The following is a 72089-nucleotide window of genomic DNA, read 5'->3' on the forward strand; positions in this document are numbered from 1 at the left end:
AGACTCTGTCCCGGCCTTGACAGAGCTTCCAAAGGAGATTATTCCTCACTGACCATCAAATTGGTTATGCGTAGGAACTCCGAATCAGGCAGCGAAGGTGGCCTGTCGTTTCAGTTCTTTGTTCTGCTTTTTTAGTGCACTAATTTCTACTCAAGAGTCCTTGTACATACATTGGAGCAGGGAGAGTTGTGCAGTTAACTAATGTACATCAAACGTCATGTTCTGCAGTCGACGGGACAAGTTGGAGACCGCAGTTACAATCTCCACACATGACCTCAGCATATATGAGTTTGCTTCGATGTTAGATTGTGCTGCCATTATTTGCTCAACTGATATCGCTAGAAAGCTGAAAACAGGAGAAGGAGGAGGAGCCCACGATTAAAGTTCAGGCGAGTTGGAATCGGTCATCTCTTTCGTAGACTCGTTCAGGTTTGGAAAAAGAATGAGAGAACTGTGTGAAGCAGTCATGGCAGAGGAAAGTAATGCAAAACAAAGAGGTTGTAGAGTGATGGAAAAAAAAGTTTGTAGGCTTTTGCTCTGCCTCTCTTGCAGGCCTCAACTTAAGAAGAGAGTGAAGAAAAAGAAAAAGACAAAGAGGAGAAATATTGGGATAAGGCGTAAAAGAATCGGGGCAGCATGTCGGTCAAGCGCCGCGATTGTTGAAATCCCACGCCAGACACGACGCTCGAAGAAAATGAAGGAAGAGAAAGAGACAAAAACAGAAGAGGAGAGAGATATATGTATATATATGTGTAAGTATGTATGTGTGTATTATATTATGTATGTATATGTCTGTGTACATGTAACTATGTATATATTTTCTCCGTATATGTATATGTGTGTTTCTGTATACGTATATAATTTTCCTGTGTGTATATGTATACGTATATAATACGTATTTTGTATATCGTTCGTGTATATATGTAACCTTCCCCCTCTTCGTATGAAATACGGTCAGGTATGCCTGTTGGTTACACCACCTTTGCTCTTTTCACGTGAAACGTGTTAGGATTTGAGATTTGCCTGGTTAAAACCTTCCCCCTCTCCATATGAGATACGGTCAAGTATGCCTGTTGGTTACATCACCTTTGCTCCTTTCACTTGAAACGTGTTAGGATTTGACGTTTACCTGGTTAAAACCTTTCCCCTCTCCATATGAGATACAGTCAGGTATGCTTGTTGGTTACACCACCTTTTCACCTTTCACGTGATATGTGTTAGGATTTGAAGTTTACCTGGTTAAAACCTTCCCCCTCTCCGTATGAGATACGGTTAGGTACGCCTGTTGTTTGCACCACCTTGCTCCTTTCACATGAAACGTGTTAGGATTTGACGTTTGCCTGGTTAAAACCTTTCTCCTTTCCGTATAAGATACGGTTAGGTATGCCTGTTGGTTATACCACCTTTTCACCTTTCACGTGAGACGTGTTAGGATTTGAAATTTACCTGGTTAAAACCTTCTCACTCTCCATATGGGATACGGTTAGGTACGCCTGTTGGTTACGCCACCTTTTGCTCCTTTCACGTGAAACGTGTTAGGATTTGAAATTTACCTGGTTAAAACCTTTCGTATGAGATATGGTTAGATACACCTGTTGGTTACACCACATTTACACCTTTCACATGAAACGTGGTAGGATTTAGTGTTTATCTGGTTAAAACCTTCTCCCTTTTTCATATGAGATACGGTTAGGTACGTTTGTTGATTACACCACCTTTGTTCTTTTCACGTAAAACGTGTTAGGAGTTGATGTTTACCTGGTTAAAACCTTCCTCCTTTCTGTATGAGATATGGTTAAGTACGTTTGTTGGTTACACCACCCTTGTTCCTTTCACATGAAACGTGTTAGGATTTGATGTTTACCCGATTAAAGCCTTCCCCCTCTTTGTATGAGATACGGTTAGGTACGCTATTGGTTTCACCACCTTTGTTCCTTTTATGTGAAATGTGTTAGGATTTGATATTTACCTTCCTCCTCTCCGTATGAGATACGATTAGGTACGCATGTTGGTTACACAACCTTTGCTTCTTTCACGTGAAACATGTTAGGATTAGACGTTTACTTGGTTAAAACCTTTCCCTTCTCCATATGAAATACGGCTAGGAACATCTGTTTGTTACACCACTATACCTTCTCCCGCGTGAAACGTGTTTGGATTTCGAGTTCATTATTTTCTCTTCTCGCATAAGATGCGTTTGGATTTCGAGTTCACCTATTATTTGTGTTGTGGCACATTTGCATGTGATCTTGTGGCACATTTAATGTGATTCACCCCCTGTTATATTTTATATCATTTGCACGAAGCTTGCCTCTCATGTTGCCATCTTCATATCTTTAACATCACTCCATGACATTGTATTGCATTGCATTGCATTGCATAATCATGAATTTTCAAACAACCGACTTCACGAAGCATGTAAGTCTAACTTTCAAACTGCATTTTGAGCATGTCATTTGCATTCTACCCTTGAACTATGCTAGTTTGATTCCTTGCAAAAGGATACGTACGCAACCTTGGGTTTAACCAATTGCATCTGCATCTTGTTTGTTTGCCCAAGTCTTATGGCCTTGTCAAAAGGGTCGTTTTTGGGCTTTGACATTCACTCACGTTAAGAAATGACTTCGAGCTCTGTCAAAGAGGGGCAACTGTAGACACCTCATTCTGACCGGCCATAAGACTTGGGTGCTTCTTTTTGATCACCCAATAATGAAAACAAGAAGGTGTATCTCACAGAATCCTCAATAAGAAAACTTAGAATTTGAGCCCTATTTCCAACCCTAAATAGCCACAAATTACCTTTCCAAGGGAATATTCTGACCTCTCGGTTGCGTCTAAAATGGTTTATTTAGCTAGGATCAACCTTCGCTGCACTTCCAGAGGCCTCACTAAAAAATTCTCCCGAAATTTGGGTTACAGCACAATTATTTGAACTTTTTGGGCCAAATTATAATTTTTAAAACTCAGGAAACATTCTGTTATGTGAGGGAATATTCTGTTAAGTCATGGAATATTCCGTCCATATACAGAATATTCCGTCAATGCTGACTGTGACACTAACGTGGCATAACTAGATTGGTCCTTGTTGATGATGTGGCGCTGACTTGTCTTTATCTAAAAAAATGAATTTAAGGATGCTAGTGAAGGGGTTTAAACCCCCAATCTAGGACTCCACACCAAACACCTTAACCACTCTGCCAAAATCTTGTCTTGTGTTATATTTCCCCTCAAATAATATTTAACCATTTCAAACCAGCAGGCAAAGAAGGTGCATTTTTTGCATTTTTTTCTTGTGTGTGGGACACTCCCCTACCCTATTGACCGACCCATATATCACCAAATACATACCTAATCATCTCTCATTGTGAAAAAGAGGTTTTGTTTGCATCCATAAAGGAGTATCCCATGCAACCACCTTGAAAATTTGTCCTCCTATCACATTCTTGTCTCCCACCTTCTTTTTGACCTTTACTCTCCCTCATTGCCTATATAGAATGATCATATTATAAGAGAGAGGGAGGACCACGAAATTGAAGAGAAAAGAGTGAGAAAAGGGTGAAAAAAGAGAGAAAATTGAGTTTTTAAGCCAAAAACACTTCTATCTTCCATATATACCACATACCTTCCATACAAACTGAAATTCCATCTTTCCTACACCCAAAACTCCTCCAAAAATTCTAAAATAGCTAAATTTTAGTAGTGACTGATCAAAGGAAAGAGTGAGTGTTGTTGAAAGTGAGAAAAAATAAGAGAGTTAGCCACTTTTCCACCATACATACCCAGAGTTCCATTCTAGTTTCGAATTGAGGATTGAGAACATACTTCCTAAATTGGAGGTTGTGCAAAAGGAAGTTTGGAAATCAAAAAGTTCAATCTTTCTTTGGAAAGTGAATTTCTAGTCTTTCATTTTCTTATTTTTCTAGCTCATATTTATTTTCTTGCTTCTTATTTCATAGTGTTTTGTTATAATCCAAGTGGTTTGTTTATCTCATATTTATTTTCTTACTTCTTATTTCATAGTATTTTGTTATAATCCAAGTGGTTTGTTTATCTTATATTTATTTTCTTACTTTATATTTCATATTGTTTTGTTGTAATCCAAATGATTTGTTTAGCTCATAATTATTTATTTATTTATTTTTATTCGCTTGCTTTAATTTCATATTAGTTTTGTTATAATCTTGCATGTTCTACCTCATATTTATTTTTTTGTTTTAGGTTCATGTTAGTTTTGTTATAATCTTGCATGTTATATCTTATATTTGTTTTCTTGTTTTAGTTTCATAGTAATTATGTTGTAATCTTGCATTTCCTAACTTATATTTTTCTTGTATTAGTCTTATATTAGTTTTATTGTAATCTTGCATGTTTTGTCTTATATTTGTTTTCTTGTTTTAGGTTCATGCTAGTTTTGTTGTAAGTTTGCACTTTTTTTATTTTTATTTTATATTTGTTTTCTTGTTTTTAATCTAACCTGTAGTAGTTAGTTGAACCACCTACATATTTCTTGTTTGTTTCTTTTCTTGGTTTTTCAATAAGATAGGTTTTGCTAGGCCTATTTGGCCGGCTAGTTAGCTTCTCTTGGACAAGACGGTGTTGTCTTTCGATATTAACTAACTTCCAGTAGCTTCCAAGGCACATAAAACTTTTTTTCTTTTCTTTATTTTATTTTGAGTGAGGTTTTTATTTTGTTGTAATATTCTCCTCACTCCCCTCTAATTTGGTTTGTAATAATTTATTCAAAGTGTTGTAATAATTTCTCACCCTACTTCTTTCTATCCCGTTCTTTTATTTGCTTTCCTTATTTGTGGATATGCATCATGTTTATTTTATTTATTTATTTATTTTTGTTCTATCTATGTTTTGTATCTATGTTTCATGCATCTTGATTCGGCTAAGTTTGCATATGTAGATTTAATCAATTCCTATGTGATTATGTGCGCTACCTCATGTTCTTGAGATGATTCACATGTCATATCTTAGAAGCTGAATATTTAGTTGCATCTCACGAGTGAATTGCATTAATATTTTGTATATAAGATCATGCATGTTTACTAACTTTGTTTTATAGCTTGTTCACGGGACGTCGAACATGTAAGTTTTTTATGCTTTAGCATCCCGTTTGTGTGTGGTTTTCTTACTATGTTTAACATTCTACCATGAGGCTATTTGCTTATGTGATATAACTCTATGAATGCCAGTGGATGGAGGTTGTGCCGCTTAATTTGAAATGATGTTGATTTTCATGTTTGTAAACTCAATTTATTTGGGTTGTACATTTTCAAAACTACATGAAATCAAGTTGTTCCAAAGTGGATGACATAGTCTATACTTGTATGCTTCACATAGTAATTTCTTTTAGGATTTATTAAATAATCAGAATATGAACATATAAAGTAAATAAAATTCATATCATGGTTTAATAAAGGCTGATCTTTTGATCGGGTGAACGGGAGTGCTCAATTAATGACCTTCCCCTCTCATACCTAAGGTTTTGAACTAAGACAACTTGGGTTATGACGAACAGTGGCCTTGGCACGAGTTATGAGTTTCCTAATTTTTCAAAATATTAGGTGGCGACTCTGAGATCTGATGACACAGTCCATTTCTGGCAAAATATTTTTTTGCAATAAAATGGATTTTCAAAAATTTGCCAAATGTGGACTCTCGTCTATGTTTCATATTGCACTTGTGAGACTAGATCAAAGAGATAAAGGGTCCAAACTGTTTAACATGCGCGGGTACCCCTCGGGCATGTTACATCGTCCTACTACTGCTTCATTATCACAGTGAATGCATATAGCTGGCATAGGTTTAGGTCATATTAGAATGTCTTCTAAGAAATTACGAAGTCATTCTGCTTCTTCTCCTGTTTTATCTAATGCAATAAACTCAGAATCCATTATTGACCTAGCTATGCATGTCTGCTTGGAAGATTTCCAAGAGACTGCAGCACCACCTAGGGTAAAGATGTATCCACTAGTGGATTTTGAGTCTTTAGTATCCGATATCCAATTTGCATCACTGTACCACTCGAGTACTACTAAATATTTGGTATAATGAAGGCCATAATTCTGGGTATGTCTTAGATACCTAAGTACCCTAATTATCACTTTCCAATGATCGGTCCCTGAATTGCTTGTGTACTTACTCACTTTGCTTACAACATAGGCTATATCTGGCCTAGTGCAATTCATTAAGTACATCAAGCTTCCGATTATCCGAGAGTACTCTAATTGTGATATGTCTGCACTTGTATTTTTTGACAAATGAAGACTAATGTCAATAGTTGGTTTAGCAGGACAGTTGTCATGTTTTCCAAATTTCTCCAGAATCTTATATCCTTCTGATGTTCTAGTAATTTTTATTCCTAGAATTACATCTGCTACTCCCAGATCTTTCATGTCAAACTTTTTGTTCAACATTTTGTTTGTGGATTTAATTATGTCATTATTGCTTCCAATAATGAGCATTTCATCCACATAAAGACAAACTATGACATAGTCTTTGTTTGTGTTTTTAATACAGATGCATTTGTCATATTTGTTTATCTTAAAACCATCCGAAAGCATACCGTGATCAAATTTTTCATGCCATTGTTTCAAAGCTTGTTTTAATCCATAAAAGGATTTGACAAGTTTACAAACATTTTTCTCTTGGCCAGGAACTTGAAACCCTTCCGGTTGTTCCATATAAATTTACTCATCTAACTCACCATTCAAAAAAGTTGTTTTAACATCCATTTGATGTATTTCTAGATTATACAAAGCTGCAATCGCAATCAACATGTGAATAGATGTTATTCATGTCACTGGTGAATTGGTATCAAAATAATCAAGGCCTTCCTTCTGCCTGTATCCCTTAACAACAAGCCTAATCTTATATTTATCTATTGAACCATCTACTTTCATTTTTTTCTTGAATATCCACTTATATCCAAGAGGTTTACACCCTAGTAGAAGATCCACTAGTTCTAAAGTATGATTTTGCAGTATTGATTCAATTTCACTATTCACAACCTCTCTCCACAATGGAGCTTCAAGACTTGACATTGCTTCCTTGAAGTTTTGAGGCTCATTTTGAAACAGGTATGTCAGAAAATCTAGACCAAATGATTTAGAGATCCTAACCCTCTTGCTACGTCTAGGTTCATCTGATTCATTATCATTGTGGTCTTCATTGCTACCCATAGTAGTATCAAAAGTTCTTTTATTTGAACTTTTCTCTTCAATTTCCTTACTAGGAAAAATGTGTTCAAAAAACGGCACATTCCTTGACTTAATAATAGTGTTTACATGCATATCCAAATTTTCAGATCTATGAACTAAAAATCTATATGCACTACTATTATTTGCATAACCAATGAACGCACAATCAACAGTTTTTAGTCCTATCTTAGTCGTTTTGGGACTAGGGACTGCCATGTTGGCCAAACACCCCCACACTTTGAGATAATTGTAGGTAGGTTGTCGACCTTTTTCATAATTCATAAGGTGTTTGATTGAGTTTCTTCTGGGGTACCCTGTTAAGGATAAAGTTAGTAGACAAAATCGTCTCGCCCCACAAGTTCTGAGGTAACCCTGAACTAATTAACACGGCATTTACCATCTCTTTAAGAATTCGATTCTTTTTCTCAGCAACTCCATTTGACTGAGGAGAATAGAGTGCAGTGGTTTGGTGAATGATACCATATTCAGAACAAAATTCTTCAAATGGTGCATCATACTCACCACTTCTGTCACTCCTCACTATCTTTATAGTTTTGCCAAGTTGATTTTCAACCTCAAGTTTATATTGCCTAAAAGCTTCTACGGCTTCATCTGTACTTCTCAATAAGTAAACATAGCAATATCGAGTGCAATCATCAATAAAAATAATAAAGTACTTCTTACGTCCTCTAGTTTGAACAAATTTTAAATCACAGATATCTGTGTGAATTAAACTTAGAGGTTTAGTACTTCTTTCAACTTTATTAAATGATGCCTTAATGAGTTTTGCCTCAACACCAATCTTACATTTATGATTAAGATCATATTCTAAGTTTGGTAAACATTCTAAAGCAACAAGTCTACGCAAAGAATTAAAATTAAGATCTTCTAATCTACCATGCCATAAAAAAGAAGACTCATCAATATAAACAGAAGATGTGTTTTATTATTAATAGCCAAATTTGGTACAACAGTATTTACATTGAGCTGGAAAAGCCCATCACTCACATAACCTCACCCCACATATATTCCACTCTTAGAGAGTACAACCTTGTTAGATTCAAAGACTAATTTAAACCGATTTTTAATCAACAATGACCCAGAAATCAAATTCTTGCGAATCTCTAGCACATAAAGTACATTGTTAAGAATGAGTTCTTTTCCTGAAGTCATTTTCAGTACAATCTTTCATTGTCCTTCTACAATTGAAGTGAAGGAGTTTCCCATAAAAAGTTGTTCCCCACTTTTCACCACTCTATAGATTGTGAACATCTTCTTATCTGTACAGATATGGCGGGTTACTCTAGTATCCATCCACTACTCCTTAGGATTGCCCACCAAATTTGCTTCAGAGACTACTGCAACAAGATTGATGTTTGTCACTCCATCAGAAAGATAAAAATCCACGGTTATGTTGGCTTGTGCTGGCTTTTTGCTCGAACTGCTTCCGTCCTTGTAAACGTGACAATCCTTAGCGCGATGCCCATCTTTGTCATACACAAAGCACTTGCCATTGAACCTCTTCTTGAACCCGTTGTTAATCCCTTTATTGATCTTACTAGTGGATCCTTGTTTGGGACCATTGCTATTATGCTTCTGTTTCTTGTTGTTGAATTTTGACCCTTGTCCCTGTTCCACAACATTTGCTTTAGCCTACATAACATGGTTTCCTGACTTCTTGTCGGAACCACGGTTGTCCTCCTCAATTCAGAGTTGTACTATTAGTTTTTCTAATTTCATCTCCTTACGCTAATGCTTCAGATAATTCTTGAATTCTTTCCAATATTGTGGAAATTTTTCAATGATTGCCGCTACTTGGAAAGATTCACTAAGAACCATCCCTTCCACATGTATGTCATAGAGAATTAATTGAAGATCTTGAACTTGGCTAATAACCGTCTTGGAATCTATCATTTTCAAATCTAGAAAACAGCCGACAACAAATTTCTTTGTATCGGCATCTTCTGTCTAATATTTATGATCTAGAGATTCTCACAGTTCTTTAGCAGTGCTTTTGACACTATACACATTGTACAATGTATTGTCCAACCGATTGAGGATATAATTCTGACATAGAAAATCACCGTGTTTCCATGCATCAACTACAGCAACCACTTGTCGGTTAGTTTCTCCCTCGTTTAGTGCCGGAGTTTTTTCATGGGTAAAGCAAGCCAAATTCAATGTGGTAAGATAAAATATTATTTTTTGTTGTCATCTTTTAAAATCATTTTCATTAAATTTTTCTGGCTTCTCCCCATAATTTACCGGTACTTCCGGAGTCATCACTAGCACAACAAGTGTGGGGGTCGGAGTAATAACAGTCTTAGTACTGTTTATTTTAGTTGTCATAATTTTGGCGAAATATTAAGACACTAATCATAGATTTATACAAAAAGAATTTACACAAAAAATATACAGAATAATATTTTGTAACAAAATTTCAATGATAAATAGTATATGACTACTATTTAATTTTCTGAAACAAAATATTCGTCTGTCTAACACAAAAAAATAAAAAATCAGAAATCTACTTTAAGATTGTTATTCCCACAGTGGTGTATGTGTGTAAATTAAATGTGTAAATAAAATAAACAACAAAATAAATCAATTCAGAAAATAATTTAATAAATTAAATTCTGAATTAAATGCTTACAGAAATTAAAGTCAAGGCTTGTGTTGGACACAATCTCCTTAAAGTAGATTTCGGCCTCGCTCTGGTGCTTCCAGTTTTACACGACGTCTACTTCCTAGGATGCAACGACTAATACTTGAATTTGCAGCACTACAAAAAACAAGTCTGGCGAATCAAAGCTCTATTGTGACTCTCACCTTTTCTTCCTAAAATTAAACGTCAAGTAGATATATTAATAGGAGGACGAACAAGGGAAGAAAAAAGGTAGAAAAGTTCTGAAAAATTGAATGGACAGAATTGCTTGGAAAACAGGCTATATATAGGAAATTAAATGGCTTTTCCGAACAGGTACCAACCAGCTATGCAACTGTTCAGAAAGATTCAATAATAGAAATAGATTTGTCCAGTTTGAATTCAAATTTTGAACCTGTTTCAGATGGAATACAACAAATGGAAAACTGTCTGGGACCTAGTTGGGTGAGGAAAAACTTGGACTAATTTATTTTGAATTTTGAAACCAAAATTAAAAATAAATAAATAAATTACAAAGGTTTTTTGCCCAAAAAGATAAGTATTGTGCCGGACAACCCCAACCAACCTCATACCACGTACCCGCGTAGGCCTAGCCCAGCCTGCCCGGACGGTGGTGGCGGTGTGCGTGTTTGGTTTTTATTTTGGGTCCAATGGGTAGCTCACTTCACTCGTAACCTCACCCTTACACAAACTTAGGTATCCCTTGGGGCCCATCTCAAGTATCCCAAGCTTAGGTATATAAATCCAAATAAATCTTTAAGTTTTTTCAATGTGGGACAAGCACATTTCACAAATATGTATTCATTTCCATGAACCCGAAAATGCGCATTGAATTCTCATTCATCCAGAAATGATTTTGAGCAACTAAATACACGGTTTTATTCACTACGCGGCATTAAATATGAACCTAATTGGAAACGTTAAAAATAACGCTTGGATCCCATCTTAATTAATGCTCAAAGTAACTAAAAATAAGATTTTTTTCAAAAGCTTCCAAAGTCATTTTCCAACAATATATATAAAATTTATTATTTATAATTCTTTTTTAAAGTCTATCCTGAATTCCCCATTAGGAAACCCCGTTTGTTTCTATATATATATATATATATATATAAAAAAACAAAAAAAAAAAACAAAACATTTCATATATTTTTTATTGTTTATTTAAGCATAAAGTAAATAAATTTGTTATAGTCTTTAAAATGACTATTATTAAAAATTATTTAAGTCAAATATATAGGAAGTTTATTTTAGGTAGACCATTCTGGCCTCGTTTGGCAAGAGGCTATTTTAGTCAATTAGCCAAAAAGTTAAATTAGCTAAAAAGTCAACAACTCATACCAAAAAGTCACAGATTCTCTTTTCTCTCTACTTTTTGCACATCTTTTCGTAATTAGCCAAAAAGTCATCCCAAACATACAAGTTTTTTTTACCTACCTTTTTAGCCAAATAGCCAAAAAATTACTAAATTAGCATGTTCCCAAACGAGGCCTTCTATCACGATCTTTTTAAAGGTCAAAAGTGACCCTTTATTGACTTTTACCCAATGTATACTATAGAAAAATTTTGTTTTAAGTATCAATCGTCAAACACCAAAAAATAAAAATAATTTTTTCTGTGTACAAAATCAATTTATGTTAAAAATATTTGTAGGTATATAATATTTTACGTCAAAATAAATGTAACCTAAATCTAAGCCAATTTTCATATAATAAATACATATGTAAGATAAAGGATGCACCTTATCTTTATCTCGTCATACTTGTGAGTATGTTTTTTTGTGTTCCTAACATAATTCACCATGTTTAATTTCAATTTTTTGAAAATGTTTTTCAAAAAAATTCTACTTTTTTATTTTTCGTATTTTTTTTATTGAATTTTTTAAAATATTTTAAGCAATTTTTTAATTTTTAGACACATCTAACATAAATATACTTAAAAAATATAATTTTAATAAAAAAATCTTTAAAAAATTCACTAAATACAAAATTTTAGTATATTTTTCATATTTTTATGTATTTATGAATTTTTTAAAATATTTTTTCACTAATATTTTACTTTTTAAATACATCTAAGTAAGGTACATCTAAAAAAGTAAAAAAAAAGGCTAATAATTTTAAAAATATTCACTAAAAACAAAAAACTTAGTTTTAAAAAAAATAAATTCAAAAAACTAAAACCAAGCACACTAATTACATCTTAGAGCAATGATCAAAGCTCTAGAGTTGGGGCTCTAAACCCAGTTCTAATGACGTGGAAAATAAAAAAAATAAAAAAAAAACAAAGCATCACATCACATCACCGTGAGCTCCACCCTCATTATTGTCACGACCCAATATAGGGACTTTAGGGTTGGAATCGCAACTTACTAATTAATTATAGTCTTAACAAATTAAATAGCGCAGACGGAGACAGAATGAAAATAAGAAAATAATTAAATAAAAAATTAACTTCATTAATCATTCTATTGATAAGAAAATACATCCGTAGGGCCTCTATTATTTTATTATGTTGTGACAGAATTTTAGAAAGAAAATGAAAAATAAATTGTAACAGGTTTATATCAAATTTCGTGCGGGTCCCACTATACAAAGTTATAGTTTTTTTTTACATCTCATCACCTGAAAAGGTTAACAGTTATAAACCTACAACAGAGTAAGAAATATTATGCCAAGAATATAAGAGACACAAAATAACCCTAGATAATTATTTAAGCTAAAATATTAACATAACTTAATTTGAATAAACAAATTATGTAAGTGGCAGAAACTGAAATTCAAAAATTATGTAAATAAATAACCATAACCACTGTACAGAACAGAACAGAGGTCACTGGAGTGACAGTCATAATAGAGGTCAATGGATCTACAACAAATAGAAGGCCACAAAGTGACCAATCAGAAGCCAGTAGTTATTTAAGTTTCCAAAGGCATGAGACACCCGTGGTGGTACTTACAAAAATAAATATTTATATAAATATTATCAAATAATTTCTAAATTTTAAAAAATCATATCCATGGTTTTCACTTTAAAAAAATAAAATTCAAAAAAATAATTAACGTACTTGAAACACAATTTATATAAAATAAATTATGATAAATCAAAAAAAAATATGAAATAAATTATAATAACTCAAAATATAATATAACTCACCTTATTTTTTTAGTTCACCTATTTTCTTTCTAATTACGCTGGCTTCTCAAGACTCTTTTTCCTCAATCCTTCGTCTTGTGAATTTTCTTTTGTTTTGTTGGCCTCCGTTTAAATAAATGTACTTTTTATCTTTTTAGACTAAAAAATTGAGGTTGAAAATATGGATGTTTGGGTTAACTTTTTGACTTTTTATGAAAAAATGTGTAATAAAAAATTGTAAAAATTGATTTGTAGGGAAAAATTTGAAATGGGAGTTGTGCAGCCGTAATTGTTGACTTTTGATGAATAGTGTTAACTTTTTAACTTTTTGAGTAACTTTTTGACTTTTTTACAAGTACCCAAACTTAGCCTTAAGCTTTACATGGTGACTCATCCCTTATTTATTATCTTCCTATGATTCACTCCTCTCTCTACATAATAGGCTTAACGGGGGCTTTTTATTTAGGTTATCAGTAAATCATACACCTTTCACCATATTTCCTTTTTGGCCCCAACTTTTATCGTAATTTCATAATTGTGTTGTTTTGACCCTAAATAATATATTAATTGCACTTTTAATAAACCAATGCCGAGTTAGATTACACGTTAACACATATAGCTACGTACTTATTTTTGGAAATGGTTGGAAAATTTTGAGTAAAACTAAAATTTTTTCATAACTTTGGTCTATTATTTAGATGGGACCCGAGCGTCAAATTTCGTGGGTCAAAATGGTAACGCGTTCTATGTCGCGTTGTGATTCACGTAGTATATTTGGTTGCTCAAAACCATTACTGGGTGAATGGAAAATTGAAACCAAAGTATGCTCCATGGAAATGGAGTTTTTGTGAAAAATCTTTAAGGGTTTGAATAAGGCTTGTCCCACATTGATTTGGTGGGAAGTTTTGAATGGGTTTATAAGTCATGGGATTAGAACTTGGGGTGTGCCCCAAGGGGTACCCTTGTGTTTTAGAGAGGGAGGCTATGGGCAAAATGGGCTAGACCTATTGGACTCAAAAAATACCACACACGCGCGCACGCCACCGCCGCTGTCCATCCGATCGGCTGGGCTGGACTTGGGCGCGTGGTGTGAGGTTGGGTTGGGCTTGTCCGGCCCAATACCTATCTTTTTGGGTCAAAAACATCTGGTCCAGGTTTCATACCTGTTTAATTCAAAACCTGCAGCCACCAATACATCTATAAATAGGGCAGCCCTCATTTGATGTTTGACATTCAAAAATTTTGTATTTCACCTCTGCAAATTTATTCTTCATTTTGCTGCATTTAATTTTTTGTGAGAAAGAGTATAAAACACTTAGTTTGTTCGTTGTACAAATATATTGTAGTGCTACTTATATTTGTTATTGATCATTTCATCTTGGGAGATAAACGTCCATATTCTGAAAGTACCGTGGAGAGGACGAATCTGTCTTAAAGACACAATGTCGAACACTGGACTTGATCAGAATAATATTTAAGATATTAATCGAGTAAGTTATTTATTTATTTTATGTTTTATTATTATTTATTTAAATCAGAGTTTAATTTTGTTTTGGTAACAAAATAAAATCTGTTTTTATTTATTTAATTCTATTTCTAGTTTGATTTTTGTAATCAAACATTCATTCTCCTTTCCTATATTCCTTTTATATTCTGTTTGTCGTTTAGTACCCAAACAGAATTAATTATTTTAAATACAGTGAAGATTGTCCAACAATCTTAAGACAGATTCCTTTTTTAGTATCTTTATTGTATTTAATTTTCTGTGATTTCATAAAGACATATTCTGGTTGGAAAAACAAATAGTGATTTATGCTATTTGATAGATAGTAGTAATATACTATCTCTTTTCTTTGACAACTAGTAGTAATATACTGGTGTCATTAACAATTACAGAATATTAATTTGTGTTATAGAAAATTATTGTGGTATTTTATTTTTCTAGTTTTAGTGACAAGGAAAATAAAATTATTTTGTGTAATAATTTATTTTCTGGTTTTAGTAACTAGAAAATTAATTTGTGTTTTAATTTTTTCTGATTTTTGTAATAAAAAATTATGGCTACTGCAACTGAAACTGAAACTGCAACTGGAAGTGGTACTCCGATTGTTACACCAACACCGGTCCCTATCCAGAACCATGTTCAAGTACCAATCAATCATGGAGAAAAACTGAAAAAATTTAATGGTACTGAGTTTAAGAGATGGCAGCAGAAGATATTGTTCTATCTTACAACTCTTAATTTGGCCCGATTTCTCCATGAAGAAGCTCCAGTACTTAAAGAGGGTGAAAGTGATCGGCAAGTTGTTGTCGCTGTAGATGCTTGGAAACATTCAGATTTCCTGTGCAGAAACTACATCCTCAATGGCCTTGACAACATGCTGTATAATGTTTACAGCCCTTTGAAGTCAATAAAAGAATTGTGGGATTCTTTGGAGAAGAAATACAAGACAGAGGATGCCGGCACGAAGAAATTTGTTGTCGGTAAATTTCTAGACTTTGTTATGGTAAACTCCCAAACAGTAATTTCTCAAGTTCAAAATTTTTAAATAATTTTGCATAATATTCATTCTGAGGATATGTCTCTAAGCGAGTCTTTCCAAGTCGCTGCTTTAGTGGAAAAGTTACCACCGGCTTGGAAAGATTTTAAAAATTATTTAAAACATAAACGCAAAGAGATGACCATGGATGAACTTATTGTAAGACTAAGAATTGAGGAAGATAACCGTAAGGCTGAAAAAAGGAATGGAAAAAATCTTATTGAGTCAAAGACTAATGTGGCTGAACAAGTTCATAGACCACATAACAAAAAGATGAAGTTTATTGGAGATGGCCCTAAACAATGCGATAGCAACATGAAGTTTAAAGGGAAATGCTATAACTATGGCAAGACTGGACATCGAGCTTCTGACTACCGCCGCCCTAAGACTGAACATCTTTGGGTGAATGACATCAACCTCTTTGCTGTGGTGTCTGAGGCTAACTTGATTGGAAATCCCAAAAAGTGGTGGGTTGACACTGGAGCAACTCGTCACATATGTACGGGCAAGAAGATGTTCACTACCTATAATGTGGCTGCAAATGGTGAACAACTTTTCATGAAAAATTCTTCTACTTCTACTGTGGCTGGACAAGGAAAAGTGATCTTGAAGATGACATCAGGGAAAGAACTGACCCTCAACAACGTACTGCATGTACCTGACATCCGGAAGAATTTAGTTTCTGGTTCTTTGTTAAGTAAAAATGGTTTTAGCCTTGTCTTTGAGTCTGATAAATTTATGTTAACAAAGAGTGGCATGTATGTTGGTAAGGGATACATGAGTGATGGTCTCTTCAAACTAAATGTAATGACAATTGTACCAAAAGTTGCTATGAATAAGAATAACACATCTATTGCTTATATTCTTGAGTCGAATTTATGACATGGCAGATTAGGACATGTGAATTTTGATACTTTGTGTAGATTAATTGGTTTAGATTAAATACCAAAGTTTGAAATTGATCCTAATCATAAATGTGAAATTTGTGTAGAAGCGAAACTAACTAAGGCTCCATTTAAATCAGTTGAAAGGAAAACCGAACCTCTAGAATTAATTCATACGGATATATGTGATCTTAAATTTGTTCAAACTAGAGGAGGCAAAAAGTATTTCATAACATTTATCGATGATTTCACAAGATATTGTTATATTTATTTACTTAGAAGTAAAGACAAAGCCTTAGAAATGTTTAAACTCTACAAAACATAAGTTGAAAATCAACTTGGTAAAACCATTAAAATGGTTAGAAGTGATAGGGGTGGTGAATATGATGCACCATTAAATGAATTTTGTGCACAACATAGCATTATTCACCAAACTACAGCACCCTATTCTCCTCAGCAAAATGGAATTACTGAAAGAAATAATAGAACCCTAAAAGAAATGATGAATGCCATGTTACTAAGTTCAGGCTTACCACAGAACTTGTGGGGGGAAGCAATATCGTCTGCTAATTATGTTCTTAACAGAATACCCGACACGAAAACCAACAGCACTCCTTATGAATTGTGGAAACGTCGACCGCCTTCCTACAAATACTTAAAAGTGTGGGGGTGTTTGGCAAAAGTTGAAATTCATATTCCTAAAAAGACTAAGATTGGACCAAAAATAGTAGATTGTGTGTTTATTGGTTATTCTTAGAATAGTAGTGCATATTGATTTCTGACTTATAAATCAGAAATACCTGATATAAATGTGAACACTATTATAGAGTCAAGGAATGCTGTGTTTTTTAAACATGTCTTTCCTTACAAGAAATGACAGGAGTTAAGTTCACAAAAAAGAACTTATGATTGTACACAAAGTCAAGAGACCAATGACAATCAAACACAAGAGACTAGTAATAGTCTCGACCAACAGGATTTAACTGATGATGAACCAAGACGAAGTAAGAGAGCGAAAACATCAAAATTCTTTGGTCCAGATTTTCTGACATACCTGTTAGAAAATGAACCTCAAAGCTTTAAGGAAGCAATGACAGGTCCTGAAGCACCTTTGTGGAAAGAGGCTGTTGATAATGAAATTGAATCCATTATGCAAAATCATACTTGGGAATTGGTGGATCTTCCACCAGGTTCTAAACCTCTTGGATATAAGTGGATATTCAAGAGAAAAATGAAAGCAGATGGTTCAATAAACAAGTATAAAGCAAGACTTATAGTTAAAGGTTACAGACAAAAGGAAGGTGTTACGACCCCAAACCGCCCCTAGTAGTTTGGTGACGTGATGGCCAGTAATCCGGGATTACCGAAGGCCAACTTTCAAAATTCACACACAATCAGAGTATAAATATATAGGGCTCACAAGTGCGGAAGCAATAATCCAAAATACAAGTGGTCCATGAGAGCAATGCATAAGTCAAATGGAATGGCATACATCTTTACATAGCTTTAAAGCTTGAAATACAAATAAAATGAAGTACAAAATTACATATTGCATCTTGGTAAAAGGCTTCTCAAACCAACATGTTCAACATGCATGAAATACAAGTCAAGAGACATAATCTTCAAGATTGCCGACATAACATGCATTCAAAACATCTTGCAAAACGCACATCTCGGCGTAGCCGACTTCTTGCTTGTTACCTACATATATACATAGGGAGGGTGAGCTTGGATACTTAGTGAATGTTACAAGTAGTAAAGGGGTTAAATGAATGATACCCGAGATCTTTTCAAAACAGTACATATTATATCTTTGTCAAAACCATACATAACATAGCTTAACTTGACTCGAAACAAAACATCATTCGAAACTTGGTCTTTCAAAACCTACTTACATACCTAACATACGTCAATCTTAAACATGGGGTGATGACACTTCGGGCAAAACAAAAGCATAACCTCGGCATCAAGCACACCCGTTCATAGTCCGTCGGTGGCCGATATCTTAACAAGGGTGCTACTTAGGCTTAACGTCCCCTAGCACGAAAGGACGGTGCTACCTAGGCTTAAAGTCCCCTAACACGGAAGGACTATGCTACATAGACTTAAAGTCCCCTAGCACAGAAGGACTTGTGCCACAAATGCTTAAAGTCTCCTGGCACGTACGGACTATGTTACCTAGGCTTAACGTCCCCTAACATGAAAGGACGGTGTTACTTAGGCTTAACGTCCCCTAACACGAAAGGACGGTTCCAAGAATGTCATCCAAAACAAAGCTTATACTTGATACATAAAATATGGATATCATTCATGCTTAACAAATACTTTTATCAAAACAAGGCAAAGCTTTATCAAAACCTTATAACATAGCTTTATTAAAAATACCACTCATATAGTTCTTGGGACGTCGGGTCAAGGCAAAGGTCCAAGTCCTACAAACACACGACAAAATCTACTGAGCATACATCTCGAAACAAGTCTTACATACATGCAAATGATCTCGGAAAACATGCTGGTAGTCAAAACACTGTTTTACATGTCAGGAAGGCATGCTGGGTACCAACTAGGTCTTTGTCGAGGTCGCACACCTACTGGCCGAGGTGTGGCTACCTAGGCTTCGGCGTGCGGTTGCATGCCGAGGTGCGCACAAGACAAACTAAGGTGTAAGTGATCATATGTAGACGTTCCCGAACGCGCCGGGAGGATGAGTCCCCCCCCCCCCCCGGGTTCTGTTCATATTGGGCTCACTACAGTTCAGGACTCTCAAATTGTCACGGTTCTTAATCCGAACCAAAGAGTCCAAATCCGGCAAATCGTTTTGAGAAAACAGATTTTGAAAAAAATGCCAAACATGGACTGCTTTGCCAGATACAGAGTCGCCACCTCAATATTTTATTTTGGAGAAATTTAGGAAACCCTGACTCGTTTGCCTAAGGCCATGTGTCCGTCATCACCAAAGTTGCCTCGGCTCGGGAACTTGGGTACGATTGGGGAAGGTCACTTCGTGAGCACCCCCGCTCGCCCGATCAAAGATCGGCCTCTACTAACCATGATATCTATTTTTGAAAACATTATGCGTTCTTATTGCGGTTATTAGCCTAGATTTACTATGTGATGCGCACAGCATACATGTATAGACTGGATCGTCTGAATTGGAACAAAACATTTCATGTTTATTTTTTAAAGTGGTTTGATGGTGCTACCCGCAAGTAGGCTAAGACGTGGATTTTCCACTCTCGGGTGGGCTTAGAAATTATGATTTTGCCACTATCTAGTGGGCTTAAAACTCACAGTCAACGAATTGTTCCAATCCAAATAACCCAACCTTCACCCACAGGCATTCAGGCAGTTATATCACATAAGCAATTAGCCTCATGGTAAGCATGTTATTCATGGCAGTCACTCACACGCATGCAAGGATGCTAAAGCATAAAACTTGCCGAGTTCCGAGCCAAAACAGAAGCTAATTAGAAGTCCATGCATGATCCTAATTATACAGAAATGCCTAATGCAACACATGCAAAAGTGCAACTATAGCAGGCTCGGCTATTCTAAACATGCCATATGAAATGCTATAGCTAACATGTATTCAACTTGGAATTGAAAATACAATGCAGTTAGTATGATGCGCCGAGCCCGGTGCGTGCAAAACAGATGAATGAATGCAAACATGCTATCATATTGTATGTTAATTGAAACATGCCCTAATCTGACCATCATAAGCGGGTAAATAAAAGGGAGAAAGACGTGGGGTTGGAAGACATATATCACACACACGCACACTTATTACAGTTGTGCCCTCACGCAGAGGGTCCGAATAAATAATATACAGTCCCAAATGAATAATTACAGTCCAAATATGTACAAAACCCTAATTAATTAACAAATTAAATTAGAAAAGCAATAAATTGGCATACAAGCCAAGGACTGCCTCAAATCTGCTCCGGATGATGAATGATGCATGCTCGGGTTGCCTTGTGCGGAGAATCCCTCGCGATGCCCCGGTTTGCCTCTGTTTGCAATTGTTCTTGGAATGCGTGTCAAGCTCCGGAAGGCTGCCGATTTCTGATTTGCTGCAACAGAGAGCAACAAAGAGGCATGGCAAAGTATTTTCACATATGTATGCATGACTACTCTTCAGAGAGTGTAGTCCTCGATCCTCGTGCCACCAATCACGCATATCGATGCATGATGGCCGAGGAGTCGAATTGCACGACTCAATATGAAATAAATGCACATATAAGCACAACAAGACCTAAACTCCATCATGGATAATCCGGAGTGCTGGTGACTGGGAATTGAGACACGTTCCGTCACTCGAAATACGAAACGTCCCTCGTTTCCCGTGCTCGGGCTAACTCCTATCCTAAGCACAATGCGATATGCATGACATGCATGAATACAATTCTAACATGCGACCTAGCATACACAATGCTATGAAATGGCACACATAATGCACGATGTAACGAGGCATACACAATGCTCTAACATACAACCTTGCATACGCAATGCTATGAAATGAAATGGCATACACAATGCACAATGGACTTACACCAACATGAGTGGACCTCAGCCACACTCACATCAATAGCCATGAGATGAAAATGATACTCTCGGAATACGTGCACGCATGCACGCAAACCAAGGACCAAGCCTAAAGCATCAAATGCCACTCTACCCAATGCATGGCAAGGCATGGAACATGGTATGCAAACATGAAAATTTCAGCGCTGAAATGTGATACAAAACAACCCCGAAACATGGAAACATGGCACCCGATGCATGGAATGAACCCCGAAACTCGAAACTAGGCACACGGAATGACTTACAGCTACACAAAGCATGCATTATTTGATCATGAAACATGAAGAAAGATGCAAGACAGTCCCAAAAAATGCATATTTCCAGTTTATAACAAGTCTCAAAAATGAACACAAATAGGGCTAATCGATCATGCAAAAATGGCCCTAAAATAGAGATTAAACATAAAGGGACAGCAGCTGGCCCCAAATGGCAAAGAGCCCTTCAACAAAGTTGAAGAGGGGCTCAAAACAAGGCACTTTATAGTTTACATCAAGCCACGAAAATAATCACAAATAAGGCCAAACTATCATGCAAGAAAAGGCCTAAAAGAGGGGTAAAGAGACAAGTGGCAGCTGCTGTTCTCAAACAGAGGGTAGCCCTTCAACAATATTGAATAGGGGCTCAAAACAAGATATTTCATAGTTTATGGAAAAGTCCAAAACAGCTCACAAATAAGCCTAAAATACTTATGCAAAAATTGGCCTAAAAGAGAGATAAAGAAGCAAGTGATAGTCGGAGACCTCAAACAGAGGAGAGCCCTTCAACAATGTTGAAGAGGGACTCAAAACAAGATATTTTATAGTGTATGACCAAGTCCAAAGTGTCACGACCCAAACCCGGCTCTATGGGTTTAGCACCGTAACCGGCCAGTAATCCGAGATTACCGAAGGCCTGCAGAACAGTAATACAGTAAAGCAGAGTACAGGGCCTGGCGGAAGCCAATACAGTAAATAAATAGTGTCCATTGAGCTGTGACATTCTGTATGCAAAAAGGCTTTTCATATATTTATACATAAACAGTACAGAACAGTATACACAATATTTACAATCATTCAGACTAGGGACTCGACCCTAGATAACAGTACAGTAACACTCGGTCTATACAGAACAGTAAAACAGTACAGAAGGGGGAAAAACAAACAAAACACCCCCAAGCCATAGCATGGCAACTCGGAACCTCGCAGTGAGGCACAAAGGCTGGCTTGACAAAACTGGAGTAACCCTGACGCCTCTAGCTGCGGTCTGGTGCCTGAACACCTACATATATATATGAGCAGTGAGCTAAAGCCCAGTGAATAACATAAAGCGTAAAGGGGTTTAGAATGAATGTCCTTACAGTAATGAAAACAGTTCAATTCAATCAGTATTTCAGTTGTTCAGTACAGCAAACAGTCATATGTGGTACATCCATTAGCATAACAGTAACAGTAGGTCTTAAAAGACCGAACAGTAATGATGGCCATCAGTCAGTAAACAGTAGCGGTTCCACGAGGGAATCGACAGAGATCTCTGTGACAGTAACAGTAACAGTAAACAGTAGGTGCTAAGGATGCCACAATACAGTTCAGAATATATGACATACATTCATTCAGTTAACAGTAATCAGTTCAGAAAACAGTGTAGTTCATTTGTTCAGAAGATATTCATTTATGAACATATCTTTACACAATCGTTACTCACAGAGTTCTGGGCTACAGTATGCTAGAGCGTGTCTCCCCAGTCGCCAACCCTACACAGTTAACAGATTGAACACACACTAAGCTACACAGTTGGGAAATATCATAACTTAATTCCTAATTGGCCTTGGTATGTTCTACAACGATATCCTCATCTAAATATCTTAAACTAGGCCTAAGAATGCCTAGGATGGGATGAGGATGCAAAAATACACTTAGAAAACATTTCGCAAACTTTGCTGAAAATAGGGGCTTCGCTCGAGCGAGACTTTCTCCGCTCGAGCGTAAGTCCAATATCAAAGGCTTCGCTCGAGCGAGGAATCCTTCGCTCGAGCGGTCTGCAAAACAGTAAAAGTACTGGATGCTGAGATTTTACGCGCGATGGTCGCTCGATGGTCGCTCGAGCGGAGCCCTGGACAAAGGTGCTCGCTCGAGCGGGGAATCCTTCGCTCGAGCGAGGAAGCCAAATCTGGAATTTCCAGATCTGCCTCCCAAGCTCAAACCAAGCATTCTACCACTCCAAACTCGACCTCTTGGGCCCAAATTCTGGAAAACATAACTAAATTCAATGTATAACAAGTTTCAAAGCTCAATTTATGAATTCAAGCCCCAAAGGTGAGTCAATTAAAATCACATTCAAACCCATTTTCAAGAACAACATTCAAACATGCATGAATGAGTTTTAAACCAAATTGAAGCTCCAAAGCTTGCTCAAATGAGCTCATTTCTTTCCAAAACCAGATGAAAGCATGGTCTATAACAACAATATGAGCATGCATGTAACATTTTGCCATGAAAACAACTCAAAATCCAACAATACTACCATGCATGCAAAGATTGGGCTTCAATTCACCATTAATGAACCAATTCATGACAATTGGACATGAACCATGCATGAATCAACTTAAACACAAGTCAAAAGGATGAAATTCATACCTAGGTTCCTTGAATGCAAGTCTAGAGGTTCAAATTAACAATCCACACTTCAATCTTCAAGCAATTCTACCAAGTTCCAAGCAATGCAAGATAAAACTCACTCTCTCCCTCTCAAGGTCGGCTAAAGCAAGGAAAATGGCTGATCAAAATGTGTTTTGATACAAGGTGTAATGAGGCTCAAACATGTATGTTGAGTGGGCCACTAAGGGTGGCAATATGGTAATTAAGCTTAACTCTTTAATTAGCTTATTTAATCTAATTTAATCATACCTAATCAATTTTCAGATAATTATACCATAAAATCACATTAACTATGAGGGTCACGGAACATCAATCGGTTTCTAGTTCGGCCGCCGATAAGGCCTTCAATTAGCAGTTTAAACATATAAACATGAACAGATAATCAGACAATCAAACAGATAGAATGCAATTAACTAACATATACTCAGTCAATTCAGTTTCAATTTCAGTCAGTCAGTTCAGTATTTCATTCAGTTCGATTATCAGTCAGTTATCAGTCATTATCAGTTTCGTTTAACAGTAATCGGTGATTATCGGTAATCGGTCAGTCATTAATCAGTAAACAGTATGAGGGTTGTTACACAAAGCAACTCACAAATAAGCCTAAAATACTATGCAAAAATTGGCCTAAAAGAGAGATAAAGAAGCAAGTGATAGTAGGAGACCTCAAACAGCAGGAGGTCCTTGATCAAACATGAAAAGGGTCTCAAAATATGACTATTTACAGTTTGGGTCGGAGCCCAAAAAAGCTAGAAAGTATGGCTTAGATAGCATGAAAAATAAGGCAAGAAAGAGGGAAAATGGGACTCACCCTTGTAGAACCAAGCTTCAACAACTTTTGGGCCAAGTTTGGGAGCTCTTCACCTCTGGAAAGCAGCCTCAAGTTGCTGGAATGGAGGATGGAGGCCTTGTGCAATGAGGTATAGGGTAAATGGTGTAGAACTTAAGGGGTTTTGGTGCTTGGAGTAGAGAGAGAGAGAGATTGAATGCAAGAGCTCCAAACAAGTTTTTGTAACCCTCAAACAAGGAGCTGAGGGGCTGGTTTCATAGAGAAGAGGAGAGAAGAAAATGGGGGAAAATGAAATTCAAATTTTCCCCCCAAAAGACCCCCCATCGGATACAGGATCCTGGGGGGAAACAGAGGGTGCAGCTGTAAGGAACCAGGTGAGAGGGTCATGGCCGGCTAGGTTCAGAAGGTTCAAGGGGCTGGCCAGCCACCTCCCATGGCCGGCCGACCAAGGGTCAAAAGGGTCAAGGACAATTACTGGTCGGCCACCTCAAAAAGGTGGCCTCCCATGTGTGTACAACACAACTATGTAGTCAAAACCCAGAAAAAGTGAACCAGGAGAGAGAAAAGACCATTTTTTAGAGGGGTTCAAAAGGGTCAGGCACAATTACTGGTCGGCCACCAAATATTGGTGGCCTCCCAGGTGTGTACAATACAAATATGGGGTTTAGGATTCAAGAAAGTGGCCCCGGGGTGGTCAACATTGGCTTTCAAGTGAGGAAAACGGGCGTCGGAGAGCGATGAAGAAACAAAGCTGGCTTTTCAGAACAATTGCTGGCCTCCCATCCTCCTACAAGCTTCCTAACTATGAAAATAAGGTCTCCACCAAAAATGAACCAAAACGGATGCAAAACGGAGGTTCGGGGGACCGAAACGCGCGGCCCGAAGGTGGCATTTGACCACGAAGTTGGTCTCTCGGGCCACAATGTTCCTCAAAAGGGAGGAAATAAGGTGTATGCCAAAAATCGGAGCAAACAGAGGTGGTTAGGCGGTCCCGAACCAAGGCACACGGGCGTCGGCTCTGAAAAATCGGAAACCGGGCTCCAAAATGGGAAAAATGGCCTATGACCACGAAACGTAGCCTACGGCCACTGAGAGATGATCTACGAGACCTCTCTCTCCCTTCGGGAAGAGAAAACAGAGAAAACAGAGCCTGGTTCGCAAACCGAGGCAAGGCACAAAAGAGTCCGGAAGTCTAGAGGCAAGGTTTGCAGCCGGGACTCTGAAACTTCTGAACGAGCACAATATGCAATATCACCGAGCGCTCAACTGGTGACGTCTGAGTCTTAAGGTCGGTCAAAAATGGGGTGTCTACATCATGCAAGGTAGGCCAAGGTGAGATACGATGCTTGGCCTAGGTGAGAGCGATCTCAGCGACTACACCTCGGGAAGTGAGGTCTGGAGATCTGGGTTTTCACCCATGAAGAGCATGAAGAACATGAACATGAAAATCATGAAGAACATGAATGCTAAAATCATAACTTCTTTATTTACAAAATCTGGGGTTTCATGCTATGAGTTCGAAAACATGGACCTGGGTATCCATACTTGAAAATCATGTGAAAACAAACACAAAAACATGGATCCTGGCATGAACTTTCGGATCAAAACATGACTTTTCTTGAAGAATACATGAATACTATTTTTCTTTTTCTAAGACCGAACTTCAAAGCAATGCATGACTTACAAATCATATTCAATCATGCAATGCAATAACATAAACATAAAGAACAACAAGAGTAGGTTAAGAATCTAACCTTAGAACACGGATCTAACGGTTCGATCTCAAGGAATCAAGCTTAGAAATCCACTCTCCCTCAAGAACTCTTCTCCCTCTCTTAGAGCTTCTCTCTCTTCTTCAAAACAAGTATATAACAAATGATGGGTTTTCTCTCTCTATCGGCTGACTTAACACTCAGTCCGGACACGTGGCAACGGCTGGTTGGTTCTCCTCAAAAAGGTGATAGATTGACAAGACAAGACTATGACAAAGTGTATCTAACAAGCTAGGCGGCAAGAGCACTCCAACAAGTAACGACATCGGCTAACAACAAGACTTCGGCAACTAAGGTGACAATGACCTCGGCTAGGAAGGACAATCCTTGACTAAGCTGTGCCACGCCTTGGCCTAGATGTGCCACACCTCGGCCTAGGTCATACCTGTAACGCCCTCAAAATAATAGATAAAACCCATCTCATTAGACATGCATTGATATAAAATAAGCTAACCATTTCTATTTATCAGAGTAATTCTACAACTGTATTACATGTTAACAACAAAAGCAAATGCCCTAGGGGCTTACAGCTTTCCAAGTTAACACTTGGTTACAAAAAGAAGAGTACTAACTCAATACATATTAAGCCCTTGGCTTGAATTTACATGTAATACATCAAAATGAATAAAAGGAGAGTCTTCAACTCTCATCAACATCCAAGCTATGTCCTTGGAGGTGGCATACTACCTGTACCTGAAAATAATGTCCCATAAAGGGTGAGCCAACGCCCAGCAGAGATATGCTAAACACAGTATGAGCAATAACTAAGACATTAGCAGTTGATAAATGTTCAGTTTCCATAGGCCAATTCATAACTCAGTCTCATTTCATTTCAGTTTCCATTTCTTATCAATTTCACAATTCACATCAACGGCTCAGAACCTGGTCAATCCTTTATATGAGACAATGACTCATATTAAACCTTTCCCATTTTTCAATAGATAAACATATTAGTTATATCAACATCTCAACAGATAAGCATACAAGCTGTATCTACATTTCAACAGATATGCATATTAGCTATATCAACACTTCCAATGACAAGCATATGAGATGTATCAACACTTCCAATGACAAGCATATGAGCTGTATCAACACATTATCTGACAAGCATATGAGCTGTATCAGTGGAGTCCATCCCCTATCTCCTCCCAAATAACATCCGGTTTAGAGGTCCATCCCCTATCTTCACCTAGACTGTGGAGTACATCCCCTATCTCCTCCCACACATACAATGCATATACACACAAAGGTCATATACACAATCAATCAATACATAACGTTAATGTATTCTGTCAACCGTCATACTCTATAACATATCCAATTGATTAGTTTTAGTTTGCCTAATCATCATGCATTGTCTACAACAATCAAAACTACCCTCCATCAGTAGCCCAAGCAATTATTTCTAAACAGATAATAAAAGCTCCAACAGTTAAAAATATCAATGTTTTCAAAAGCGAGCGATTTACAAATCAACATAATGAGCCACTTTCATTATTTCCAACTCAATTCCATAAGTCCACAAATTTCCCCAAATTAATTATACCAATTAATTTATTCAACCAAATTAGGGTTTTCTACCCCATTTCTCAATAGTAACCCAATGGTCTAAATATCAACAACCAACATCAATAACACCATTTGAAACCCAAAATACATGTTATGAGCCTAAAATCAAAAAAAACCCTCTTTAACACATTTTGAAACCCTAAGTTCCAAAATTTTCCAAATTCAACACTTTATCAAAACAACTAAAAATCTAGGTTAAAGACCATAAGAGTGAGTAGGAATCCCTACCTCAAAGATGAGACCCAAAGAAGAAGATGGTGAAAACGAAGTTGCTTTAAACCACGAGTTTCTCGGATCAAAAGATAGCCCTCGACGATCAACAACTTTTTTGTAAAGACCAAAGGTAAGGAAAACACCCTAGCTAGATCAATATCTAGAGAGAAGGCAAGGTTTTAGAGAGAGAGGCTCTCAAATGGCCTTTTCGGAAAAGTAAGAGAGAGAAAGGGTGAGAAAAAGTGATTTAAAACTGTCCCACAGTCAACTGATATACGACATTCCCGCTCGAGCGGAAAACACAACGCTCGAGCGTCAAGAACAAAAACTAGGTCCGCTCGAGCGCAAAAGGACCCGCTCGAGCGCCAAGACACAAGAATAAAGTAAACCCGCTCGAGCGCGAAAACCAGTCCGCTCGAGCGTAGATTTTGCCCTCCCAGAACTTACACCCAAAGGTACTACCCGCTTGAGCGCCACAGTACCCGCTCGAGCGCCACCACTCGAGCGTGAAAAACACACTTGCAGAAGTTTTGCAGGGACACGAAAAACTAGGAGTGTGCAATCTCCGCTCGAGCGCAAGAAGACCCGCTCGAGCGAACCTCCTAAAAACTGGGCAACAAGAATTGAAACCAAAGCCTAACCAACCTGTAACAACTCTGCCCAAAACATCCTAAAACTCAATCAAGCGGAATTAAAGGACGACAACAAGATAGATACAACTACCAACATCACGGAATCGAGTCCAGAATACAACAGAACAATAAAGGAACAACCGAGATCGCTATATACCACTCCAGGACAAGATCACTCGGGTGCGAAGGTAACATCTCGGCCTAGATAATACACATCTCGGCCTTGGTGATAAACACCTCGGCCTAGATAATGACATCTCGGCCAATATGTCAGAGCGAAGGTGGAGGTCAAACAAAGTGGTTCCAAGATGATTCTAGACCGAATGTGACCCCGGCTTGGAATGATCTAGGCGTAACATGACCTAGGCTTGGCATGACCTAGGCTTAACACAACTTAGGCTTGAGACACCAAGGAAGGAAACAAGCATGCACACAACACTTAGAAATAACACATAAACACAAAGCAAGACATGGACCTTACTTAGGCAAAATAAGTCATAAACATACAAATGTAAGCTTAACGAGTCATAATCATACAAATGCTCATGAACATGAATAAGACATAAATGTGGGTTGTTACAGAAGGTCTGGACTATTTTGATACATATTCTCATGTGACAAGAATAACATCCATTCGCATTCTTATTGCTATAGCAGCGTTGTTTAAATTAGAAATACATCAAATGGATGTTAAGACAGCTTTCTTAAATGGTGATCTAAATGAAGAGATCTATATGGAGCAATCTGAAGGGTTTGTAATGCCAGGGCAAGAAAAGAAAGTTTGTCAGCTTGTAAAATCTCTTTATGGATTAAAACAAGCACCTAAGCAATGGCATGAAAAATTTGATTATACAATGCTTACTAATTGGTTTAAGATAAATGAATGTGACAAATGCGTCTATGTTAAAAACACTGACCAATGATATGTCATAGTTTGTCTTTATGTGGATAACATGCTTATCATTGGAAGTAGTCAAAGCATGATCAAATCAACTAAGCAAATGCTTAACCAAAGGTTTGATATGAAAGATATGGGGGTCGCAGATGTTATATTAGGAATGAAAATTACTAAAACATCTGACAGATATGCGTTATGTCAATCTCATTATATTGAGAAAATTCTTGATAAATTTATCAAGGATGATATGAATTTAGCTAGAACACCTATAGACATCAATCTTTATTTATCAAAAAATAAATGTGATGCGGTGTCTCAGTTAAAATACTCCCAAATCATTGGAAGCCTAATGTACCTAATGAATTGTACTCGTCCTGATATAGCTTATGCTATTAGTAAATTGAGTAGGTACACTAGCAATCCCGGAGAAGACCATTGGGAAGTGATCATTCGAGTTCTTAGATATCTAAGATTTACTCGTGATCATGATTTGAACTTTACTCGATATCCAGCAGTACTTGAAGGTTATTGTGATGCCAATTGGATATCGGATACTAAAGATTCAAAATCCACTAGTGGATATGTCTTTACTCTGGGGGTGCTGCTATTTCTTGAAAATCTACGAAACAAACTTGCATCGCACGATTCACAATTGAATCCGAGTTCATTGCTTTAGACAAAGCAGGCGAAGAAGTAGAATGGCTTCGTCACTTCTTAGAAGACATTCCAATGTGCCCAAAACCTGTGCCAGCTATTTGCATTCATTGTGATAGTCAATCTGCAATAGGCAGGGCACAGAATCACATGTATAACGGTAAGTCACGACATATTCGTTGTCGACATAATACCGTAAGGCAATTGTTGTCAAATGGAATAATCTCAATAAATTATATAAAATCTAAAGAGAATATTGCAGATCCGTTAACAAAAGGTTTGACAAAAGAGGTAGTGTATAGTTCATCGAATGGGATGGAATTAAAGCCTATTACATAAGAATCGTCATAATGGTAACCCTACTTATATGACTGGAGATCCCAAGAACTAAGTTCAAAGGGACAACTAAGTTATGTATGGCTCGCCAGAAATCACCAAGGGATTAAAATTCCTTACCCCATTCTTACGGTGAGAGTGATATCTGCAACATATGTTGTATGTAGGGGTATAAAGATAAGCTTTGCTTTTAATGATTACTTATATCTTGATTGAGGCATAAAATCAAGATGAGTATAAGGAGATACTCACAATAAAAATCACCTATATGAGTGTCGAGCTGGGGCTGGTTCTATGAGAATGAAAAAGGCTAAATTCTCTAGAAACACTCATGAAAACCAGAATTGTTCAAGGCCAAAATGAACACAACAGTGAGAACCACGATGTGTTAGAAGATATTTTGTATGAAATCTGTTGTCTTGCCTTATACAAACGGCTGAACAATTCAAGGCATCGCGTCCATTGGTTAGCCAGTAAGTCCGATAGGTTATCACTAGGGAAGGTTCAAGGCCGAAAGCTACCTATCCTAATGCAAGATATTTTCGACTTATACTCTTTTGATAAAGGCTGCATATTGTTGCATTTTCGTTGTCATCAAATTCCATTCATGTGGAGGATTGTTGGAAATGGTAGGAAAATTCTGGGTAAAACCAAAAAAATTTCCTAACTTTGGTCTATTATTTAGGTGGGACCCGAGCGTCAAATTTGGCAGGTCAAAGTGGTAACGCGTTCTATGTCGCGTTGTGATTCATGTAGTATATTTGGTTACTCAAAACCATTATCGGTGAATGAGAAATTGAAGCCAAAGTATGCTCCATGAAAATAGAGTTTTGGTGAAAAATCCTTAAAGGTTTAAATAAGGCTTGTCCTACATTGATTTGGTGGGAAGTTTTGAATGGGTTTATAAGGCATAGGATTAGAACTTGGAGTGTGCCCCAAGGGGTATCCAAGTGTTTTAGAGATGGAGATTATGGGCAAAATGAGCTAGACCCATTGGACCCAAAAAAACACCACACACGCGCGCGCGCACCGCCGCCGCCGTCCGTCCGGTCGGTCGGTCGAGGGGTGGGTTGGGCTTGTCCAGCCCAATACCTATCTTTTTGGATCAAAAACATCTGGTCCGGTTTTTCTGTACACCCAAACAGGTCCCTTCCCATTTTTATCTGTTTGAATTTTGAACCCAACAGATTCAAATATGTTTAAATTCAAAACCAATTAGGTTTCATACCTGTTCAAACAGGTTTGCACCTGTTTAATTCAAAACCTGCAGCCACCAATACATCTATAAATAAGACAGCCCTTATTTGATGTTTGACATTCAGAAATTTCGTACTTCACCTCTGCAAATTTATTCTTCATTTTGCTGCATTTAATTTTTTGTAAAAAAGAGTATAAAACACTTAGTGTGTTCGTTGTACAAATATATTGTAGTGCTACATATATTTGTTGTTGATCATTTCATCCTGGGAAATAGACGTTCATATTCTGAAAGCACCGTGGAGAGGACGAATCTGTCTTAAGGACACAGTGTCGAACACTAGACTTGATCAGAATAATATTCAAGATATTAATCAAGTAAGTTATTTATTTATTTTCTGTTTTATTATTATTTATTGAAATCAAATTTTAATTTTGTTTTAGTAACAAAATAAAATCTGTTTTTATTTATTTAATTCTATTTCTAGTTTGATTTTTATAATCAAACATTCATTCTCCTTTCTTATATTTCTTTTATATTCTGTTTGTCGTTTAGTGCCCAAACAAAATTAATTATTTTAAATACAGTGAAGACTGTCCAACACTTATTTATATTTTATTATTATTATTCTTAGTTAGTATTTTTTTTTAATTTAATATTAATATGATATTAATTAAACATTTAGAGTATCACAATTATAACTCCCTAAAGCTTCCAATCATTTTTGTACTTCTGAATGACAAAAGGAGAATGATGCCAATGGGAGGATGTGAGATTGTAGCTTGGTCATCTAAATATTTAACGCATATTTAGTTGTATATTTATTTTTATTTTTAAAAATATAAAAATTGTTTAACAATTTATTTTTTAAAAACAATTCACTATTTAAGAAACAGTGTACAGCTATTCTCAAATTTGATATTTTTATTTGTGCTTGAAAACAAAATCAATTGAAGTTTTCATTATTTTTAATTTAAAAAATACGAAAAAATGAATCACTGCTACTCACGCCAAACTTTACGTCAAAGTCGACTATTTGCGCTTAATTGGTTCTTCACACAAGCTCACAAGATTAACAACAAATAAAAGTAGTTTAAAAGTTAATAAATAATTGAAAGTCAAGAACTACAACTACTTAAAATTAAATTTTCATTTTTATTCACTCTACTTTTTACTATATTTTTTCATAAAAATTAAAAAATTATCTCAAATATATTTTAACTAAAATTCTTCTCAAACATATTTTTAATCTCATGTTTTAATTAAAAATAAAAAAATATGTTGTCAAACAACCCCTAAGATACATCATGTTTGTTGGTTTAGATTTTGTTATAGGCTTGAACCTAAAGTGATAAGAGTCCTAACTAACACATCTATTAAAAAAAGCATAACTCAATTGATTTTAATTATTTATTAAATGTTATTTTATTAAAAATCACCTTTTAATTATGTATACTTCAAGTCAAATTAATATAATTTTAATTAATTTTTCGAGTTGGCATAACGTGAGCCACTCATCTAAATACAAGTCACATACTCATCTCGGTGTTCCTATTTCTACCACCCAAAAAGGAAAATACAAATCACACATTTTTTAGGGTTACGTGTAATTATAAAATAAATACTAATATTATTCAAAAAAAGAAAAAATAAATAAAAAAAGCCAGCTGCAGAGAATAATGACGAAGGTGTGAGAGCACATACCAAAGCTACGGTACCAACACGTGACAGCAGAATGTGTAAGATTTAGGCGCATTTTAGCAATTGCAAGGCATGTAAGATTGAGTTGACACGTATTACGACGCGCCCACAACGTATGACTCATATTCCGTTCGTCTGGAGAGCCCCTTCATAAAGATCAGAGAGAGAGAGAGAGAAACAGTGTGAAAGTAAGACAGAGAGAGAGAGAGCGCAATGGAGGTGGTAGTGGAATCGGAGGTGTGTCGGATAATGATGGGAGTTAACGAGTCGACAATCAAGGGATATCCTCATCCTTCAATTAGCAGCAAAGGAGCTTTCGAATGGACTCTGAAGAAGATCGTTCGCTCCAACATCTCCGCCTTCAAGTTCCTCTTCCTCCATGTCCAAGTCCCCGACGAAGATGGTCCTCTCTCTCTCTCTCTCTCTCTCTCTATATATATATACATATATATACACGCACGAGCGCGCGCGCGCACACACACACACACACACACATGTTTCACATGGATTTATGCATCTGGCTCTTTGAGGCCTTTGATTTAGGGTTTTGATTACTCCATTTGCTTTCTTATCTATATTCGTGTTTGTATTTTGAGAAAATGAATGAATGACACTCTATAATCTTGTCATGCCGTTCAATTTACGAGTATACGGATCGAAGTAACTGTTTACTGATGGATCACTTGCCGACTGGGCTGTAATTTGATAGTCAAGTTGCGATCGTTGTTGTTCGTTTGTTAATTGGGAATTAATTCTGATCTAGTAATCTGTGTGTGAGTATTTTGAAAAGTATAGCTCGAATGGCCCCAACCAGGACGAAATTGATGCGTCAAGCATGTTATGCTCTGTTCCAAGTCTTTGTTGCGAGTCTATTTGCTCATTGAGTTATTTTAATTAGATTGCTAAATGTAACACAAATCTATTATTGAAAAGGATGATTATGACTGAGTCAATTGACATCGAGAGTTTTCCATTGATCATCTTGTGGTTTTGTGAAGGAGAAAGAGATGGAAGGATTTTTTCTTTTTTCTTTTTTCTTTTTTCTTTTTTTGAAGAAATGAAAAGGAAAATGAGATCAAAAATGCCAAATTTCTTGCTCTTGCTTGGTGGGACTGTTGGTCTGGGGTAAACGAGAAAAAAATGGATAGGTATATTGTATTGCTTAGAAAAATCCTTTTTTATTAACCATAGAAAAATGATTTAAGTAATTTCATTTCAGTTTGACAGATTGGGAACCTATTTCCTTTTGACTTGATGAAGGAAAAATAGCCTTACTATGGAGAAAATGGGGGTGTTTTGTATGTACTTTATATTTCTTTGGATGAATGTAAATATTCTCAGTTATTCTATCTTTTTTTCATCTTCCACCCCCCCCCCCCCCCCCCAAAAAGATTTTACAGGAATAAATTCATTCTTAGGTTAGAAGATCCCATTAAACTATTAGTTTCATTCATGTTTGAAGACATTCAAGAATTCAGCCCTTTAAATGCAGTTCTTGGTTTGTAAATTATGACTGAGTCAATGTTATATTTCTATAGGGAGACAACCCAGCTCTAATTAAAGGCAACTCAATATAGTAGCGAAACTCATGTATGGAGATTAGGCTAAGCGAATTGCTTGAGTGCACGTTGCACAAACATTGGATATTGTCTTGGTATTTTGAATGCATTACACTATATTTTATTTCTGGTGTATTCAGCCGACTCGCTTCTGGAAAATCAGTCCACACGAAGGCTATGTTTGGATCATAGATTTGGATAGGGATTTAGAAGGGAAAAAGAAAAGGGTGGGTGAGATATAGCAATATTTTATCCACTTTTTCCCTTTTCCTTTCCAAATCTATGAAAGGAACTCAAATTATCATGATAACTGTGGACTTGCATCTACAGTGTAGCCTATCCTGGCAATTATTTTGTATTATAAAACTTCCATATCATGCCTACAGAGTTGTAATTTACTTGCACACCAAACCTGAAGCTTGCTGGAGTTTTGTGGATCCAAATTCCCAATTCTACTCGTCTGTAACCACTTATTTTCTTGTTCTTGGATCTGCTTCTTAGAATTATTAGCTAATGGTTCTTTGCTAACGTGTTTTGGTTAGGTTTTGATGACATGGATAGCATATATGCATCACCTGATGATTTTAAGAGGATGGACCGCAGGGACAGGATAAGAGGGCTCCATTTGCTTGAGTTCTTTGTCAATAGGTGTCATGAGCTTGGGGTACTGTTAATTCTCTCTTTGAAGGCCTCTAGTTTTTTGTCAGCTTCACATGCTTGCTCACACACAAAATCATAACCCTATGAGTTTTTTAGACCCACTCTAACAGTAACTTTGTTTACAATGTCATATTGGACAATTGTTCTTAGTCTTTATGCTGAAAACCTTGTAGGTTGCTTGTGAAGCATGGATCAAGAAAGGTGATCCCAAGGAAGTTATCTGCCATGAGGTCAAACGAGTCCAACCTGATTTACTGGTTGTGGGAAGCAGGGGTCTTGGCCCTTTCCAAAAGTATGGACCCAACTTTTTTTTTTTACTTATTTATGTTAATACACAAGGAAGACAGACTAGACGAACAATTTCTCTTGATTGCCATTTGAGATTTTAACATGCTTGTGTTTTGGAAACATGTGATTCATTGGTTGGCAAACAAGATTACTGTACAAACTACTAAGAAATTATACTTACTGAATCTGGCCCTTTCCAAAAGTATGGACCCAACTTTTTTTTACTTATATTAATACGCAAGGAAGACAGACTAGATGAACAATTTCTCTTGATTGTCATGACATTTTATCGTGCTTGTGTTTTGGAAACATGTGATTCATTGCTTGGCAAACAAGAATACTGTACAAACTACTGAGAAATTATACTTACTGAATCTGATTTTGCAGGGTTTTTGTTGGAGCTGTGAGTGAATTTTGCGCAAAGCATGCTGAGTGCCCCGTCCTCACAATCAAGCGCGCTGCTGATGAGACTCCTCAAGATCCTGTTGATGACTGATTGTATCTGTCAATGGACTTCAAATAATCGCAGTGGCACGAATGCATGTAAATGAAGTACCCGTGAAAATTTTCTCTGCTTGTTCTCCTTAAAACAATTGCTGTGGTACTTGTGCCTGTAAATAAAGTGTTCATGAAATTTTTCTCTGCTTGTTTGCCTCTGCGTTTCTCTTTCCCCTCTTGGAAATGCATATACTAAACCTGGCTTCCATCATTTTTTGCACCGGGTTTGGAGGTGCATTTGGAGTTGGTTTTGTGCTTAAAAATGGAGAATGCAGCTGATTTGTGTTCTTCACTCCCTTGTTTCTACGTCAGTTTCTTGTCATTTTGGCATTTGAGTGAATATGGTGATGTGCTTATGTTTCTGTTTCAAGTTTTCTTGCCCAAACGGCTGTGCTGCATTCATAATCCTGGTGTTTGTACTGCCACTCTTTGATTATCTCGCCAATGAGTTCATGCTTCGCAAGGCTGCCTGAACAAACAAACCCCATTTGGTGTTTATCACAGCCACAAAAGGGGTGAATGCAAACTGAAATCTTGTAAGCATTGTTATGTTTTCAGTGCATACTTTCATTTGGACCTTTATGAAGCCATTCCCACCACCTCTTGTTGAAATTCCAAAATTCACTTTTGGAAGCGGCAGCTGACAACCACCTCGATCACCAAATCCTGCCACCATCTTTTGATGGTATATAGTTCCCTCATAATGTGTACTAAATTGACTATTTGTTTTAAACAAATTTAATATTTTAAGAATAATAAACTATAAACGTTACTTGACACATAACTGAGTTTTTCATTTGAATTACACCACAAATACATGGCTAAAGGCACTAGTTAAAGCCATAGGTTATCCATAAATTTCACAAAATTGCAGAGGAAATAGCTTCTTCACGACCAATCACTTTTTGTGCTTCACAAAGATTCAGATACAGCAATTGCAAAATTTGGCCAGCCAAATTTCTCCCTATTTTTTCATTTTATTTTATTTTATAAATGTTCCCATTGAGGGAGCAAGAAACAAAGATAATAACTACTACTAAGCATTGATTGAGAGAGACCAGAGGGTCCAAATGACAATGTTTACTATAATGGGCAAGTAAAAGCAGTTTGTTATACAGCAACCAGAAAAACAACCAACTTATACTAAATATATCTCCTATGGGTTTTAAACAACTCCTAATACCTTCATACATCCATCTTTAATTCCAAAAAAGCAACCTGAACATCTCTATATTCCTAAGCAAAATACTCAAAAAAGAAACTAAAACTATTACATGAAACAAAAAGAAATGGCACCACATTTAACACTTAAAAAACTCCATATTTTTTCACATCAGTCCCTCTAAGATGAGGTAGATGACTTGGCCATTGTACTCACCTCCTCCAAGAGCCCTTTCATCTCACCCTCCAAGTCCGACTTCGTCTCCGGTAACATATTCCCATCAGACTTCTCCAGCAATGATGTCATAATCTCAAGTTTTTTCTTTATGAAGAGAAGCCGGGATGCTTCATCGACCGCATATTGCAGAGATGGATCCACTGGGGTTTTGCCCCCCTCCCTAGAAGCAGAGGAAGCTGCACGGTTGTCTGCATGCGCCCTCGGAGCAGCTGCACGGTTATCCGCATGCTCCCTTGGAGCAGCTGATGGATATCGGAGCCGGTAATTCACACAGGCAGGTCCCAAGGGACTGTCCTTGATACATTTCTTGAAGGCTTCTTCTGCATCAGAATTCCTCACAAAAACAACCCGAGCACAGTATGAATTATACAAAACATCTGTTTCAGTTTCATTCAGAGGCCCAAACTTGCTGAATACTGTTACAAGGTCATTTTTCGACGGCAAAGGGAAACCGGGGGGAAATGTAACCATAAGGGTTATGGGTGTTGAAGCTTTATCGTCTTCATTCTTTTCATTCCTTGTCCGCTGAGATCTAGATTCAGGCATTTCATGGCCAGTATGGTTTAGATTTTCTTCCATCAACCGGGGTTCAGAGCTTGAAGACTTTCTCTTTCTACTTGACTGATGTTTGTGGTACATTTTGTAGTTGGAACCATTTATAAACATAGCGCTTCTGTAGGCAGAAATGAATTCACAGATCATATCAACAGAACTTTTATCCCTCAAATACAAAGGATTACGAGCTGCAGAGCATATTTCTGATGTGACTTCCTTCGTAGATACATTGATTTTGATGGAGTCAATAATCTTCATCTGATCTTCAACTCTGCTATCAAGCTCTTTAGGGTTTTTCTCCTGAATTGTTTCATCGCTGTGATTCACAATGGGAGGTGATCCAATAAGTTGTCCAGCAGCCCTAGTCATCCGCTCCCCAATTCGAGCAGCCTTGGTAATTTTCAAAGATTCTGCCAAGTCCCTCGACGCATTTGAGTTTTTCACCTTCCACTCTGGGGTTGTGAAGGGAGGGGACAAGTATTTGCTTTTCTTCCTTTCCCTTGATGCAGAGGCCATTTCAACTTCCCTTTTGGCACCCCTATCATTCTTGACACTTGACACATTGTCCTTCTTAGTTTCTTCTTCACCCTCCCCACTGCCATTGTTGGCACTCCAAACATTGTTCTCTGCAGATTCAGGAGATCCTAAAGTCGCGACACTCTTTCTTCTTCCTCTCTTCCTTCCTGAGGGAGAAGGGAAATCACTGCCACCCCGACTTGGAGCTTCATTTTGCATTTTGGCGTCCCTATTATCATTTTCAACTCTAGACACCTTGTCCTTCTTAGTTTCTTTGTCACCTTTACCACCGCCATTTTTAGCTCTCGAACCTCTGTTCGCCGCGGATTCAGGAGATCCTAAAGTCTCGGCACTCTTTCTCTTCCCCCTCTTCGTCCCTGAGGGAAAAGCAAAATCACTGCCATGCTGACTTGGAGCTTCTGTTTTCCTTTTTGCATCCCTTTCATCATTCTCAACTCTAGACAAATTGTCATCCTCATTTTTTTCTTCACCTTCACCTCCATTCTTAGCATTCAAAACTTTGTTCTCTGAAGTCTCGGCACTCTTCCTCCTCCCCCTCTTCCTCCATCTACCATGCTGACTTGGAGCTTCAGTTTCCCATTTCTCATCCTTTTCATCATTCTCAACTCTAGACAAATTGTCCCCCTTATGTTTTTCTTCACCCTCACCGCCACCATTCTTAGCATTCAAAACTTTATTCTCTGAAGTCTCGGCACTCTTCCTCCTCCCCCTCTTTCTCCCTGAGGGAGAAGCAAAATCACTGCCACCCTGACGTGGAGCTTCATTTTGCATTTTGGCATCCCTATCATTATTTTCAACACTAGACGCATTGTCTCTCCTAGCTTCTTCTTCACCCTTACCACCGCCATTTTTGGCACTCAAAACTTTGTTATCTGCGGATTTAAGAGATTCTAAAGTCTCAGCACTCTTCCTCTTCCCCCTCTTCCTCTCAGAGGGAGAAGTGAAATCACTACCACCTTGATTTGGAGCATCATCACTGGTCTTCACTTTTTTCTTTCCAGAAGTTGACACCAGTTTGCCAGGGCTTGTTACATTCTTAACCACGCCCTCTTTCTTCCTCTTGGGCTCAACAACCACATCTTCTTTCATAAGTTCAGCCACGCTTTTCTTCTTCCTTCTGTGGTAGAGCTTGTCCTCTGATATCCCAGGGCACTTTTGCAACAATGATTTATTGGTTTGGCCGAATCCAGCGTATACTAGTGAAGAAAGCCAGTCTTCTTCAGATGGACCTAGAACCGGAGCTTCCACTGATCCACTAAAATCATTCATATCAGTAACCCCAATCCTATTCTTGTCCTCCAGGCCTTCAATATACACGGGTTCATGATACATAGCCAGTTTGTGCCCATCTTTTGCTTGATAGAATGCCGACAGCCAACTCCTCAACGCTGTGAGCTCAATCATATTGACAATAGAAACTACCTCTGAAATATACCTCAAATTCAAAAGTAATTCTGCTGGTTCATGCTGAGGAATTGAGAGTCTACTTGGATCGCACTCGGGCACAAGCACTCCTTTCTTGATTCCACCATTCAGTGCCGATGGTCTAGCAAGCCCAATCCGATTTTCCTCGGGTATGCAAGCGCAAGTCATCTTCAACTCCACAAGACGACCAATCTCATCTAGAGCCCTCTGCACAGCATTCACAAAATTCCTAGCATTACTTTGCTTCGACATTTCTTTGAAATCCTTTGCAAAAGGTTTCAATTGAGATGGGGAGCACCAAGAGAAAGAGCCATCCCCAAAGTATGCAATGAGCAGTCGTTCCCTCTGATTATATTTTCTTGCATACTTGGATGCATCTGAAGCATCATACACTTGTCCAGGCCACCAAGGGTGACTTCTAATTTTTCCCCACACAAGGTCGCCCACTAAATACTCATGTTCTCGATCACCCTCATCCTCTTCTCCATCATCACCCTCATCTTCTTCTTCATCATTCTCAACCGCATCTTCTCTTCCCACCTCATCCTTTTCTCCATCATTCTCAACCAAATCTTCTCCATCCTCACCCTCGTCATTCTCTTCTCCATTAGGATTCGATTCATGTTCTCCGCTTCCCTCCGTAGACTCCTTTTGGTTCATCTTAGACACAGAACCAGGTATTTTCATCAATTTCGCACCTGGGTCGCCCCCATTTTCAGCCACAGAACCTTTGTCATTCTCATTCCCACTGGCATTCACAGTGTCTAATGAGCTGTGAACTTGGACAAGAATCGAAATACCATTCTGGTCCAATTCCACCTTCCCATCAGCACCATCATCTCCAATCAACACAATCGAATCACCCTCACTCCTACCACCACGTTCCTTCTCATCTCCTCTTTCATCTTCCGAAGAAGACGAACCCCCGATCACTTTAACATCTCCTAGAACCCCACCATCACCACCCACAACCCCAGCTCCATTTTCTTGAGCTTGAAGAGCCAAGTCTGGGGGTTCGAACCCTCGATCGTCAGTGGGGATAGGAATTAGAGTTTGAGACTGAGCTCGTTTGGATGAGAGAGAACCATCAATCTCAGCTAGGGTTTGCGTCGCCTCTGTTTCCATATTTGGAAAAAAGCTTTTCCCAAATCACTCTTCAATTTTCCCGAGAAAATCCGAGTTCAGAACTGTACGGACATAAAAAAAAAAAAGAAAAAAAAAAAAAGAGAAGAAATTAAAGTAAATATGAATCAACAACCAAACAGCCAGTACTAATTAGGGTTTTGTCTCTCGACATGGAAGAGCTTGAAGAAATATCTATATATGTACAGAATTAAGATTATAGGACGTACCTGAAGAATGAAAACAAGGGTATTGAGATTATGCTTTTACGATTCTCCATACCATATTTTTTCAGAGGTATCTTGGAATTTCATGTAGAGAGACAGTGAAGAGAGAAAAATAGAAAGTGCGTACGTGTATGTATGTAATGTACATGGACATGTGTGTGTTTTTTGAGAGAGAGAGAGAGAGAGAGATGGAGAATAATTTGTGAGTGGGTTGGAAGGTTTAAGTGAGGATTGAGGTTTCATTTGAAAATAGATTATTTTAATAATTTTTAATTTTTTTATAAAAAATATATAAAAAATAGAGAATATGACATGATAATTCATAATAATTTTTTAATTTCTTAACTAAAATAAATAGTTGACAAACAAGGCTTGAATTAGTTTACAAATTTTGAGAATTTAAGGGTATGTTTGGTAACGTTTACGTTTTCAGTTTATATTTACAAAAATTTTATAAACTGGTTTTTGTTTATTTTTAGAAAAACACAAACTACAAATGCGTTTGGTAATTGACAAATTGTTTAAAAAAATTTAAAAATATAAAAAAAAAGTGAGAAATGGCAAGTGGCGGCGGAAGACGGTAGCGGAAAGTGGTGACGGTGGGTGGTGGGTAGCTCGTGGTGGTGGGTGGGTGGGTGACGGTGGCGGGTGGTGGGTGGTAGTGAGTGGGAAGTGGTAGTGGTGGGTGGTGGGTGGTGGTGGTAGGTGGGTAGTGGGTAGGTGGCTGGTGGTTGGTGGTGAGTGGCCGATGGCGGGCGGTGGGTAGGTGGCAGGTGGTGGGTGGTGAGTGGCCGATGGCGGGTGACGGGTAGGTGGCAGGTGGTGGTGGTGGTGGATGGGTGGGTGGATGACAGTGGCGGGTGGTGGGTAGTAGCGAGTGGGTGATGGTGGTGGTGGTGGTGAAGGCAGGTGGGTGCAGATGGCGAGTGGTAGTGGATGGTGGCAGGTGGGTGGTGATGGTGGGTGGGTGACGGTGGCGGGTGATGGGTGGTGGTGGTGGTGGTGGTGGTGGCAGCGGCGGGTGGTGGGTGGTGGTAGCAAATGGGTGGCGGATGGCGGGTGGTGGTGGTGGTGGTGGTGGGTGGGTGGGTAACGGTGACCGGTGGTAGGTGGTAGCGAGTGGGTGGTGGTGGTCGTGGTGGGTGGTGGTGGTCGTGAGTGGTGGTGGTAGGTGGGTGGCAGGTGGTGGTGGCAGGTGGGTGGCGGGTGGTAGGTGGTGGCGAGTGGGTGGTGGTGGTGGTGGATGGTGGTGGTGGTGCGTGGCGGGTGGTGGTGGCAGGTGGATGGTGGGTGGTGGGTGGGTGGATGACGGTGGCTGGTGGTAAGTGATAGCGAGTGGGTGGTGGTGGTGGTGGTGGTGGTGGGTGGTGGGTGGTGGTGGCAGGTGGGTGGTGGGTGATGGTGGTGGTGGCGGGTGGCTAGTGGTGGTGGGTGGCTGGTAGTGGCAGGTGGGTGGTGGGTGATGGTGGTGGTGGCGGGTGGGTGGCAGGTGGCTAGTGGTGGTGGGTGGCTGGTGGTGGCAGGTGGGTGGTGAGTGGTGGTGGCAAGTAAGTAGCGGGTGGTGGTGGCAAGCGGTGAATGGTAGTGGCAGGTGGTGGGTGGCGATGGGTGGTGGCTGGTGGATGACAAGTGGGTGGTGGTGGTGGCGGCGGCGGCAAGGGGTAGGTGGTGGTGGCGGCGAAGGGTAGGTGGTGGTGGCGAGTGGGTGGCAGGTGACTGGTGGCTAGTGGTGACGGGTGGTGGCTGGTGGTAGTAGGTGGGTGGTGGTTGGTGAGTGGTGGTAGAGGGTGGGTGGTGGTGGCGGAAGACGGTGGTAGAAAATGGTGGCGGGTGATGGCTAATGTTGGGTGATAAAAAAAAAGAAAACTGAAAACTCAAAATGGAAACACATTTTTTGTGTTTTCATTTTTTGGCCAAATTTATAAACTGAGACCACTGATTTATAAATCAAAAATTTTACCAAATAAGTTTTTATTTGAATTTTTAAAATTTTGTAAATATAAACAGAAAATTAAAAACGTAAGTGTTACCCAACGGCACTTAACTGATTGACTAGTATTTTAGGGAAATTATATAGGCTGTTCAGACTTCACACGGGTCAGGTGGTAGCTTGTCCTTGTTGATTTTATTATTCGTTCGTATCACTTACGCTATTTTATTTAATAATAAGGTTGATATGATATGGAGGTGAATCAGCGAGGCGTAGATGGGTTTAGAGACACGTCGTTGGTTGGGCAGACACAGAGGACTTCTTTCTTTGTTTGAACAAAAATGTTAGAGGTTTTAAAAATTTTATTAAAAGTTTTATTAAATATTTTACATGGATATGGGATCTATATTGTGTGAGTTTCACACTCATATCAAACATTTAGTAAAATTTTTAATAGAATATTTGGAGTCTCTAACATTACCCTTATTTAAATTCCTAATCCAAAATCCACGTACCACGCCTTGGAGGCGCGCGACTACGTGGAAACTTTAAGCATTGTTTGGTTTTATTTATGAAAATTGTTATAAATTATAAATAATTTATTAAATTATTTATATAGGCATGAGATTCATATAAATTTACATGTATGAATTTTACATGTGTATGGGTCTCACACTTATGTAAAAGATTTAGTAAAAAATTTTATATATTATTCAGGGTTTCTAACATTCCTCTTTATTTATTTATTTTAAATGAGTTCGTTTATATTTAATAAATTTTTTATAATCTAATTTTTTTAATGTACTTAATTTAGATTTTTTTAAATAAAGTAAAATGTGAAAAAAAAAATTCTAAAAACCAAAAAAAAACCGAAACAAAAACTTGTCCATCGCATCTTTGCTATGCAAGATTGGAAAACCCTTTGGTTTATGAGGAAATTTAAAATTATTATAAATTTAACGTTAAATATTTTAATTAAAAAAATATTTCATATTTGTTGAAATTTAAAGAAAAAATTACAAATAAGTGAAAATATCTCAAAAAAAATTACAAAATTGTAAAAAAAAAAAGGGGTAAATTACATTGATACCTCTTGAGATTTGGTCCAATTACTACCCATCCCCTGACGTTTTAGAAATTACATTCACACCCCTGTAGTTAATAGTCTCATTTCACAAACCCCCCTGTTTATATAAAAGGTAATAATTCCTAGTAGAAAAACAGCGAAAATTACATTAAAAAATAAGTAAAGGAAAGGGGGAAACAAATATAAAGTAAAGCAAAGTAAAAAAAGAAAGAGTGCATGAGTTCAATGTCTTCATTCCGTCTAAATAATTACAATGACAGGAGGGTTAGTGTAATTTCTCAAACGTCATGAGTGATATGTATTAAATCCAAACTTCAGGGAGTGTAAGTGTAATTTACTTTAAAAAAATTATCATTTTAATTATTAAAAATGATAAGCTTTACCACTAACTTATAATATATATATATATATATATATATTTTTTTTTTGAATTTTTCGACTAATTGCAATTTTTCCAAATTTAAAGTGTTGTTTGGTACCATTTAGTGTTTACTGTTTATTATTTACAAAAACTTTTAAACATGGCTCTAATTTTTTTGACAAAAATGAAAATAAAAAAATTTTTGGTGAACACATTTTTTAAAAACTTTGCTTTGAAAATCAATGGAAGAAGTGGCCAGCGGTCTAAGGTCAAAGATGGTAGTCGACCATGCAAAGGTGGTTTTTGATCACTAATGGTGATTGTTGTGGCTAGGAGATTCATGGCGGCAACCAAATGTGGTTGTCAATTGGTCAAGGTGATGGCTAAAGATAGTTTGCGATCAGTGACATAGTCAAGAATTTTTTTTAATGGAATCATTTGACAAAGTATTATCAATGTCATATATCATATTTTTAATTTCACATAATCCATTAATATTAACATTCATATAATACTCTTTAAATTTTGTATTCACAAATCACATTGACAAAAGTAACCTAAACTAATGAAATTACAAGTAAAAACAAAAGTAATAGACAATAAAGAGAACCAAAAGTCGATGTCTAGTCTCCAAGAAGAATAAACAAACGTTTGGTTTGTTTTTAAAAACCTAAATTTCTGAATAAAGTTTGATTTTGTTTTTACTTACTGGGATCAATTTGTAAAATTTTAAAAATTAATTTATTTTATTTAAATCCACTAAGTTAAATTTATAAATACTCATAATTTTTTTCATATACTCTATCAAAAATTTAAAATTCGGCGGTGCCAATTAACACAATTATTCAAAGCATAGCTCCGTCCCCGTTTGCGACTGATAGAAATAATAACTGACTACTAAATGGTGATTCGCAATGACCAAAGTTTGTTGTTGGTGGCTGTAGGTAGTTACCAAGTACAGAAGTTTGTTGTTGGTGATTCGCAATGGTTATTATTTTTCTTAAATAATAACTGTAGGTAATTTTTTAAATGTGAAGAGAAGAATTATAATATGAAATATTTCAACAAAAAAATTACATTGACTCTTTTTGTCAGTGTAATTATTTGATGGTATTAACTTTTAAGTTAAAATGACATATTGACTCTTAACCTTTACATATACTTTAAAGGGTAAATTACATTGACACTCCCTGAGGTTTTAATTTAATACGGATCCCCCTTGACACTTAAAAAAAAAAAAAACTAATTTAAGAAAAATAAATATGAAAATATATTTAATTTGTAAAAAAATATTTCTAACTACTCGAAAGATAAAAGTTATACAAAAATGATAACTATTTTTTATTTCTTATTTCTTAACCAAATTAATTTTTAATTTTTTTAAAAAAACTCTAAAAATCAAACCATACATAACCTAAGAATCTTCTGATAAGTCATTTCTTACGTTGGTAATTTATTTAATTATTTTTTAATTTTAAGACATTTTTACCATCTTATGCCTGTTTGGTAACCATTTCGTTTTCAGGTTTCAATTTATATTTACAAAAAATTTAAAAATTGTCATAAAAATTTGTTTGATAATTTTTTTGGTTTATAAATAGTTGTCTCAGTTTTTAAATTTAAAGAAAAAAACATAAATTCAAAAAATGAGTTTACGTTGGCTTTTAAATAAAAATTTAAAAATTTGACTAACAAATTTTTTTTTCAACTGGTAACTCTACTTTAAACCTTGGGGAGAGGATTGTAATTTATAAAATGTGAGGGGCGTCAATCTGTGATGAAACTTTAAACCTCAGGGAGAGGGATGTAATTTCCAAAAGGTGAGGAGGGAACTGTAATAAACATAAACCTCAAGAGGTGTCAATGTAATTTACCCAAAAAATTTAAAATTCTTTTCAAAACTCATAATCAAATACATAACTCAAAACTCAATTTAAAAATTATTTTCAAAACTCATAACCAAATACACAAACTCAAAACTCAAAACCAAACTATTTTCGAAACTCTACTCTTAAAAAAAATTCAAAAAAATATTAAATGGCAGAAGCAGCACATATAAAATCAACTTAGAAATAAATAATTGAAAATAGATGAAATAGTTTAAACACTTACAATTGTTTACTGAAATACGTCTTCAAAATACATAACTGGAAAATAGATTTACAGAATTTAAATTACGGAGATAGCTATGTGTTTGAGGTACTGGAACTCTCCAATTTTTTCTAACTCTGTCTTTACAATTGACTGAAGACTCTTTTATAACCAAAAGGAGATTACTGTGAGCCTTTTAAAGGAATCTTGACTGAAAAGAGCACATGGGAACCAGCTACATCTTTCGGTGAGTAACTAAAGTTCATGACTGTTTTTGACGGTAGAGGATTTGTCTAATTGATGAATAGTGAATAGTAAATTTGACTTTTTCACTATTCATTGCTTTTGGTGGAAGCATGTGACTGAGGGAATCAATATAGATATATCCATCAGCAGCTTTTCGCAAAAGGAAAGTATTGATTGAAGCTGATCAATATAGCTATATGGAATCCAATGACTGTATTCGGTATAAGGGTCCTGAGCATCTTGGAACTAGGCCCTATAAGGATCATAACTAGTTGATTCTTCAGTTGAATTGGATGAACTAGATGAGCTAGACTTTTTGGCTAATTCTAGGGGCTCATCATCAGAGGGTTCATCTTTCATTTGTGACTTGGCTTGGGCCATAAGGAGCTGGGCCATCTGGATTAATTCATCACTGGTTGATCCAGGTTTAACCTTGGGCTTTGATTGGGCTGACTTGGATGTAGCAGATGTGGGCTTTGACTTGGCTTTCTTGGACTTAGTTGACTTGAGCTTGGAAGAACTAGATGGTGGATCATTAGGACTTCCAAGATTGACTGGAAGAAGATGGCTTCCTTGAGATTGTTGAGTGACTAAAGCAGTTGGGTTCTGCTGAGCTTTTACCATAGCTGGAGCGGGAGCATGAACATTGACTGGGAATTCAAGCTGGACTTGTTCAATAATCCGTGGAACTTTGAAATTATCCCACCATTTAACAAAATGATGCCGGGTGACTATGTTGGTATCAATTGCATATTGCCATTTAAATATCCAGGGAACTTTGTATTTAGATATAAAAATGAGCAAAGAATGAAACTGTTTTTGGTGTTGACTGAATTTGTAAACAGAGGAAAAATAGTTGACTTGTTCCATTAAGACTGGTGGAAAAATCTCAGGTGTGACACCATAATAAGACCACCATCAAAGGAACCATGTAGGAATTACTGATTTGAATTGATGATCAAATTGGAGGAACCAGGAGTGACTGTACGACTCATTTTAATATAAGAAAACTTTAAACCATGCATCCATATAGTCATAATAACTATATTGGATTGAATGACCAGGTAATTCACGAAGGAGGAAAGGAAGTCCCCATTCGTCAAGAGAGACAATGTTATGAATATAAAGTGAGTGACAAACAATTTTACTAGTGAGAACTCGATTTATAAATTGGTTTAATAGCAATTGACTTGTGATGGAAGAAAATATCTTTGTAAAAAGAAATTGACTTATCAAGATGGAGAGGAACAAAATGCCATCCTGGAGTAAAATAACTTGTAACTAGATTAAGAACAACATGTTTGTTCTTGTGAGTAGGTTCTTTGAAAAATAAATTGGTTGACTTAAATTTAATGTAGTTAGAACGAAAAGTTTTTATTGGATTGGGTGGATATGGAGTCAGTGATTGTGAGGATGATGTAAAGGGATCTGAAGCAAGGGCAGAAATTAGGAATATTACCAAGAATTTGGTAACGGTTGACCATATCAATGGGAGGAATAGCAATAAGTTGACTAACTGGCACAAGGGTCTTGCTGGAAGGTCTCAAAGGTTTCTGACTAGACATCTGTAAAAGAAATGAGCAAACTGAATTTTAGCAGCCACTGAGGATATCTAATGTATCCATGTGGTAATGAAGACAATTAGTATAATGAGCAAGTAAATGTCTGCGACTGGAAATTTGATAAAACTAAATAAATTGTGCACGACAAGTAGTTTTGCGAGTTGTTTTAAGGCATGCAATACGATAAGTAGTTTGGTAAATAAGTTGTCTATAATGGGTGATATGTAATTTATGGTAGGAAATAAAAGGAGTTGCCATCTTCTATCTCCCCTGTAAAAATTCTTGGATAAGAAAGTCAAGAGTAGAATTTTGACTACCAGGTATATATTCAATATCGAAATCAAAAATACTTAAAATAGATTGCCATCAGGCAAAAATATGTTTACTAGCAATATTTTGAACATCTTTTTCTAAAACATATTTAGTACTTTTACAATCCACACGTAATAAAAAAAGTTGATTTAAAATATCATCTTGAAATTTACTAATACATAAAACAATAGATAAAATTTCTTGTTTAATAGTACTATAATTTTTCTGTGCTTTGTTCCAGACACTAGAATGGAAACAAACAATTTGTTCAGATGACTGGGGGGTGAGTTTCTGTAGCAGAATACCACCATAACCAATATCAGAAGCATCAGTTTGAATAATTTTGAAAGAATTTTCAGCAGGAATACCAAGACATGGCAAAGTCTTGACATATTTTTTGACTTGTTGGACAATAGAAGTATGAAGGGAAGACAAAGGAGAAGGATTATTGTTCAACCTATCAAAAAGGGTTGGCAACTTTTCCTAAGGTCTTTATAAAATTCAGCAATGTAATTTAAAGAATCTAAAAATCTTTGTAGTTGATTTCTATCGAGAATTTCATCAGGGAATTTAGAAGCAAATTCAATAGATCAACTAATGGGAAGAATAGTGCTTTGGTGAATATCATAACCTAGGAATCGGACTTTAGTTTGAAAAAAGTTTAATTTTTGGTGTAGAGATGACTAAACAGTTATATTTAATGAGGTGGAAAAAAGAATTTAGATGTTTCCAAAGTTCATATATAGACTTAGAGAAAATGAGGATATTGTCTATATAAACAATGGAAAAATGACTAAAGGAATTAAAATTTTCATTCATAATATTTTGAAATTCACTAGGAGTATTTTTTAATCCAAAAGGCATGACATTCCATTCGTAATGGCCAAAAGGAGTAGTAAAAACAGTTTTGTAACGATCATTAGAATGAATTTAGATTTGCCAAAATCCACTCTTTTTAAATCAAATTTACTAAAAATTACGGCTTGACTAAGTCTTTTAATTAAATATTTTTTATTAGGGATTGGATATCGAATCCATTCTAAAACTTTATTTAATGGTTTATAATTAATGACAAGTCGGGGAACTTCACGTTCAAGTTCAACATTTTTATTTACATAAAAGGCAGGACAAGACCAAGGTGACTTACTATGACTGATAATATTATTTTTTAATAGTTCATTAATTTATTTTCTGCACATTTCTATTAATTCATGATTCATTTGAATAGAGCGAGATTTAGTAGGTATTTGGCGTTCATTAAAATTTTTACTATATGGAAGTGTAACTACATGTTTTTTCCTATGCCAAAAGGCACTAAGCAGAGTAGAACAAACAGTATTTTCTAATTAGGCTTTAAAGTGGTCAATTTTAGATATTAGAAGAGGATCAGTTAATTGAGTTTCAACTCTCTTATACTTTACTTCTTCTTTAAGAAATTTAAGATGTTTAGTTAATCGATTGATTGATTGAGTAATAGAACATTCTTTTAATTGATTTAATTATTTAATCTCAGGTGGAGACAAAAATTTAAAGGTAACTATGTGACCAAAAGCTTATGTAGTTATTCCTTCATTAGTAGTAGTAAAAGAATATAATAAAAAGATAAATGGTGTGTCTACAATAACTTTATCGGTTAAATTTCTTACTAAAACAAAAGATGTTTTGAAACAAACATTATTTTGACAAATATGAACTTTAGGTAGCTTATAGTTAATATGCATTTGACTTTTATTGGCAGAATTTAATTGTTCAGTAGATTTGTGATAATATTTGGTTGGAATTAATCCTTCTTGGATACAATTTAAATTAGCACCATTCTGTTTCAAAATTATTAATAACTAATTTGACTTTTGAATGTCATTTTTGAATATTAATTTGATGAATTATGTTAAGACGTTTACTATCATGATCACTATTAGTACGATTATCAAAGATAACTTTATCAAGATCATGTTCAGACCCAGATCCAGTAGGGATGGCAATTTAAACCCGGCCCAACGGGGACCCGATCCCCCGACCCCGAAATAAGTGGTTTTTCCCCGAAAAATATCCCCACGGGGACGGGGATGGTATTAAAAAATCACTCCCCGATCAATTTCGGGTTGGGGACGGGGATAACTGTCCAAGCCCCGTACCCGGCCCCGCCCCGCCCCGTCCCCCGCCCCGGTTTGTTCCCCGAATCAAAATTACAATTTCACCCCTATATATATATATAAAACCCAGACCTAAAACATTACCCTCACTCATTCAGACTCACTCATATGCTGCTGCTCTCTCCTCTCTCTAACCAAGGACGCTCTGCTCTCTCCTCTTTCTCACCGACGAGGCTCTGTTGCTCTCTCCCCTCTCTCGCCGATGATGCTCCTCCCTCACCGCTGCTGTGCTCCCTCACCGCCGATCCTCCCACTCTCTCTCACACATACGACGGCGACGGCTCATCCTCTCTCACCGACATCGCGGCGGAAATTCCTCTCACTCTCACGGAATCTCCTCTCCTCTCTCTCACGGTATCTCCTCTTCAATCGTGACTCTCTCTCTCTCTCTTTGATTTTTGCTTTTGTTCTACAGATCTGGTTCTTCAGATCTGGAAAATAATGAAGCAGATTAGCTTTTGTTCTTCAGATCTGGTTCTTCAGACCTCGTGATGGCTTCAACGACTTCGTCTCTAGATCTAGATCTAAAGATCGTCTCCGGTGTCTCTGGTTCATTAATTTTTTTTTTTTTTTTTTTTTTTTTTTTTGGGTTTTCTTAGATCTGTGTTGTAATGAACATTCTAATTTTTATTTATTTTTTATTTTTTTTGGGTTTTCTTAGATCTCTGTGTGTGTAATGAACATTCTAATTTTTTTTTTTGTTGGGATCTAGTTGTGTGTAACGAACATACTAAATTGTTGGGTTGTTGATGATTTTGAGTTATCTAAATTTTTTTTTGTTAAATTGTTGATGATTGAGCTTTTTGGGGGATTTTTCAGAGTTGTGGTTGATGATTGTCGGGGATTTTGCGGGGTCGGGGAAACCCGATCCCCGTTGGGGACGGGGGTGGGGGGAGGCGATGGTTTCCCCGCCGGGGATCGGGGGCGGGGGCGGGGATATTTTGATCTTCGGGGATCGAGGACGGGGAGGGCGATCCCCGGCCCCGACCCGGCCCGTTGCCATTCCTAAGATCCAGCTTTAGACCCATTAGTAGATTTATCTGATTGTTGAAGATCATTAAGGATTTCATTGATTCTTAAGATAGCTAGTTCTTTTTCTAAAGATTTGTCTTTAGTTTTTAGGTCTTGAATGGTTAATTTAATTTGATTAATTTCATTTTGTAAATCTTGTAAGGTAACTTCTTTATATTTTTCTTTTTTAAATCGATCTAAATTTTTATTTAAACTAATGATTGGTTTATCATGTTTAGGTTTTTCATCTTTATTTGTCGATAAGGATTCAAGCTTATTAATATATTGTCTTTTTAAGTCAGGGTTTTCAAGTTTAGCAATTAATTCAATAAGAGCAGTTTCTTCTTGTTGGAATTTACTAAGAACATTAACTGTTTTACAACAAGTATCATTACATCCTAATTCAATTTCATTATCAGTACTATCAGTAGGAGAATAATATGTAGAAGTGTCACTAGAAGAAATATTATTGTCAGATGTGTTACTAGTTGGAACAGGGGATTGATTAGGAGTAGCGGTTAATTTGAATATATCAAATATTTGTTATTGATTTTCTTCAGTAATTTGTAATTGGTTAAGTTTAAGCTTAAGTTTTTCTTTGACTTTACATTTATTAGAATAATGACCTTTCTTACCACAGTTATAACAAGTAACATCAGGAGTGGGTTTTGACCCTTTTTAGGATTTCTTATGATATGTCTTTTTGGGTTTAGTATATATTTATCTGTGGATTTAGAAGAGTAATATTTCTTTTTAGATTTAGTGGAGTATTTGGAAGAATGTTTACTTTTGGTTTTATTAGTTTTTCCTCGTGAAGGGGCTACTGGAGGTAGACCATATTGTTCACAGAAATTACCTAATTCATATTTAACTTTATGTTTATCTTTAGCAGCTCTTTGACTAAGTTTTAAATCAATACACATTATTAATCCTTCATTTTGTATTGTGCTAATAATATCATCGTATGTTAAATTATCATATTCTATAATACCAGTAGGTTGACTAAGCACATCCATAATCTTATGAGCAAAAAGGCTAGGTAGACCATTATTAAATTTTTCTTTCCAAAATAATTTGGTGCAAGCATCTCTAAGCATGACTCTAGATGTAAAAACATCTTTGTACCATCTGAAACCACTTAAAGTAGGACATGTTAAGTTACTAAGTTGATCATGGATACGGGAATGAATATTAGTGGGTGTTCCCATAAAATGTTTGACTATGGTATATATTAAAATATTTATACCATCATGTATAGTAGAGCCTATTTCTTCATCAAAGATGGGAAAACCTCCATCATTCATTTGAACAGCATATTGAACAGATTCTCTTTGATCAGAAGTAAGATAGTTGTCCCACCAAGATTTGAGTATACCAATAAATCTAGTAATAATTAAAATAACGATTTTAGGTTGGATATAATCAGGATAATTAGTAAGATAACTATTGGAAACCATAGATAAGTGATTAAGTTTTTGCAATATTTGGTGTTCACTAAGACCATCAGTATTCCATTCATATAATTTTTTAGCAGAAATAGAAAATTGATTTAGATGACGTTCCTTTACTAGTAGATGTAGATAATTGACTAAACATTTTTTCAATAGCATCAACAGTGGTATGATCTTGGGTAGCTAAACTTAATCGTTTCCTAGTAGTAGGAAGATTAATAAGAGGTTTATCTAAAGATTTATTTACAGAAGTATGAGTGGTAGAACAGTCTTCAAGCATGTCTTCAATTTTATCCAGTTGTTTACCAATAGTTTTTAAACATTGATTGGTGTAACTATTTTGTTCAATGACTTTTTTAGTTTCAGATTCATCACTAGGAAGTTTAAAAGGAGAAGCATTAATTATAGCACATTTATGTTCTATTATTATATTTTCTAAAGGAGGGTGACTAGGTGAAACAGAAGTAGTATGAGAAGTCTTCCATTTAGTTTTTGTAACTACATTGACTTTTTGATAATAATTTTCTAAGTAATCAAAGAAATGAATTTCAGTGTTGAATTCTAACATAAATTTATACTATTTTTTGGTAATTTTTTATTGTTGTTTTAGATCATAAGTATTCCTATAACTTTCTCTTTTCAACTTATTTGTTCTAGATTTAAATTCATCATGTAATTTGTTAAGGTCTGGAGTAAAGGGTTTACTAAGAGCTAATAATTGTGGATTAACATGAGGAACTACTTCAAAATCAATTTGGGTAGGTGATTCTTGAGAAGCAGTATCTTCATCTTGAAGATGTGTATGGGTAGAGTAAACTGGTTTACTTATTTGAGAAGTAGAGGAGTTATCAATGCCTTTTAATTTACTATGTGTGTGTTGGGTTTATGAAGAAGGTTCGCAGAGGTGAAGTTTCCTATCTCTTCGAGTAAACAAAGGGATATTGAAGATTTCATCTTCATCAGTATCAGTAGGTAAACTAGAGGTACTGTGGCGAGAAGACTGGCTAGAAAGTCTATTAAATCGAATATGGACTGAACCATCACCATATTGTTGAATATTTTGAATATCATGACTAGTAAAAGATTGTTAGTTTTGGGAATAATTTTCATTAATAGTAATCCAATCATCAGGAAGAGTGATGTCTTTCCAATGGATCATTTTTGGAACAGAAATATTAGCGTCATTAGTACTTCCTTGAATTAGTAAAGTTTTATCCTTTGGACTTTTGATTAAAGCTTAAACATTTAAATTAGTTTTCATACACTTACAATAGATTCGATAAATTAAAGCAATGTTGTGAACATTTTCTAACATATTAGTAAATTCACCAAACAATTGAATATTTAATGTTAAGGCTTTTAATATGTGAGGATCTCATAAACTTAAAGTAAAATCAAGAAAACAATTAAAATGAACTGAGGGCCAGATTCTATCATTCCCATTACACTAGCATGGTAATCAATAAATCTAGCATCTCTTAAACAGATGAGAACAGAGGTATTTGTACCCTGGTGAGTTAAAGGTTTTATTCCAACTTGAATTAACCCTAAATGTATAAAATTATGACCATCTTTAAGATGTTTTCGGATTGACTCTTTAGATAATAATTGACATGTTTCACGAAGTCTGGTTAAAGCATAAACATTTTCAACTGTTTTGACTTGTAAATCAACATTAAAGGTTGATTGCAGAAAACTAGTTTTATAAATTTCTTTTGTTTTGACTTTAGGAATATTCCAGCTTAAATCGATTTTAACATCTTGATATTCATGGTCTTCTTCATTGATTAATATATCCGTACTAGGTATAGGCGCAAGCATTGTAGATCTAGAGCTGATTGAAAAATTATTTCTAAATAATCGACTCATTTTGATTGTATAAAATTACATCCAAATTGCTAAATCTTGTTTTGTAACTTATCATGTTTTCACGTACAGTGTGTTCACTCATACCCTTTCCGGGAACCCTTATATCCTTCGACTGCCCAAACCTAAGGACTTACACTGGATTGGGAATTTAAAGAAAATCAAATGGGAAGTTTAAACAGAAAGTATTTCAACAATAAGCAACATATCAACAACTTGACTTTGCTTCCGCCATTTATGGTATCAAAGCCAAGTTGTTGATATGTTGCTTATTGTTGAAATACTTTCTGTTTAAACTTCCCATTTGATTTTCTTTAAATTAAATTCCAACTTCCTATTCTTGTTTAACTTATCTTTGTATTCCACTTTGCCATTACGATGGAATGTCATGCCCTTTGGATTAAAAAATGCTCCTAATGAATTTCAAAATATTATAAATGAAATTTTTAATCCCTTTAGTTATTTTTCCATTGTTTAGATAGACAATATCCTCATTTTCTCTAAGTCTATATATAAACATTGAAAACATCTAAATTCTTTTTTCCACCTCATTAAATATAACGGTTTAGTCATCTCTACACCAAAAATTAAACTTTTTCAAACTAAAGTCCGATTCCTAGGTTATGATATTCATCAAAGCACTATTCTTCCTATTAGTCCCTGATGAAATTCTCGATAGAAATCAACTACAAAGATTTTTGGGTTCTTTAAATTACATTGCTGAATTTTATAAAGACCTTAGGAAAACTTGTCAACCCCTCTTTGATAGGTTGAAAGATAATCCTCCTCTTTGGTCTTCCCTTCATACTTCTATTGTTCAATAAGTCAAAAAATATGTCAAGACTTTGCCATGTCTTGATATTCCTGCTGAAAATTCTTTAAAAAATTATTCAAACTGATACTTCTGATATTGGTTATGGTGGTATGCTGCTACAAAAACTCACCCCCCTGTCATCTGAACAAATTGTTCGTTTCCATTCTGGTGTCTGGAACAAAGCACAGAAAAATTATAGTACTATTAAACAAGAAATTTTATCTATTGCTTTATGTATTAGTAAATTTCAAGATAATATTTTAAATCAAAATTTTTTATTACATGTGGATTGTAAGAGTGCTAAATATGTTCTAGAAAAAGATATTCAAAATATTGCTAGTAAACATATTTTTGCCCGATGGCAATCTATTTTAAGTATTTTTTATTTCGATATTGAATATATACCTGGTAGTAAAAATTCTATTCCTGACTTTCTTACCCGAGAATTTTTACAAGGGGATAGAGGATGATAACTCCTTTTTTCCTACCATAAATTACATATCACCCATTATAGACAACTTATTCACCAAACTGCTTACCATATTGCTTGCCTTAAAACAGCTCGCAAAACTACTCGTCGTGCACAATTTATTCAGTTTCATAAAAATTCAAAAAAATATTATTTTATTTTATTTTTTAAAATTATTTTTAGAGGGTTAAATTATAAATATACCCTTTAAGATTTGATTAAAATATAAATCGACTACTATGGTTTTAAATATTACATTTCACCCATGAAGTTTCTAATTTCATAACAAAACGCACATTTTATTAACAAATCATCACGTCAATTAATAGTTTTTAATAATGTTAAAAATATGTTTCAATTAATAATTTAGGTAATTTTATTGTTATATAAGAGAGCAATTATGAATTTCATTTTTTAGTTAATTCTGTTAAATAAAAAATTCTAATAAATGAGTATTTGTAATTTTTTAAACCGCAGGGGACAATATGTATTTTAAGCAAACTTCAGGGGATGTATTCGTAATTTATCCTTTTTAGAATAATGATTTGAGTGTAGAGTCATATTTGGAGTTATTAGTTTTGAGTTGAGTTTTGAAAAGAAGCAACTTTTTGATTTTTTAACTAAAATATGACGTAAAAAAACTAGTATGTTTAGAATGACTTTTTAATTTTTTACAAAAAAATATGCAAAAAGTACAAAAAAAGAGAATCTTTGACTTTTTTATATAAGTTATAGATTTTTTTGATTTTTTTAGTAACTTTTTGACTTTTAAGCTAAAACAGACACATGCCAAACGAGGAGTTTTAAAAAGTTTTTGTATTTTGAATTTTGAGTTGTATTTTGAAATTTTTTAGATTTATATTTTTAAAATATTTTTAAAATTTCTTAATTTTATTTTTTTAGGGTAAATATTTATTTAAATGTGAACTATATTTCATACATTTGTGTACTGTATTTTTTAAAAATATTTTAAATATTAAAAAAATTAAAAAAGAATATTTTTATTTTATTTTATAAATATATTTTTAAATATTTTAATTTTTTGTTATGTATTTGGTTATCATTTAAGTGTGGAGTTATGAAAGTAGTGCAGAGTTTCAAGTTAAATGTTTAGTTCTGAGTTTTAAAAATAATTTTTAAATTGAGTTTTAAATTATTTGTTTAGTTATGATTTGAGTGTTGAGTTGTACTTTGAGTTTAAAATTAAAAAAATTAAAATATTTACAAAATAAAATAAAATATTTAAATAAAAATTATATATTTCAAATAAAAAATAAATCTAAAAAATTTCAAAATATAATTCAAAATTCAAAAACTCAAAACTTAAAATACAACTTAAAACTCTTTTGAAAACTTAAAATTCAAAAACTCTTCTCAAAACGCTTTTAAAACTCATAATTAAATAAATTTTCTTTTTTTAAAACTCAACTCACAATTTCACAGTTAATCACAACTCCACACTTAAGTCATAATTTCAAAATTAAATCAAACAGAGCCAAAACCTTTTCTTTTAAACAAGTAAAACAAAAGTTTTGTAGTTGTAAAAATTAGCAAAAAGTTAAGTAAGAGGAATGTAGTGATTACACGAAATTAATTTATTTTTACTGAACGCATTTAAAAATGATAAATACCATCTATTCACATACACTATGGATTCCACTCCCTATATGAGTAGTAGTTTAGTACACAGATTATGATAATCTTTGGTCAAAGGTACAAGATTGGTCGCACGGAATAGACACTTTCCTTTGTTTATACATGCATGTATTTTTGTTAGGGCACATTAACATTTCTTTTGTTTATAATCTCCTAGAACATTTTGATATTTGAAGATGCATTTATCATGACTGCAACTATACTTTCCAACTCCTATCATCTATCTATATCATCTATCTATACTATATATTAAGTAAAAGGAGATTTTTAATCCAAACTTTGTAGGAGCTCCAATCTTTCAATCTAAATTTCCTAATTTTTTGATTTAAAAAAAAAAAAAAACCTTAACATTTATTAACTTCTCCCAACTCCCAACTCTTACCCTCATAATAACACTTTAATGCATTAAGAACAAGCATAAAAAAAATTCTTTGAAATCCAACACATATGAATTTCTTGAAAAGTTTCAACACATATGATTATTATCCCTCATAATAACACTTTAATGCATTAAGAACAAGTATAAAATTTTTTTTTTGAAAAGTCCAACACATATGATTATTATCAAAATATTAAATTTTAATATAATATAATAAAAAAAGAAGACATTTAATTTATTGAAAAGTCCAATACATATGATTATTATCAAAATATTAACTTTAATATAATATAAAAAAAGAAAAAAAGAAGACATTTAAATAAATAAATTAAAAATACATTTAAAAATCGCAATTCACATATATAGATAATTGAAAATGTATTAAAAAAAATAGGGTTTTTAAACCCCAAGTCTTGTGGGAGCTCCAATCTCTCAATCTTAATTTTCTAAATTTTGGATTTAAAAAAAAAAAAAAAAACTCACCATTTATTGATTTGGTCAAAATCCCTTGATCAGCATTTATTAACTTTTTCCAATCCACATGCCTGCATTTATTGATTTGGTCAAAATCCCTGATTAGCATTTAAAATCCCTTTATACAACTAATTATTGATACAGTCCGTGCATAGTTACTGTAGCAGCCTTTTTAATTTCTACTGTAAACTATGGTTAGTGATAAGATTGTTAATTATTTTTATAAAAAATCTTTTAAAATGTAATTTATATATTAAAAAAAATTAAAACAAATATAAATATCTATAATTATTCCGTACATAGCACGGGTGATAAGCTAGTATCTATACTATATATTAAGCAAAAGGAGGTTTTTAACCCCAAGGCCTATAGAAGCTTCAATATCTCAATCTGAATTTTCTAAATTTCCTATTTAAAAAAAAAACTCAACATTTATTGATTTGGTCAAAATCCCCTTATCAACATTTATTAACTTTTTTCAATTCATATGTCTTTCCACATGCCTGCATTTATTGATTTGGTCAAAATCTCCTGATTAGCATTTAAAATCCCCTCATACAAATAATTATAGACACAATCCGTATATAGTTACTACAGTACCCTTTTCAACTTCTTCCATACACTATGATTAGTGATAAGATTGTTAATTATTTTTATAAAAAATCTTAAAAAACATAATTCATATATTAAAAAAAATCTAAAATAAATATAAATATCTATAATTATCCCGTGCATAGTTCGGTATTATGATGTCTGCGTGTATTCCACATGTAATATATATATATATATATATGTGTGTGTGTCTCTTGACCCATTAAATTATAGTTTCCATTAATTAAAATTTTGTTTTAGCTCAGCATTTATTGAATTCTCCAAAGTCTTTTTGACTTCTCCTATATACACATCCTTTTTAACTTATTTTTTATTTTTTATTTTTAACAAGTATAAATATTTAAAAAAATATCTAAAACAAATATAAATATCTATATCTATATCTATATATCTATCTATACTATATATTAAGCAAAATGAGATTTTTAACCCCCAAGGCTTGTGGGAGTTTCAATATCTCAATCTGAATTTTTAAAATTTTTTATTAAAAAAAAAAACTCAGCATTTATTGATTTGGTCAAAATTTCCTGATTAACATTTATTAACTTTTTTCAATCCACATGTCTTTCCACATGCCTGCATTTATTGATTTGGTCAAAATCCCCTAATCAGCATTTAAAATCTCCTCATACAATCTCCTCATACAAATAATTATAGATACAATCTGTGTATAGTTACTGCAGTACCTTTTTCAACTTCTCTCATACACTATGGTTAGTGATAAAAATTGTTAAATTATTTTTATAAAAGATCTTAAAAAACATAATTTATATATTAAAAAAAATCTAAAACAAATATAAATAATTATAAGCTAGTTATTAAAATAAGGAAATTGCCTGACATGGCATCCACACAAAACATGGAAAAATAGAGGTGTTATATATTGTTTAGCGGAAAACCATACTTTTAAGTCAGTTGAGGAAGCTAGGAGACAAACGAAAGTAATGCCTAGCTGGGAGAGAAAAGAAGATAAATGAGTGTGTTATCCCCCCCTTCTATTTGGGGAAGATGAGGAATGGAAAAGAAAACAAAGCTTTATTTATAATCACCTCTTGTTTGGGAAAGATGAGTGAGCTAAAAGAAAAGAAAAGATAGTTTTAGTTGCGATCACCAACTCCCATTCCCTTGGTTTTTAACTTTTTCCACTATTTGAAAGATTCAATAAGTGGGGTTGGAAGAAATTAGAGCTTCTATTCATTTCTCCCTATTTCTCTCATCTTAAAACTATCCAAACAGGTGATTAAAGAGGAAAGAGGCTTTTTCTTTCCTTTTCTCCAAAAATCACACAATCCAAATGGATTGTTAATCAAAACTCAAAATTAAATAAACACAAGTTGGAAATATGTATAGTGAACTCGAGCACGAAATAAATTGGACCAATGTGTTAACTGTGCTAGATATTGTTCCTCTAATGCAACGCAAGACAATTTCCCTCCGAATTGGAAGTTTTAATATAGATTTCCCTTCAACATGAAAACATTAGTATATGTAAATCTACACAATAGGCATACAAGCATATATAAACAGTACATATTACCAGATCAAGATCTTCCTCAAATGGAAATTGAATGGAGCATGCCTGAATTAGACACAGTGATCACCTGATCTATCTTAACTCACTTATCTCTAAATTGGCATCAGACTGCATTTAGATAATCATGTGTCCCCTTAAAGGACCTGTAACATATTTGTTCTGCGATAAAATTGACAACATGCAGTGAAAGTACAAACAGAAGATTATTAAGTTCAAAAGCATACCAACCTTTACAAAGGGCTGACCCAATGACAAACATGTGCCCACAAAAGCCAGGACCAGTACATGGTAACACTAAGAAAATGGTACATATCATTCCATAGAGAAACCCATACAGCAAACATTTCACATCCTGTCTACGTGCAAAATTCATCAAAGTGAGCAAACTACTTCCAACAACCAAAATAACAACTGCAATAGCAATCGTGCACTGTGTGACACAGTTAGTACTACTATGGAGTTTCTCTTCTCTCTCTTGGGGGATTGGGGAAAGTTTTTCAACTTAACACTTACCATTTCAAGTTGACACTGCCACCAAACAATCCCAGAAAGAGTTGAAAGGTTAACATTCATCCCAAGTTCCTAACCACAAGAATTAATATAGTATCTTAAAATCCTATCCTACAGCCATTCAGGTCTGTCAAAACACAAAGACCATGCTAGCTACTGTTGCAAGTTTGGATTTTACATCTCTTCTTCTATTCGTGTTACTTGCTCAGTCTACACTAAAAATTCGGTATCTATTCATCACAATTTCATCCTTATGCTGCATTTTGCACCATGAATCCATCCATAAAATGTATTTAGAATCAGAGCATTCCAAAGCACACTACTTGGCATAATTCCAAAAAAGCATGTCAAAGAAACACAAATGCAATTATTTGACTACCCAATTGTCACAGTCCAATCATCATAGCGAATGTACCAGAACAAGCTCCAAGATAAATTAGACTAATCAATTGTTTCCATAAATAGTTTAATGCTCTCACACATGATATTCATACATACTTGGAATCTCTTGCTCTCTCTATTGGGATTTCCTATATCTCTGCAAAGTATATTATCAATTATTAGGACTGAAGAGTTTTTGTTTTTTACTTAAATACTCACTTAAAATAACAAAAAGAAATAAATCTCTGCATCTTTTGGTACACAAAGGCGTGACCATTGGTTCAATGGTTAAAACTTAACCTAATAACCTTGAGGTTATGGGTTCAAGTCTTGGGCCCACCACTTTGTGTATTATGCCAAAGGTTAGGTGTAGACTCAATCTTTACCCTCCCAAACACACATTAATTTGTGTATTATGCCAAAGGTTAGGTGTAGACTCAATCTTTACCCTCCCAAACACACATTAATGTGTACTAAGTGGGCGTTGTTTGTTTTTATCTTTTGGTGCACAGGTTGCAAAAGGTTTTCCTGATTCAGTAATATATACACCACAAATTTAAATCATACACGGGTAACTTATTCCTCACCTACTACTACAAACCCGGAAAAAAAGCCAATTTTTTTTTATTATCAAGTCATAGTCTCAAACATGAATTCAAGATGTACCCAATTTGTGGAGTAAACTTTCCGCCAATTTAACAAACACTATAAGAGCAACAATACATGTAGTACATAGAAAACATAGATAATTGAGAAAATAAAGCAATTTCTTTTGGGTTTCAATTCATTACCATTCAAAGCATAATACAACTATATCTGACTAAAAATTGCTTTCATTTCCCAAAAAAAAATACACAAAACTAAGAGAATTTACCACAATTCGATCAATTTCGATTCTAAGCAATGCCGACCTTAGCTCCAGCTGCTTCGAGCTGCTTCTTCGCCTCTTCCGCCTCCTCCTTCGACACTCCCTCCTTAAATTTCTTCGGCAATCCTTCAATCAATTCTTTCGCCTCCTTCAATGCCAAGCTCGTCAAAGCCCTAACCGCCTTAATCGTAGCAATCCGCGCATTGCTCGGCACATCCTCAATCACGACATCGAACTCCGTCTTCTCTACGGCGGCCGCCGGAGCATCAGCAACGGCACCGGGAGCCGCGGCGGCTGCGGCGACAGGGGCGAAGGCGGCGGCGGAGACGCCGAGCTTGTCCTGGAGGTATTCGACGAGTTTTTGGGCGTCGGCGAGGGATAAACTGGAGATTTCGTCGCCGAGCTTGACTACTTTTTCGGGGGCTTCGACGGCGGAGATGGGGCGGAGGAAGGTGGCGCGGCGGGAGGTGGGTTGGAGTCGGAGTGGGAATTTTAGGGTTTGGTTTGGTTGGGTAGGATAGGAGGTGGATGGTGGAGGGTGAGAGGGCAAAGGGAGGGTTAGGGTTGAGAGAGTTGAGGCCATTTTTGCACAGAGAGAGAGAGAGAATAGGGAGAGTAGGAGGAAGAGAGAGAGACAGAGAGAGTGTGAAGATTGGGACAACAGGAAGAAGATAGGATAAGGGTAGAGTGGGTAAGAATGAAGATAACATTGCTGAGCTCTGTTTGAATCTAAAGTTCTTCTGTTTGGCAGGTGGGATAAAAAAAAGCGGGGCATTCCGAGAATCGAACTCGGGACCTCTCGCACCCAAAGCGAGAATCATACCACTAGACCAAATGCCCGCACAGGAGGAAATTAGTTTTTATAGTTTCATATTATAAAATATATGATTCTTTGTTCACCAGTCAGAATCGTTTAGGGGTGAGCAGCGGATATACCGATCCGCCAAAACCGACCGAATCGAACCGATCCGCCACATTTTGGACGGATGCGTGATGATGAGCGGACGGTTGCGGATTGATTTTCTCCAATCCGCCAATTTGGCGGACGGATGGCGGATTTGAGATTTTTTGGCCGCAACCGAACCGCCAAACCGCCAAATCGCGAGCACCTGTAGTAATTTATAAGACTTTGTATTTTCAATTTGTTTAAATATTATGTTTGTGTTTTCAATTGAAAAAGAGTTTAAATATTTTGTTGAAAAAAAGTTTTCAACTTGAATATATTTTTGAATTGAAAAAAATAAACATATTATTCATCTATATTTTTTAGTTTTTAAATCTAACTCTAAAAATAATAAATAAAAAATATGATATATGCTGGTTGGTTTTTGTTTTCAAAAACATATGTAGATGTAACAATATAGAGACATTCAATCTCTACTACTGCTCTGTTTATGGTTTTGGTGGTTTGAATTGTTATTATATTTTAAGAATCACAGATTGTAATACTTTATAGGGATGAATCATGTTGTAATTGTAATATGTGGATGAAGCATACAGTGATCGTGATATTCTAAAGTTTCAAACTTTCTTTCTTTGGATAAGGCATACAGTGATTGTAATACTTTTTTAAGTCATTGACTGTAATATTTTTTTTTTCTTTTTTTTTAAGGAAGTGCACAAGTTGAATTATGTTGAAAATTTATAAAATTTTAAACCGCCAAACCGATTCGCATCCATCCGCCAAACCGCCAATCCGCTCAATCCACATCCGCCGGATTGGCGGACGGATGCGGATTGATTTTCTTCAATCCGCCAATCTGACGGACGGATGGCGAATTGGAGGTTTCGTGGCCACAACCGACCCGCGCCCACCCCTAGAATCATTTGCCACTTGCTATTTTAGTTCACATTCTACAAAAGGCGTGTAAACAAATAGGAAGAATAGTTGGCTTTTTGGGAGTTATTTTTTTTGGTTAAAATAAGTTGTTCCCACACTGGATAAATTTTTTAATAAGATCGTAGGAATAAATTATACTATAAAATAGTGTTTGATTGATTGGAATAAAATGATCATTTTATCAAGAAAAAATTCATTCACCTGTTTGGTTAAACTACAAAAATAATGATAAATGCATTATAAATGAAATCATTTTTCATTATTTTAAGAGAATGGTGAATTACCATTCTATTTCATTCAATTTCACCTCAAATAGAGCATAAATGTAAATGAGTTAATTGATGAGTTATATTCTTGGAATAAATTAATAGGATAAAAGATTGGATGGAAGGAGTGGTAATTATTGACATGGGTAAGCCCATTGCGACAACCCTCACTTCTGATTAGTACTAATCTCTAATTAAGTATGATAAGTAATTGATCAGACTAAAATTCTGAATTGATTGCATGAATGTACTACTTTAATAACATTTCTATCTGTCTGCCATTAATTGATCTGTTCGTGTTTTAATTTCAAACTGCAAATTGAAAGTTTTATCGGCGACCGATTCAGAAATTGATTGATATTTTATGCTAATTAGAATTTATGTGATTTTATGGTAGGTTTAATTAACATTTGATTTGGAACGATTAAATTAGATTAAAAATTGTTAAATCACATTAGTTCAAGTAATTACCTTATTGCCATTAAGTAGACAATACTAGGCCCTTTATTTAGTCTTGATTTATATATGCATGGCATCACTCTTCATCACTTTTCCTAGACCAAAACCGTGAGAGATAGAGAGAGAGAGACTTGGTAGGAGATTGAATTCATCAAGAATTAGCTTGGAGATTTAGAAGAATTGAGGGAAATTTGCATATTTGAGTTTCCACATCTAGAATTCAAGACATAAGGTAGAAAATTCATCCTTTCAATTGTGAATTTAAGTTGTTTCTTGCATGGTTCATGGAAATATTGGAGGTTAGAGTCAAGAATTAATTTGAAGAGTTGAATTGTGAGCTAATTCATGCATGCATGTACATATTCTTGCATTTTGAGATTGTTTTCATGAAAACTCTTACATTGATGTTCATATTTTGGTAGAGGTCCATGAATTCACCATGATTTTGAGCTCAACATTGCATTTGATCTTGTTTTGGAACACTAGAGCTCTTGGAAACTCTCGCATGTATGATTTTGCATTATTCTTCGTATTTACACTTAATTTTATGTTCAATTGGCTTACTTTTGGGCTTGATTTCATAAATTGATCTTTGAAACATGTTGTACTGTGAGTCTTCAAGTGTTTTCCAGGAAATTAGCCCAAAAGAATCGAGTTTGAAGCTTTAGAAATTGAATTTTGTGCTTGAGGATCAATCTGGAAATTCCAGATTTTAGATCCACGCTCGAGCGGAGGACTTCACGCCCGAGCGTACACTCTGAGTACATGCACTTCTGCTCGAGCGTAGGAAGTCACGCTCGAGCGTGAAATGCATATGCCCAGAAGTTCATATGTTTTGCAGTCCGCTCGAGCGAGAGAATTCACGCTCGAGCGAGGGTCTGAGTCTCACGCTCGAACGGAGGTCAAGCGTCCGTCGAGCGTGAAAATCGTGCATCCAGTACTTTTTCATATGTTTTGCAGTCCGCTCGAGCGAGACCCCTGTTTCAACAAAATTTTGAAAAGTGTTCTAAGGTACATTTTTGCATCCTCATTCCATCCTAGGCATTCCTAAACCAAGTTTAAGGCATCTTAATGAGGATAATGTTATAGAACCACACTAAGTCAAGATTAGGAGCTAAGCTATTTTTCCCAAGTGTGTAACTTAGTGGGTGTGTTCATTCTACAACTGTGTAGGGTTGGCACCCGAGGACGCTGACTAGCCTACTTGTAGCCCAGTGCTCTGCGAGTAACAATGTTGTAAAGATATGTTCAATTATGATTATTTTCTGAATGGTCAACTGTACTGCTTACTGAAATGTCTTTATTTAATGAATGAATGTTTGTCCTATTTGTAAACTGTACTCGTGGCATCCATAGCAACCTACTGTTACTGTTACTGCTATTGTTATAGAGATCTTTGTCGGTTCTAATATAAGGACCACTATTGTTTACTGTTTGATAGCTATCAACTAACTGTTCGGTCTGTCAAGACCTATTGTACTATTTTGCTATTGGATGTACCACACATGACTATTATGGTTTCTGAATAACTGTTATGGCATGAAATATGAGCCACTGATTGAGTAACTGTTTTACTGATACAATTGGTTATTTTAATTACTGAAAGGACATTCATTCTTAACCTCTTTACGCATATGTTATTCACTGGGCTTTAGCTCACTGTTTATATTTATATGTAGGTGTCCAAGCACCGGGCCGAAGCTAGGAGCGTCGAGTTAAGCTCCCGTTTTGTCAAGCCAACCTTTGTACCTCACTTTGAGGTTCCATGTCTGTTCAAGCTAGGGCTGCTCTGGGGTATCTCAGTTCCACACTTCTGTCTCTGTTTTGTAATAAGTGTTTAAGACTTGACTGCACAGTTTTGTGGAAAAGACTTGGTCCCTAACCCGGACGTTGTGTATATGACGTATGCATATATGTTGGTTTATCAATGTGGCATGTTTATAAAAATCTTTTTGCATTCAGGTTTTCACAACTCATTGGACATCTTTTATTTATTGTATTGGCTTTCGCCAGCCCCTCTACTCTATATTATTGTCGTTACTGTTAAGCAGGCCTTTGGTAATCATAGATTACTGGCTGATTACGATGCTAAACACATAGAGGCGGGTTTGGGTCGTGACACCCGTAAAGATTATAGCCCACCATGTAGGACCAAATACATATCTCAAATACTAAAGCCCAGCATTACTGAAGCCCCACGTAGCAATAAGAACCAATGACATCAAGACACATGGCAAAGGAAGGGCAAGGCACATAAGCAGACAAAGATCTGCAAAGTTATTGCCACGGCACATCGCCATTAATGAAGCCCTTTACAGTATTTATTGCGATAACCCTTCTCTGTCGGGACAAAACGCCTTCACCATGAACAAGGTAAGCTAGAGCATAGACTTTCGGCCAAGGTGACAAGTCGGAAAGGACAATGAAATGATTACCAGAGGATATAAGCAGACGTCGAAGACAGGAAGAAGGTTAGGCTTTCTATCTCTAATCCATCTCTACGATCAACTTCTCTTTCTAACTTGCTCGTCGAAGGGTTCGCTGGGGGACTCTCCGTTACCCGTTGAACTCTTGTGCAGGTTCCCTCGTGGGCTTGATCACTCAGACACCGGTTTGGGAAGCGTGGATCAGCCCGACCCGTTCCATCTGGAACCCGTTGTACCATCAGCTGGCGCCGTTTGTGGGAAAGGTTTTTGTTTCGCGCGCCAGTTGTGCTCATTGTCGCCGGAGACCCTCTCCCAATAATCCCCTCCTATCACCTTTGAAGGTGGATGGTCACAACTAGATCCATGGCTTCTCACCCCAATGTTCTCGATCATCAAGCCGACCCTCCCAATCCAAATAACCCACCACAGTATTTCGCCGAGCTCACCAACAGCATTAACCGCTTGGCCGAGCAAAACCAAGCCCTGATTAATGCTCTACTCCAAAGAAACCTTCCTATGCCTCCTCCACCACCTCCAGATATTCCACCTAACCAAGAACGAGCCCCGAGCCATACTATCCTGCAGCCTAACCCACCCAACTTGAAAGGCTTGCGAGCTCCCCTCTCAGATATAAACCTGCCACCCTGGGCCCCGCATCCATCGGTCCCGGTACCAACCCCCGAAGGAGAGGCCAGTAGCGTCTAGCCCCTGCTCCTCTCCGGTAGTGACAATATTCCTCTCTGGGATACAGAACTCCGAGCCATAAAGCTCTAGCTCTAAGGAGTCATGCAGAACATACAGCATAAACCATCCATCACGGCCAACTCGCCGTTCGTTGCCTCCATCCAGGACAAACTCTACCCCCTAAGTTCAAAATGACCACCATCGACTCTTTCGACAGTACAATGGACCCAGTCGATCACTTTAAGACCTACAGAACCCTCATGATCCTCCACACATTCCCCGACGAGATCATGTATCGGGCTTTCCCCGTAATACTCAAGTGGTCGGCTCGACTTTGGTTTAGTCAACTGCCAGCAGACTCTGTCTCCACTTTCTAGCACCTCAGTGACTCCTTTCTCAACCATTTCATTGGAGCCCAGCACCAGCTACGTCCAGCAACCCAACTCCTCAATATCCGTCAGACCGAGGGGGAGTCGCTGCACAGTTTCGTTATCCGCTTCAACACCGAAGCCTTGCAGGTAGCGAAAAACGATGACAAGGTCATCCTTACGGCTTTCATGGCCGGTCTACAGTCATCTGATTTCCTTTTCTCCCTCTCAAAAAACCCACCGACCTCCATGGCAACCCTACTCTCCAAAGCCCAAAAATACATAAATGTCAAAGATTCCCTAGCCGCCCGACAAGACCCAATAGCAAAAAACCCGACCCCTAGAGAGAAGAGAAAGGACTCAAAAACCAGAAATACCCAATACACTCACCAAACACCTCAGTACAATGACCGGGCACCCCGAGCCGACCAGTCGGCGTCAGCCCGACCGCCCGGCCGGTTCGAAAGATACACACCCCTCAACTCCCCCATGGAACAAATCATGAACCAGATTCAGCGAGATTATCCCCTTAAATGGCCCCAACCGTCGCGATCTCCTTCTAACCGGTGAGACCAGTCCAAATACTGCCGCTTCCACGAAGACCACGGCCATAACACCAAAGAGTGTGTTAACCTCAAAGACCAGGTTAAGGGCTTGATCCGTCAGGGCCGTCTCAGTCGGTTCACAGAAGCTTGCCCCCAGCAGAGGCAAATGACTGAACCCATCAGGAACAACCGTCGGCACACCCCTCCACGGCAACTAGCACAACCCAACCAAGGTCATGATCGCCCCCCATAACAACTCCGGGCACAAGGTAACCCCGCCCCGCCCATTGGAGAAATCAAAGTCATTGTTGGCGGGCTTGCTTGTGGAGGACCATCCCGCTCGGCCCAGCAGACGGAACTTAGGAAAATAAGGCAAGGCTCAGACAAAGAAGTTATCACATTGGACCGACCCTCCAAACAGCCCAAGCAGTGGACGGAGCCCATCACCTTTACGGACGCCAGCTGCACAGACATCCGATATCCTCATGACGACCCTCTCGTCATTTCTACCCTTCTCTCAAACTACAAGGTCAGACGGGTTCTCGTCGACAATGGCAGTTCTTCCGACATCATTTTCTTAAATTGTTTCCGTCAGCTCAAGATCAGAGAAGAAAGTCTTTCCCCTCTTCAAACCCTATTGGTCAGTTTTACTGGTGATCGAGTGACCTCCATCGGCTCCATCGATCTTCCCATCACAATCGGCGAATACCCACGGCAGACCACAAAGTTACTCACATTCCTTGTTGTCGACTGCCCCTCTGACTACAATATCATCCTTGGCCGCACCGCCCTAAATGCCTTCCAAGCTATCACATCCACTTTTCATCTTGCCATCAAGTTCCCCACCGATCTTGGAGTTGGCACAGTGAGGGGAGAGCAGACCGTGGCTAGAGAGTGTTATGTCGCCTCACTTAAAGAAGTTAAGCTTAAGGAGGCTATGATCATTGAAGGACTCGAAGTCAGAGACGAGGACGAGCTAGTCAGAGAGAAACCAGTGGAAGAGCTCGTCGAGGTCCTCATCGATCCCACCAACCTGGCAAAAACTGCCAAGATTGGCAGCCAACTATCCTCCCAGGCCAAGGCCGACCTCACCGCCCTCCTGATTGAGCATAGCAACGTATTTGCTTGAACCCACCCCGACATGCCAGGTATTGACCCCTCCTTCATCACCCACCGTCTCAGCATTGAGCCCCATTTCTGACCCATCTGCTAGAAACAACGCATCTTTCACTCGGAGCGCAATAACCTTATTGTTTCTGAAGTAGATAAGCTCCTTGAGGCACAGTTTATCACAAATGTGGACTACCCCAAATGGCTGTCGAATGTGGTTCTGGTTCATAAAAATAATGGTAAATGGTGACTTTGTGTCGACTACTCTGACCTCAACCGAGCTTGCCCCAAAGACAGCTACCTTCTTCCTCGCATAGATCTGCTGGTTGACACCACGGCCGGCCATCAAATGCTCAGCTTCATGGATGCCTTCTTTGGGTACAACCAAATTCTGATGCATCCGTCCGACCAGGAACACACCTCATTCATCACCGACAGGGTCACCTACCATTACCGTGTGATACCGTTGGGTTCAGAAATGCCGAAGCCACTTACCAACGGTTGGTCAATGCCGTCTTTCATCATCAAATAGGTCGAAACATGGAGGTATATGTTAACGACATGCTAGTCAAGAGCAAGGTCTCCACTGATCATCTGGCCAACCTGCGAGAGACCTTCAACACCCTACGGAAGTACCAAATGAAGCTTAACCCGGAGAAATGCGCCTTTATCGTAGGATCTGAGAAGTTCTTGGGTTTCATGGTCAGTCAGCGGGGCATCGAAGCTAACCCCGAAAAGATCAAGGCCTTAATTGAAATGCAGTCACCCAGAATGGTTAAGGAGGTTCAGCGGCTTACTGGCCGAGTTGTCGCCCTCAACCGCTTCATTTCCTGCACAACGGACAAGTGCCTCCCCTTCTTCAGAGTTCTTCGGCAAACTTTTGAGTGGACAGCAAAATCCGAAAAGGCTTTTCAGCAGTTGAAACAGTGCATGGCCAACCCC

The 72089-nt window shown here is 36.5% G+C and overlaps 3 protein-coding genes, 2 long non-coding RNA genes and 1 other non-coding gene across 7 annotated transcripts; 2 read left to right on the top strand and 4 right to left on the bottom strand.

Moving 5' to 3' along the window:
- Window positions 1–21997: 21997 nt before the first annotated feature.
- LOC145823567 (uncharacterized) lies at window positions 21998–23925 on the bottom strand. The gene is made up of 2 exons (XR_014365863.1): window positions 22694–23925; window positions 21998–22270 (listed from the first exon to the last, which is right to left on the bottom strand). It is a non-coding gene; the product is annotated as an uncharacterized LOC145823567 (long non-coding RNA).
- Window positions 23926–33392: 9467 nt separating this feature from the next.
- LOC114277260 (universal stress protein A-like protein) lies at window positions 33393–36559 on the top strand. Of its 2 annotated transcripts, none has more exons than XR_014365475.1 (4): window positions 33393–33815; window positions 35514–35635; window positions 35805–36121; window positions 36307–36559. XR_014365475.1 is itself a non-coding variant. In XM_028219131.2 (4 exons), exons 1-4 carry the CDS (start codon window positions 33626–33628, stop codon window positions 36413–36415), a joined length of 540 nt encoding a protein of 179 aa, XP_028074932.1. In that variant the 5' UTR covers window positions 33393–33625; the 3' UTR covers window positions 36416–36559. The 2 variants fall into 2 exon arrangements, 1 of the variants encoding a protein (XP_028074932.1); XM_028219131.2 differs by having other exon boundaries at window positions 35805–35923.
- A 905-nt stretch (window positions 36560–37464) lies between these two features.
- On the bottom strand, window positions 37465–41927 carry LOC114277259 (uncharacterized). The gene is made up of 2 exons (XM_028219130.2): window positions 41686–41927; window positions 37465–41520 (listed from the first exon to the last, which is right to left on the bottom strand). The coding sequence occupies exon 2, from the start codon at window positions 41456–41458 to the stop codon at window positions 37760–37762; it is 3699 nt and encodes a 1232-aa protein (XP_028074931.2). The 5' UTR covers window positions 41459–41520; window positions 41686–41927; the 3' UTR covers window positions 37465–37759.
- Window positions 41928–51506: 9579 nt separating this feature from the next.
- On the top strand, window positions 51507–52208 carry LOC145823205 (uncharacterized). The gene is made up of 2 exons (XR_014365476.1): window positions 51507–51778; window positions 51894–52208. It is a non-coding gene; the product is annotated as an uncharacterized LOC145823205 (long non-coding RNA).
- Window positions 52209–63251: 11043 nt separating this feature from the next.
- LOC114277257 (large ribosomal subunit protein bL12c) lies at window positions 63252–64222 on the bottom strand. Its single transcript, XM_028219129.2, has one exon. The coding sequence runs from the start codon at window positions 64030–64032 to the stop codon at window positions 63478–63480; it is 555 nt and encodes a 184-aa protein (XP_028074930.1). The 5' UTR covers window positions 64033–64222; the 3' UTR covers window positions 63252–63477.
- Window positions 64218–64289, bottom strand: TRNAP-UGG (transfer RNA proline (anticodon UGG)). Its single transcript has one exon. It is a non-coding gene; the product is annotated as a tRNA-Pro (tRNA).
- Between the last annotated feature and the right edge of the window lie 7800 nt (window positions 64290–72089).

This window comes from Camellia sinensis, chromosome 4, assembly GCF_055761805.1.
Source record: "Camellia sinensis isolate YWXY chromosome 4, ASM5576180v1, whole genome shotgun sequence".
In the NCBI taxonomy this organism is placed as follows: Eukaryota; Viridiplantae; Streptophyta; class Magnoliopsida; order Ericales; family Theaceae; genus Camellia; species Camellia sinensis.

Coding starts and splice junctions, on each gene's coding strand:
- LOC114277260 (XM_028219131.2), top strand. CDS start 33,626: ATGGAGGTGGTAGTGGAATCGGAGGTGTGTCGGATAATGATGGGAGTT. Junction 35,636..35,804: donor ATAGGTGTCATGAGCTTGGG/GTACTGTTAATT, acceptor AAAACCTTGTAG/GTTGCTTGTGAAGCATGGAT. Junction 35,924..36,306: donor GGTCTTGGCCCTTTCCAAAA/GTATGGACCCAA, acceptor CTGATTTTGCAG/GGTTTTTGTTGGAGCTGTGA.
- LOC114277259 (XM_028219130.2), bottom strand. CDS start 41,458: ATGGAAACAGAGGCGACGCAAACCCTAGCTGAGATTGATGGTTCTCTC.
- LOC114277257 (XM_028219129.2), bottom strand. CDS start 64,032: ATGGCCTCAACTCTCTCAACCCTAACCCTCCCTTTGCCCTCTCACCCT.